Source organism: Osmerus mordax, chromosome 6, assembly GCF_038355195.1.
Source record: "Osmerus mordax isolate fOsmMor3 chromosome 6, fOsmMor3.pri, whole genome shotgun sequence".
Classification (NCBI taxonomy): domain Eukaryota; kingdom Metazoa; phylum Chordata; class Actinopteri; order Osmeriformes; family Osmeridae; genus Osmerus; species Osmerus mordax.
This window is the reverse complement of record NC_090055.1, coordinates 20,470,061-20,542,149: the sequence shown is the minus strand read 5'-3', so window position 1 is coordinate 20,542,149 and position 72,089 is coordinate 20,470,061. Positions and strand designations below refer to the sequence as shown.

The 72,089-nt window shown below is 43.5% G+C and overlaps 2 protein-coding genes across 2 annotated transcripts; both read right to left on the bottom strand.

The window, feature by feature from the left end:
- Positions 1-866: 866 nt before the first annotated feature.
- hamp (hepcidin antimicrobial peptide) lies at positions 867-1,973 on the bottom strand. Its single transcript, XM_067238031.1, has 3 exons — positions 1,761-1,973; positions 1,498-1,569; positions 867-1,309 (listed from the first exon to the last, which is right to left on the bottom strand). The coding sequence occupies exons 1-3, from the start codon at positions 1,845-1,847 to the stop codon at positions 1,211-1,213; spliced, it is 258 nt and encodes an 85-aa protein (XP_067094132.1). The 5' UTR covers positions 1,848-1,973; the 3' UTR covers positions 867-1,210.
- Positions 1,974-22,226: 20,253 nt separating this feature from the next.
- On the bottom strand, positions 22,227-71,350 carry LOC136944394 (uncharacterized). Its single transcript, XM_067238142.1, has 22 exons — positions 71,044-71,350; positions 68,144-68,192; positions 66,121-66,363; positions 62,892-62,965; positions 60,595-61,296; positions 59,524-60,228; positions 56,145-56,849; positions 50,578-51,279; positions 49,501-50,205; positions 40,128-40,832; positions 39,050-39,754; positions 37,997-38,701; positions 35,480-36,181; positions 31,769-32,464; positions 29,231-29,392; positions 28,815-28,975; positions 28,635-28,699; positions 28,338-28,552; positions 28,006-28,244; positions 27,715-27,831; positions 24,487-24,634; positions 22,227-22,848 (listed from the first exon to the last, which is right to left on the bottom strand). Exons 1-22 carry the CDS (start codon positions 71,348-71,350, stop codon positions 22,532-22,534), a joined length of 9,129 nt encoding a protein of 3,042 aa, XP_067094243.1. The 3' UTR covers positions 22,227-22,531.
- Positions 71,351-72,089: the final 739 nt, after the last annotated feature.

Here is a 72,089-nt window from a genome sequence, read left to right as displayed (position 1 = left end):
CAAACATATTGTCAAATTATATTTACGGTTTGTCAACCGTACACAATGTTCTTGTCTATGAATCTTGCTAGCATAACTTAGCTTTCCGGCTAATAGCTCAGTCCTCCGCTGCAGGTAAACGGGCGGGCCCATGGGCTGGAGCCCAGTCAAGCCCAATGGTAAATCCAGCCCTGGTCACGAGTGATTATTTTGTATTTTGTTTGTCATAGTCACAAACTGAATAAGGTTACCGGAGCACACTCCGGGGGCCAGTCCAAAGCTGCTCGGGGGCCGGATTCGGCCCGCAGGCCGCCTATTGAAGAGCCCTGCTGTATATATATAGGGACCCTTTCGTATCGCGTCAGTCGGTAACATCGTTTCAATATCATTGTTGTTGAAACTATGACTGATTGATCTTACAACTATCATTGTAAGACTTAACCCTTATGTTATCTTCGGGTCATTCTGACCCATCAGTCATTATGACCCACCGTTGTATTGTGACAACTTTACCGCATACAAAAACAAAGTGAAGCATTTTCTTTTAACTGTCGGGCTGTCTCAGATCCCCCACATCGCGAAGGTTAAAAGAAAATGCGTTTTCTGTGTGGCATTATGTGTGGCTCTTTCCTATGGTGTTTTTTTTTTTTGGGGGGGGGGGGCTCTTTATGTTGGACTGGTTAGCCATCCCTGATATAGAACCTTTTCTTAGGGAAATTGTTCTTTGCTCCCAATTGTAGAACCCTAGGGTTCTATATAGAACCACAAATAACCCTTATTTTTTAGAGTGTGATTGAATCTAATGAAACCTTTATGGTTCACTCAATGGTGTTTTTTAGAGAAGAGGGATTTAATGTGTACTGTAGTCAGGGAATATGAGGTTTGTTGAGTGTAACACATTTTATTTAATTGTATTGTTAGATAAACAGATTCATTTGACAAATATCACTTTCATAAAAAAATAACTGTACAGTGTAAGATTGAAACTAGTATAAAATAAATTGGAAACAATTATCCCAGTTCTTTGTACTGTGTCTCTATACAAATGCTCTACAGTCATAGTAAATGGTAAATGTTTATATACAACATTCATGGTTGTGTGTTAAGGTCATAAAAAAGGTTGAAAAAAAAGAGTTCACTAATAAAGCTACAGATGCAAATGGTGGAACTTAAATAAATTAATGTTCTGACGTTCTACGGTTCTGTCGTCCTGGCGTTAGATGGTTCCGGATCAGAATCTGCAGCAGAACCCGCAGCCCTTGTTGTGGCAACAGTTGCAGCACCAGCGACACAGAGACAGGTGGCTCTGACGCTTCACCCTGGTGGAGGCCTGGGGGGTGAGGAGGGGAGGGGGGGAGGAGAAGAGGGGTGGGGGCACATGGGGGAAAGGAGAACATGGTCAGGTTTGTTTGCGTCACCAGAAGGTTCACATCAAATACCTGTCAGCTGCCTCCAGTTACATTATATTTACAGTGTCTGATATCACTGAATGTGAGTGAAATGAGTTCCGGAACTTACAAAGAGGTTCTGTGAGTGATCCGCTGCCTGCTGGTGTTCCAGAACCAGGCTGCTCCTCTCCTGCTCTCGCTGCTATGAAGGAAACACACAGGTGGAACAAGCACACACACAGAACAGGGTTAGAACCTGAGAAACAGCATCAGAACCCAAGTATGGGTGGTATTTTCAGACCTACAATAGAAGCCTTTTGTAAAGGACCAATATGACAGTGTTCGAGGAGAGCTACGGTATGATATCGTATCAGAGGTGAGAGTTCCACCTACCTCAGAGAAGGGCACAGCCCAGCTGCTGAAGATGCAGGTGCAAGCCAGGATCAACACCATGGCAACAGCTACACTGAAGGCCTTCATTCTTGTGATGTTCTTGTTCAGAATCTCTTTAAAAACAGACTTGGGTTGTGGCAGTTTGCTCTCTGTCTCCTTCCTCAACCAGACGTTTCAATTAACCAATACTAATCTTCAGTTGTTTCTTCAAGTCTTCAAAACCCCAGACGACTAGTAGATGCAGGTGACTGTCTGAGAGAGGAGATGTTGTTGGGTTCTTGTCGATCTGGGAGCAGGGAGCTGATATTTATGTCCACTTGGCAGCTGTTGCATCACCACCCCAGCTCAGCCCATTCCTGTAAACTGTCTGTTACGTCACCTTCCTCGGGGGTTTTCTGCCTGCCTAACTCCTGACTGCCTGTGTGGATGTGTTCTACTTGATACTTCTCTAATCGCGACACCATAAATATCAACGCTAGACAGAACATCACACGGCTGTTTTCCTTAGGTGTGTCTGTACGTTCTTTACTTTTACAACAACAGAAGTTATTTCTGTGTATCGTGTCTTAACATTCATGAAAATATATATTGTTCTGTGGTGACAGATTTGTGTCTATTATTTTATGGAAAAGAATCTTTCAGTAAATATTTGATATTTGTACTAAATAAATGCTTTCTAAATTCATAACAGTTTCCCAGTCATTTGGGAATTCCCAGAGTCTGAGTTGTTCATACAGAACACCTGCCCAGCTGCCCAGGCTCCTGCTCCTCTCTGACCCAGGAAACTCCACACCTCAGCACCTCCATTTAACCCCTGATAGGATAATTACTCTTTCATCTCCAAGACCTTAATTCCGTGAAATAATGCCATGAAACATTAGGTTATCCAAATTAAGTATCTTTGAAATGAAAGACACAGTAGCTTAAGCTTGATGAAAGAGTTCGTGATTTAAGTGTGATTGAAAGTAGCTCTCAGGCAGACAGGAATGATACACTGCTGTTTGTCCTTCAACTGCCCCTGAGATATATGTGTTGCATGAGAGTTCGTGTAACCTTAATGTAACGTGGTCTGTGTCTATCCATAACCTTGGAGAGACAGCTGTTCTCCAGGGGTGTGGAGAGAGCTGTTCTCCAGGGGTGTAGAGAGAGCTGTTCTCCAGGGGTGTAGAGAGAGACAACTGTTCTCCAGGGGTGTGGAGAGAGAGACAGCTGTTCTCCAGGGGCGTGGAGAGAGCTGTTTTCCAGGGGTGTGAAGAGAGCTGTTCTCCAGGGGTGTGGAGAGAGCTGTTCTCCAGGGGTGTAGAGAGAGCTGTTATCCAGGGGTGTGGAGAGAGAGACAGCTGTTCTCCAGGGGTGTGGAGAGAGAAACGGCTGTTCTCCAGGGGTGTGGAGAGAAACAGCTGTTCTCCAGGGGTGTGGAGAGAGACAGCTGTTCTCCAGGGGTGAGGAGAGAAAGAGCTACAGACTGAGATGTACACGTATGTTTGTTTGTATGTCTGCATACTACACAGTATGTTTTGCTTTTGGTACATTTGAAAAATCTTTAAAACACTCCTTCAAAAGATTTTGTTGAAATTAAAAATCTATTATTCAATTATTCTTATTATATATTTTTAGGATAGTCCATCATACGTAACTTGGCATTATTGTTTGTGATTGATAATAATGAAGTTCTATGATATGTTTATAATAACATGTGTTGTACCATCAATGTGGACTGCTTTGACAACATTGTTTAACCTGAACATTTATGCCATTTAAGCATATTGAATTGAAATTGAATTGACAGCTGTTCTCCAGGTGTGTAGACTCCTTACAACTCCATTCCATGTCTTGTAGAAAGGTGCCAATTATTCACATGATGATTACATTTTTTCCCTTGTTAATTTAACTTTTTAAAATTTAAATTTGATGGTCCGACAATAGTTGTAGCATGTTCCCTAACCAATAACACATTGTGGTTGTAGCATGTTCCCTAACCACTAACACATTGTGTTCGTAGCATGTTCCCTAACCACTAACACATTGTGTTCGTAGCATGTTCCCTAACCACTAACACATTGTGGTCGTAGCATGTTCCCTAACCACTCACACATTGTGTTCGTAGCATGTTCCCTAACCACTCACACATTGTGTTCGTAGCATGTTCCCTAACCACTAACACATTGTGTTCGTAGCATGTTCCCTAACCACTAACACATTGTGTTCGTAGCATGTTCCCTAACCACTCACACATTGTGGTTGTAGCATGTTCCCTAACCACTCACACATTGTGTTCGTAGCATGTTCCCTAACCACTAACACATTGTGTTCGTAGCATGTTCCCTAACCACTCACACATTGTGTTCGTAGCATGTTCCCTAACCACTCACACATTGTGTTCGTAGCATGTTCCCTAACCACTAACACATTGTGTTCGTAGCATGTTCCCTAACCACTAACACATTGTGTTCGTAGCATGTTCCCTAACCACTCACACATTGTGGTTGTAGCATGTTCCCTAACCACTCACACATTGTGTTCGTAGCATGTTCCCTAACCACTAACACATTGTGTTCGTAGCATGTTCCCTAACCACTCACACATTGTGTTCGTAGCATGTTCCCTAACCACTAACACATTGTGGTCGTAGCATGTTCCCTAACCAATAACACATTGTGGTCGTAGCATGTTCCCTAACCAATAACACATTGTGTTTGTAGCATGTTCCCTAACCAATAACACATTGTGTTCGTAGCATGTTCCCTAACCACTAACACATTGTGTTCGTAGCATGTTCCCTAACCACTCACACATTGTGTTCGTAGCATGTTCCCTAACCACTCACACATTGTGTTCGTAGCATGTTCCCTAACCAGTCACACATTGTGTTCGTAGCATGTTCCCTAACCAGTCACACATTGGGTCATCTCTCCGTCAGCCTGTCTCCTGCTCTGATAACCTGGCTGACTTCTCCTGTTTGCTCTGGAGAACTAGAACATCAAAGTCAACAAATCTAACCACCAATGGCTCCTCTTTATCATCTAACCTGCATTGGCTTCTCTCAAACATCAATGTGAATGAAAGAGAAAGGGTGTGTGTGTGTGAGTGTGTGAGTGTGTGTGTGAACATATGCACCGGTGTGTGTGTGAGTGTTTGTGTGTATGAGACTAGTTGCTATCATGCTATCAGGAAAGATCTCCTGGTCAAACACAGCCTGGCTCCAGACACATAGACACACTCACCCCAAAAGGCGTCACTGTAGCTGTCACTGCAGGCCCCCTGTCTCTCCCTCTCTCTTTCCCCCCTTCCTTCCCCGCTCTCTCTCTCACCCCCTCCAGCACTCTCTCTCTCTCTTCCTCCCTCTCTTTCCCCCCTTCCTTCCCCGCTCTCTCTCTCTCTCCCCCTCCAGCACCCTCTCTCTCTACCTCCCTCTCTCTTTGCCCCCTTCCTTCCCCGCTCTCTCTCCCCCCCTCCAGCACCCTCTCTCTACCTCCCTCTCTCTTTCCCCCCTTCCTTCCCCGCTCTCTCTCTCCCCCTCCAGCACCCTCTGTCTCTACCTCCCTCTCTCTTTCCCCCCTTCCTTCCCCGCTCTCTCTCTCTCTCCCCCTCCAGCACCCTCTGTCTCTACCTCCCTCTCTCTTTCCCCCCTTCCTTCCCCGCTCTCTCTCTCTCCCCCTCCAGCACCCTCTGTCTCTACCTCCCTCTCTCTTTCCCCCCTTCCTTCCCCACTCTCTCTCTCTCTCCCGCTCCAGCACCCTCTGTCTCTACCTCCCTCTCTCTTTCCCCCCTTCCTTCCCCGCTCTCTCTCCCCCTCCAGCACCCTCTGTCTCTACCTCCCTCTCTCACCGTCAAACACACATTCACACACCCATAGACACACTATCTAAAACAAGCTTCATTTGGCATTGTACTTAGGACAAATCCATGCTAATCCTAACCTTAAATCTTCTATGCTAACCCTAACCCTGGATCTACCATGCAACCCTAAATCTACCATGTTAACCCGAGCCCTAAATCTAATATGCTAATTATAAATCTACTAAATCTCTTTACTATTTTGGTTGTAATTCAATGCAATGCAAAATAATATTGAATCAATGTTGATAATTCACTTATTTTTCAGTGTTTAAAAGACAAACATTGCATTTAGTGCACATTCATGCTCCTTGGAGGATGAGTCCTGTTGAATTAGAGACCTCATGAGCCTTCCCTCCAGTACCACCTACAGACACATTTTTAGCTTCTACCTGGGTTAGGGTTAACCCTAAAATCTGCTGACGGATCACCATGAAATAAATGTATACACAAACACACACATTTTATATATGTATTTATATTATAATTCTAACCCTACGTATATATACTTAGCCTATATATAGGCTACAGTATATATCAGTTTCAACTGGAAATCCGTTTCCTGTTTATTAGGCAGGCTATACCAAGATAGAACTAATGCAGCCTAATACAACAGCTCTGCTATAAATCTTCCCTTTATTAGTGTATACATATAATGTCAATTTTAACTAAAGTTTAAATTGTTTAAGACAGGTTCAACTGTATGACAATTTTGGAGGAAGTACACTCATAAAACGAATGTGTTAGAAATCAACCAAAAAATTGTACAATGTTGATTTCAACAAATATTGTGATGAAGCTCAACAACTTTCAGGCGTTTCAGGTTACTTGGACGTTCTACACAATTTGTGTAAATAAATTTACCAATTAAATCACCAGATTAGCCGCGTTTCTCCCTCACCTGTGAGTTTGACAAGAGCAGCAGTCGGTGCCTTCTGTCCTAAGGTAAGTAAAAGTAGAGGTTAGAATCTTTATTATTTACGCTGCTGTGTGTTAAAAGGAAAGAGTGTACCTAAGTAATAATTTTACTGCGGGATTGTGAAAGGTGTAACATACTGATAATACAATAGTCAGTCAATTGATTTCATGCTACTGTAGCGAACTCACGTTGATGTTATGCTAGACAAGCAGTTAGCTAATAAGCACCATTTTAGTTTCGCCAGATGGTAATAGGCTGTAAATAAACAATACAACGTTTAACTACAACCTTTATAGTTGTTATACAATGACACTAGCTAACACATAAATCATTTCTAGCTAGCTAGCGTTAGCCAGTTGCCTTTTTCGAGGTGGTTGGATCTCTGGTAAACTACTCTTTTTACGCCTTTGGCGCCATTTGTTGCCATAACCAAATCATGACAAGGCATGTCAACTGCCATGCTGACAGTTTATTGAAGTGAGGATGTGAAACTACAAGGTATATTGCTACATGCTTATATTCAATGCAATTATTTTCTTATTACAAGGTCCATTCGCAGAAGATATCAGCTCTTTGTTTTCATGGTCATCAGCAATTGTATGTAGGGAGTCAGGTGGCTGAGCGGTTAGGGAAGCGGGCTAGTAATCAGAAGTTTGCCAGTTCGATTCCCGGCCGTGCTAAATGATGTTGTTTCCTTGGGCAAGGCACTTCACCCTACTTGCCTCGGGGGGTATGTCCCTGTACTTACTGTAAGTCGCTCTGGATAAGAGCGTCTGCTAAATGACTAAATGTAAATGTGAGTCAGACTGGTTTAAATAAAAACAGCAACAAAGGAAACAAAACTTTTTCTTGAGCCACTTCTCTTCTGAATTTATCTATTATCTACTTAATTCTTATTATTTGCCTTTTTGGTGTGGGTATTCCCAAACTAAATCACATTGTGCTCAGGTGGTGAATGTATATATTTTAATAATTTAATTGTTTCTGTTGAATGAGGAGTGTAAGGCCAACCTCTTCACATCAGAAGAGAGTCTTCAGTCCTTGAAAAGCTTCAAGTCCTGAACAGGTAACTGTGCCAACGTTTCAGTCTTTTACAATGAGGTGTTTCTGTCTGTGTTTCCTTTGGCCGATGCAGGTTACATTTGCTATGTTGTCATGGTATTCCAGGCTCTTCTAGATTATATAAATTCAGAATGAATGAATCCTAGTGAGAGGAACAACAGGTCTGTCAGGTGGGGGTCGGGGGGGCTGGACCAGGGGAAGTCCCAGTGAGAGAAACAGGGGGTCAAAGGTCAGACACTTCAAACAGAGCAGACGCCCGCCTGACTGGCAGTGTGTGTTTGACTGGCGACTGGCAGGCTGGCCAAGAGAGAGGGAGGGAGGGGGGGGGGATGTGAAGAAGAGGGAGGTGGAACGGAGGGTAGGGAGAGGAGAGTGTTTGACTGGTTGGCTGTCAGGCCGGCCAAGAGAGGAGAGGAGGGTGTGTGTTGTGTTTGTGTGAGAATTGTGTGTATACAATGACTGATGACAAAGCAAATTTTGCTCACTATCTTTGAAATAAACAAGAAACATGTAGGCACTATGACAGTGTGAGTCTGTAGTGTGTTGAAATGGGATTGATCTCAAAACATACCCAACCCCAGAAAGGTTGAACATGACTAATACTGCAGGGTATGGAAGCAAATCGTTACCAAAATTCAAAAGCTTTTAAGAATTTTAAGAATGTGGCTGCATTATTTGACTCATAAATGAAATTAGTAATCAATCATCCTATTTGCATTTTAATTTTCTTCTTCAAGAGTGCTCAATCTTTCACTTAATTAAAATGAAAAATAAATAGACATTTGAGATTTAATTTTCAAAACATGTCCCAGCAAATAGATACCAAAATTCAATTTGAAATGTAAAATTTGAAAATTAATGGAAGCAAATCGTTACCAAAACTCAAAAGCAAATGCATTTCCAGAAATGCATTTTCATTTTAAGAACATGGCTGCAAAATCGTGACCACAATTCAAATTCAAATGCATTTGCAGAAATGCGAAATGAACGAAAAAGCATTCTGAGCGGCGCAGCAGAGTGACGTCAGTAGCCGCTCTTCTTCAGCTCCCTGCTGACCGAGCTACCCATCTTGTTCGGTAGGGGGCGGTGTGCACATCTGCATTGCATTGCAAATGTGCCGGGAAATTGATTGAATTACCGGGTCTTTAGAGGACGCATCACAGACTGAGCAACTTGATGTATGCAGCCAAGCTCTCTATGACTTGTTCTACTCGGTCAGGGGCATCAGACTCAGATATATTATTAGATTCTACCTGCTCAGCTAATTGGGTGTGCTCAAGCCTTCGGCGAGAGCACAACCTTTGTTCTCTCACATATATATATATTATTTATTTATTTATTTATTTTTTGCCCCCCTAAAACTCCTACATAGACAACGTAGGTGTCAAAAGTTTCGTCTTGGTAGCGATTGAGTTGCTTCTATTGGAATTTACGTTCTGTTGAATGGTTTAGGCTTAAGTTAAGTTTTTGTGGCGAAAAGTGAAGCTAACGGTGGCTAATTTGCTAGCCACAGTCACTGACGTTACTAACGTCACTGCGTCACTAACGTCACGAAAACACGCGTGACTACCTTTGGCAGAACATTCGTTTCGCATCTGTTAACTTGGGGAATAGCTAGGCTAACTATAGCTTTACTGCAAGGCAGCTGCAGAAACGCCACAAGAAAAGAGGCCAGGGTGATAACTATTTACTCATTTTACTTTGTGATATGACACACAATTGTGATGTGTAATGTACAATATAAGCTGATATTATTAAGGAAGTACATTTACTTTCGGAAACAGTAGTCTACTATTTCACTGAAGTATTAGCATCATGACATTAGCCTGTGTTGCCCGGGCAACACATACTACAGTGGTCTATAATGTAGCGTTATCTGTTTTCAATCGTTAAAATAAACATTCCTCACATATACATTTTCGTTGTAGGATTTATTCTGACATTAGTAAACGATTTGTTGGTGAAATTACCATTACCTGTGGTTTCAAACCAGTGTAGCTCACTGCAACGCTGTAGCTTACGCGAGACACACTACAAAAACATCTACACTACACAGCTGTTTAGGAAGTCAAACGGCGACAGAACATGTTCGGCACTCCCCTTACTTACTATCTACTAACCTGAACTTCATTGCCACAGCCTAAACGTTGTCAATCTGTTCATGAAAATAATTAATTTCAGCTTAAACCGTACAACGTAACGTTAAATCCAATTCAACCAACGCAATCGCTACCAAGACGCACCAGTAGTCTAGTACTGTACCGTAGTAGTACAATTTACCGGGGCAACTTCTCCACACAGGGCTATATCGCATTTTGCGTTGTTACTGACAATGATCGCTACCAGTGAGCTTTTTATGAATGAACGATTTTCCACTAAATAAATGTCAAGCTATTCGCGATTCCATCTTCTACTGCCGGGTAACGTCGTAGAATAATCTTCAAAGGGGGTTCTTTATTATGAATGAATGCAATGAGTAGGCTAAATGCCTGAAAATATCACGAGAAGGGAAAACTTAAAAGGACGTTTAAATCATAGAGATTAGGTCCATTTTTACACCGGTCTGCCAAATGTATTCGTTTTGATTCAGCTATGAGGCTGCCTCTTGCAGGGGAAATGAGAAGACATCTATTTCATTCTACACTTCACTCGTATTTTGAGTTGTAAATGAGCAGCAAAAAAATATGCTTTTAAATCTATGTCATCTTTATAAATAATAAGTATGCATTTTTATATAAAATATACAGAAATATCAGTTGTAAACATTTCATAAAAAACGGACCCCCCCTGTGCAACCGACGCAAGCAAGCACACCCTACAATTTCCCCAGAAATTGTACCCTCTCTAGTTCTAACAGTGTTTGCACAATTTGAGGGAGCGCCATGATCTGTGATGCGTCCTCTAAAGCAGCGGTCCCCAACCTTTTTTACGCCACGGACCGCTTTCATGTAAGACATATTTTCACGGACCGGCAGGGACGGACTGGGAGGAAAGATAGGCCCTGGACAGCTGCGGTGCTAATGCATGCACATTCTGGGTTTGATGTGATCCTAGTTAGTGACTTCCACACCTAATGCGAGTGCGCGGAGCGCGCGAGAAAAATTGTTTAGCTGATTTGAGCGAAAAATAGTTTTTGGAGTTTTATGTAAAATAAACAGCCGTTTTTTCAATTGACAAAACCATGTCTAGTGAATGTGATGTATTTTTGTCTCTTAATTTTTCAGCCCCATCTTTAAGTTTCTTAGCCTGGTTTTCCATCGTTATATTGTTACTAGGTAACTTTCGATGTGTCAGTCCCACTGTTGTGTGTGACTATAAGCTACGACAGTGACACCCGAAGTGCGTTGCTTATATCCAGTTTAGGCCTATTCCATAATTTTTTTGATTGCTGTCACGGCAGAAAATCCCGCTTGATGTTGGAAATGGAAGCAGGGTTTCAGTGCTTTAGTGGCGATCTCAGGATAGCCTTCATCCAAAACACCGATAGTTGTTGTCTCAAACAGGCTTCATTGAGTGGTAATGAAGAATTCAATTGTGTCTATTCCAATAGCCTATGTAATGATGGTATTCAATGACACAAATCTGTGTTCCAGAAAGAGTGGTCTGGAGTCGCACAGGTCCGATAATATCAGCTTTAATGCAGCAGTTGGAAATCAACAAGTACAGAGCTCTGGGGTTGTCTAAGTTTCCCTACCCGCAACAGTTTGGGCTGGTTCACGAAGTCCAACTGGCTATTTTTCCCTGCCCCAGCATATCATATATAATGCAATTGAAAACACAAGTATCAAAAAAGGGTTGAGCTTGTTCTCTCGTGCATCAGGGAGTTGTTCTTGCCTACACGCGTCCCACCTGCTCGGGTGCCATCTCCACCCGGTTTCAAGGTTGTTTCTGAAAATGAAGAGATAGAGACACAAAGAACAGCCTGCTTCCCACACTCAGTGTGAGACCTTATGTTTAAGCCTGAGCACACTTCTAAGTTTCATAAGGCATAACTTTAATAAGCACAATACATAACTTAAGACATGCATCCTTCATAAAGTCGTACGAACATTGTTCCTGTTGTTATATTCACTTGTGCACAGTGCCCGTGATGCATTCAGTGATTAAAATGCCACACACATTAATAACTGGGATTATAGATAGTGCCGTGCCCGATATGCAGCTGGTGATTACAGTTCTAGAATATGTGTTGTAATGTATTATAATTTTTTTTGTAACTATCACTTGTCATGTGTCAAGAGGAAGAGACGCGCATGATACCGTTCAATAAAGCCCACAAACTTGCTAAAAAATTAGTAAGCACACATCTTTGCAGAGCTTTTTTGCTCAGGGGAAAAGGCCCGCGGAGAAGGAGAGAATCAGGTCATTTTTCAGAATAAAACGTCTTTCAGACTCTGATAATCAATTAAAAGGAAATAATGTTATTAATTCTTTTTTGTGCGGCCCGGTACGAAATGACACACGGACCGGTACCGGTCCGCGGACCGGTGGGCACCGGTTGGGGAACGCTGCTCTAAATACCCGGCAATTCAATCAATTTCCCGGTACATTTGCAATGTAATGCATTGCAGATGTGCACATCGCCCCCTACCGAACAAGATGGGTAGCTCGGTCAGCAGGGAGATGAAGAAGAGCGGCTACTGACGTCACTCTGCTGAGCCGCTCAGAATGCTTTTTCGTTCATTTTGCATTTCTGCAAATGCATTTGAATTTGAATTGTGGTCATGATTTTGCAGCCACATTCTTAAAATGAAAATGCATTTCTGGAAATGCATTTGAATTTGAATTGTGGTCACGATTTTGCAGCCATGTTCTTAAAATGAAAATGCATTTCTGGAAATGCATTTGAATTTGAATTGTGGTCACGATTTTGCAGCCACGTTCTTGAAAATGAAAATGCATTTCTGGAAATGCATTTGAATTTGAATTGTGGTCACGATTTTGCAGCCACGTTCTTGAAAATGAAAATGCATTTCTGGAAATGCATTTGAATTTGAATTGTGGTCATGATTTTGCAGCCACATTCTTAAAATGAAAATGCATTTCTGGAAATGCATTTTAATTTTCAAATTTTACATTTCAAATTGAATTTTGGTATCTATTTGCTGGGGCATGTTTTGAAAATTAAATCTCAAATGTCTATTTCTTTTTCATTTTAATTAATTGAAAGATTGAGCACTCTTGAAGAAGAAAATTAAAATGCAAATAGGATGATTGATTACTAATTTCAGTTATGAGTCAAATAATGCAGCCACATTCTTAAAATGCAAATGCATTTCTGGAAATGCATTTGAATTTTGGTAACGATTTGCTTCCATAGCAGGGCTCTACGCTAATGTTTTCACCAAGGAGTACATGTGCTCCTAAATGAAAACAATTAGGAGAAAACAAAGAAATTCAAGAGCACAGTGTTTTTTTTGTGTATTCGTTTATTAAACATAACTTAACACAGGGGCGTCGTTAGACCCTTTTTACAGGGGCACGTGCCCAGTATAAATCTGCTGTGTCCCAGTAAAATCTAAAGTTTGAGTTTTAACAATTTTCTTTATTAGTCAGTGCATTAATTAAGGTTGATAATCCAGAAAAAAAATTACGCAATATCCCAATCAACGCATGTAAAATCAAAGCAGTTTAACCGAAAACACAAAGCTTGCATTAACTATAGATGTCCCTGCCAAAGCTGATATCAAACTTGCATCCCTGAACTGTTGTATAGTGGGTTAAGCAAGGGGAGTTTCTATAGCCTAGTAGTGCATTGTGTGCAACACGCTTGGAAGAAGGGATATGAATAGGGGCCTGTGCCCCAGTACAGTTTTATGTCTAACAACGCCACTGACTTAACAGTTAATGCTAGACAACTAGCAACTTTCACTCTGATAGAACTAGAACAAATAGTTTAAGAAACATGTATATAGTTATAGTTAATATTTTCTTAAAATACTGGGACATTATAGACTATGTAAGCATGCCACGGATTAAAAGGCTTGGTAGTCAAAGTTAGGTAGACCCAGAGCCATATAAAAAGAGAGTTGGGACACTTCCATAGACTTCCATTGTAATCGAAGAAGGCAGAAGTAAAGCGTGTAATTTGCGACATAGTCCCAAACATTGTATTTTGCAACGTTCAACCCCATTCATGTTCAGTGTTACAAATCAAATTAGCTATTTTGAAAATAATGCCGTAATTTGATCAATTTACCAGCTAACTTGCTTCATCACACTGAACATTTCAGGTCCACTCACTAAAAACAAACTTGACCCTCTCACTGGAAATATTGCATAATAAAATGTTTTATTGAATGCAATTGGTTGCCTTGTATATTCTGTTCTATTTACCAAACTCCTTTCTTGTCTTAAATTGAGCTGGTGTGAATGTTAATTAAGTATCAGACATATACATAATACAACACACCAGTAACCAATTGATATTATGTGTTAATATACCGAAAATGTCAGTAAATCAAGATGCTGCTACTGTCTGTCCCGTTGAAAACCATTCAAACAGGTTGCCAGCAGTGCACCCAACCTGTTTTTTTTGCGAGCTACTTGAACCAAGTGATAACGTGTCGGTGAGATCAGAGAGTGTTGTAACTCTTTTTATATGGCTCTGGCCCATTGGTTGCGAATCGTTGCTCGTGTGTCATTATGCTATGTTCACATCGTGCAATCGCGACTCCGTGACTTGCTTTCCATGTGAAATCAATGGTATGCTTCACTTCATCGCGCTGTTGTTCCGTGTATTGACAAAAACCCGTCACTCGCGCACTGTGCTCGTAAATTATTATTAAAAAAAGTTCGCACATACATATTTCTAGGCGCAAATGCGAGTGAAATACTCGCACTGTAGAGCCCTGTACTGTGTGTTGCCGTCAGGGCTATACTAGTGTCCTTTTTGTTACTGTAAGTAACAAGGCTGTGCATGTCCGTGGTCTCCTTGCATTCTGTCATGGTGGATTTTTAAAAACATTTTGTTCAGATATAATGTGGGTTTATGGTTCCAATACTTTGGAATGTTGTGAATGTGTATGGCCAGAGCAAACTATGCCATTCTCTAGGTCAGCGGGTCCCAAACATTTTAGGCCACGCACCCCCTTCTACATCCTGACCGGGTTCACGTACCCCCACTCCCCCACACCTTAAAAAAAAGCAACAGAGCCTATTTATAGCCGCATTAAAATCGGACCAATGAGAGAACAGTTTGCTCGCGCGTGTAATTCATGTTTTAGTTTTGTGAAAAATCCCACTTTAACCCTTGTGTTATCTTCGGGTCATTCTGACCCATCAGTCATTGTGACCCACCATCGTATTGCGACAACTTTACCGCATACAAAAACAAAGTGAAGCATTTTCTTTTAACTGTCGGGCTGTTTCAGACCCCCCACATTGCGAAGGTTAAAAGAAAACTCTAGTTATTTGTTTTTGTATTGGGTAAACACAATGATGGTTCGTTGTGAACCTATGGGTCTTGTGACCCGAAGGCAGCACAAGGGTTAAAAAACATTATATTAACTACTTACTAACCAAGAGTGAGGTCATGCCGGGAAATATCAGACTGAGGCTTTAACGTATCGACCGAGTGATAGCGTATGGAGGACCAAACCTGCCATATTTACAAATGAATGAATGAATAAATAAATGTCCACATCCATGCATTTAGACAGAAATAAACGAATATATGTATTAATTAATGCACAATTGTCAATCAATAGTTACATATATTTTACATTTATGTATGTATTTATTTTTGTATTCATTTATTTATTCATTTATTGATTGATTGATTGATTTATTCATTCATTTATATATTCATTTATTTATTCATTTATTTATTCATTCATTGTTCCCAATATGATAATGAGAGGAGGCCAGTAGGCATGGAAACTGACGTTCAGACATTGCAATCAATCCAGAGCCATAGATTCAATCAAGCTAACGCCTGGGACACACTGGCTGCGAAGCGCCCTGAAGCGCCACAATCTGCTACGAATGGCGCGATGCTGTTCACACTAGACGTGCATTTCTCCACGCAGGTCACCAAGCCTTTCACCTTCTCAGAGTTTTCCTATTATACATGTAAAGCTGACATGGTACATAAACATGGCATAGGCTACAGGCTAATTAGGCAACTTGTTGCTCTAACAACCGTCGCAACAGCATCCCATTCCCAACATAACGTGGCAATGTTTGGCTTTTGTTGCCGTAGTCTTTGTAAAATATGTGCTGTGGGGCATACAACTCCATGTAGGACTAAGCTACATTTCATCTTCGATGATTAACTTTGTGTCGTCAATCTTCACAAATGTCTCTTCTGCTTGATTGGGGGTGATGACAGATCGCCTATCTTGCTCTTATACACAGGACAAAAATGTTGGTTTGACAATCAACAATCAGGATTTTTTTTTTTTTATATTTACATTTTGAGAATTGATCAGATCGTTTTTATCGGGGTAAACACATGGTTGGCCGGTCAGCGTAGTGAAGTTGGGTGTTAAGTGATAGCTCACAACTAACGTAGTCAATTCTTTATAACATGTTTGTTTATCCAAATATCATATGGTAAATTAAATCTTTGTTTTCAACAAGGTCGGCCAGCCTGGCCATGTAGGCTATGTTGTCCATAAAAACGATATCCGCTTCGCAGCCAGTGTGTCCCAGGCGTTAGCTAGATTGAATCTATGGCTCTGGATTGATTGCAATGTCTGAACGTCAGTTTCCACGCCTACTGGCCTCCTCTCATTATAATATTGGGAACAATGAATGAATGAATGAATGAATGAATAAATGAATAAATCAATCAATCAATAAATGAATACATAAATAAATGAATAAATAAATACAAAAATAAATACGTAAATAAATGTAAAATATATGTAACTATTGATTGACAATTGTGCATTAATTAATACATATATTCGTTTATTTCTGTCTAAATGCATGGATGTGGACATTTATTCATTCATTCATTTGTAAATATGGCAGGTTTGGTCCTCCATAATAGCGAGGTTGATACGCCAAAGCCAAAGTTTGGTCGAGGTTAGTAAGTTGTTTATTATATGCCATTTTTCCCTCCAATGTGGCATTGGAGGGAAAAATGCCAAGACATTTGAGATCATCAAATCTATGTACTCAGGCAACAAATGCAGCATTAAAATAGGAAACCAACACACAAATTTTTTCTCTCAAAAGAGGGGTGTCCGCCAGGGTTGTAACTTAAGCCCCACTCTATTTAATATCTTTATCAATAAGCTAGCAGAGACCCTCCAACAAGCAACTGCACCCGGCCTCCAGAAATCAAATCCCTGTTTTACGCAGATCTGGTTCTGATATCACCCGCAAAAGAAGGGCTACAACAGCAACTAGCTTTACTGGAGGAATACTGCCAAAATTGGGCCATGGAAGTCAATACAAAAAAGGCTAAAATCATGGTCATACAAAAAAATGTCAGGAAAAGAGGCACATATTCACACTGGGAAACAAAACTATAGAACACACAATGAGTTATACATACCTAGGCCTACAAATGACAGCCTCTGGTAGCTTCCGCTTAGCAGTGAATGCTCTTAAAGAAAAATCTTGTAGAGCTTTCTATGCAATAAAACAAAGATTTTATAAAATAACCATCCCAAGTAATATTTGGTGTAAAGTATTCGACAGCATCATCAAGCCTATTGCTCTCTATGGAAGTGAGATATGGGGCCCACTCAGCCGTCTAGACTTAAACAATTGGGAAAAGCACCCAATAGAGACTACATGCTGATTTCTGTCGAAATATATTTAATATACAAAGAAAACTCCCCACAAACGCATGTCGTGCAGAATTAGGATGATTCCCACTAACATTAGAAATCTAGAAAAGATCATTAACATTTTACACCCATTTAAAATCCAGTCCTGAGGAAACCCTCCACTCTAAAGCCCTTGCAGTCCATGAAGGTAACCCTGAGAGGAGCCCCCTGTGCCAGCTGGTTATGAGACTAACAAACCAGGTACCGCCCGGCACACCTCCTTCCCCTTTACTAACACCAAACAGAATAAAACTAATCACAACAGAAAACAAAAACTCCTACCTAGAACACTGGGAAAAAGAAACCAAGACACAAAACAAATTAGATTGATATCGGGGCCTAAACAGAAACTATGAAATGGCTGAATATCTATATATTGTCAAGGACATAAAGCAAAGACAGCTGCTCACAAAATACAGAATGAGTGACCACACCCTTGCAATCGAAAAAGGAAGACATAAAAAAACATGGTTACCTAAAGAGTATAGAATCTGTGGGCACTGTACATCAGGGGAAATTGAAACAGAAAAACATTTCATACTTAAATGTTACAAGTATAAGAGACCAATATCTGGAAAAATATAACCAGTTAATTGAATTGAATAATAAGCATGCAATGTATGTCAACTCATTTTCAAATAAAATGTGGTGCACTTAAATTGTAACAGCAAAATTGATTTTGCAGTAGGTTATGTGTATACACTGACCCCACTGTACATCTTGCCATACAAAATACAGAATTTCCTACACACCTTCTGATTGGAAAACCTTCTCCAGAGCTGCATTTTCACTCCTCTTACGTGCTTTAGCTATATTTGTTGTGTTGGTGAAGTTACTGTAGCACCCCTGTAAAATCCAACATTACCTAGCATATGGTTCTGAGGTGCTGAATTTAAGTTGAATCTTTCCACTGTTTTTACTAGGGCTGTCCCCACTCAGTCGACTAGTCGATTTTCTGGTCGATATGCTCTTGGTCGACTAAGATTTTTTTTAATAGAGCTGCCGTATGGCAGTGTGAGATATGATTCCCGCTTGTGTCACCATTGCTGAATTAAAGAAATGTTCTACAGAAATGGTAGATTATATTATTTAAGACAAATGAAGCAAATCAAAAAAATATATAATTTAAAAGAAAAGGTATTACTGTTTTCCCTTTCGTTAATCTGCCCTTTGTTTTTTTTTGCACAGGGCACGAGCACAATTGGTTGCAGAACTACAAACTCTGCCATAGCCTACTTTGTCTTTGTGTTATTAGTCAAAATTGCAAAGAAATATGTGGTATGGCAGCATTTCATTAAAGTACATTTACAAAGTACCGGGTGACTCGAAAAACGTTGAATGAAAACTCTGCCAACAACAATTAATTTTTCTAGCCTGGTCCTAACCAGACTCTCGTACATTTAATTTGTACTGAGAGTCTGGCCTCGCTCCATTGACAAGCGTTGACTTCCTTGTAGGCGGGTATTGGATCTGCCCAGAGCCACTCTGATCTGCCATAACAAATCGCTAGCGTTCGCCTTAGCCAATTCCTTCACCACTACTGTAACAGAGCTTGCTGCCGTAGCTGGAAAATCAAACTTTCCCTGAACCCCGTGGGGAGGAGGGCCACAACATCATGGCCACCAACAAAACTCAGCAGAGATTGTTCTTGCTCTGGCTTTAGCTTATGGATATTCGGCAGCGTTGCCACAACGGACCGAATGGCTTCGCTCGCATCTTTCTCCGCCTCCATTACGGAACTACAACACAAACTCGCACGACAGCCACTCCCTCTGTTCGCTGATTGACCGGTAGAAAATTAACCAGAGACAGCTGACATACTTACCTCATGGCCAGACCTAGTACAGAAGCAAAATCTAAATTGAGCGGAAGTACGTAGGAGGGCAGAGCCAGGCTATTATTTTTCATAGTTCGACGTCGAATATGATGTAGCCTACCACCTGAAAAACGTAAATTGGCCTAGCCCTACTTCGCTCATGCTAACGTGCTGGGTTGAAAAATGAATATGCCTATTATAAGAATCACATCCAAATCGAATGACATTATCTTCTTCGGCCAAGACAACAAAATCATTCTCTGTTGCACCGTTCCCCACTCTGCTTCTACGTAAGTTTTCATGCTGCACGTTTTCAGGCAGTGATCAGCGCGCTCGGATGATTTGCATGTTAAACAAACAATATTTTTTATTTGTAGTACATTGTAAGAGATAATACATAATAACCAATCAGGCATTTTGTATTATATCGGCATTCGGTAACAACAGGACTGGTGACACGAGACTTATTATTAGTAATTAGCTTATTTTATAGCGGCTGAATCCAGCAGCTACATTGATAAATGTTTGTACATTTATGTTTGTCTAGTTGTCAATCTCCCTTCTTACGTATGTATTTCTTTCATATTATCTCTTAAAACAGTTCGTAAAAACATCACACAAAAGGGTTTGATGAAAAACATTGTGACATTTATAGAATAAAAAAAAGTTTCAAATTTCGATTAGTCGATTTTCAGAAGAGTCTTGGTCGACCAAATAAAATCTTAGTCGAGGACAGATAGTTTTTACTGCAAGAATGCTTTCCTTGGTTTGCTACCTACATGCATACAGCATTCGATGATTGCAACTACTTGTGGCCTTGAATACACTGCTAGCGATACAATTAATTTTGCACGTACGTGTATTATGCTAATGAGGTTAGTTTCCAACTTGCCAAGTGTGCAGAGATGTCAATATGTATTGATAAGTGTTACTGATGTGGTATACCTACTCTTGGCTAATTATAATTACGTATGTCATTGATTCATGTCATTATTATATGTTTAGGCGACACACACTTAAAACAATACTGTACATTTATTTGAACAATGTTCTGCACATTTCATTATCACTTAACTGTTAACTTCTCTGATGACTAATAGCAGCGCAATAATTTAACAAATATGCTCACTTAAGTGGAATGTTGCAATGTTTCTTTAGAGAACAGCCTACCTGAATTGCCCATTTGTTTTATTTTTTTCTCCATACATTTGAAGCCCAGTCACCCACTGACAATATACCGGCTCACCAAAATGCACATGTGAATGTTTACATCCTACTTTACTCGCCTTGAATATCGGGGTATACGATTGGTGGATTTTATGAAGGTGTCATGTACATGAGCTCTTATTGGATGCGGACCATAGTTGTCCGGAAAACAAAATGTTTGTTCCTTGTAAAATTTGCAAGAACTTGACATGCCAACACATTTTTTAAGGGTTGTAGAAAAGTTTTAAAGCGATACAGAGAAATCCAGCTCCTCCATCGCCAGGGATCGTTCAATGCACGATTTTGAGCTTCGGCCCACCAGCTATATAGACTACAGTCACTGTTGGTCAGGGTGCACACAGTCACATCCTGAACATCATCGTGAGATCAGCTTAGCTCTTTCTGACATGTCAAGGAGCACGGCTCTAACTCTCATGGGTCACCACAAAAGGTCACCATGGTCTTGGTCTTCAAAAGGCAGGGTGTTGTACTCATTCTAGCTCGTTCAGGGACATGTTCATGGTTTCCTTAGTTTGCTGCCAAAGCGTCCTTGGGTCTCAGTTTAACGATACCACTTAATTCACAATGTTTGTCGTTGTTGAAGCCTACTTCTGTGCAGGCTAGGCTGGATAGGATCCACTGGTATAGTTAAGAGGCACTGACAAAATGAATCGTTGGTTTTAAAAGCAGTATGTTCATACTCGTACAATCTTGTTACCCATTTTTCTCTATTGAACGAAACGTGCACCTTTTTAAAGGTCTGTGATGCTTGTCTGACATGTTGTGGCTGAATTCCAAAACCTTGAATTAGAACCTTGATAACCGTTTTAAGTTACTTCTGCCAGATGGTTTTTACACACAGACACCTGGGAAGTTATAATTTGAAACAGTTTGGAACACTGTGCCTGTTAGGCACTTTCACAATATACTGGACAGATGGATTCTCGCGTGGACGTGATCTCACAAACCCAGCTGTCTCACAAGGTTAAAACTTGTTTACCTGACAGAATACCACCATGGCAGCAGCCCACTGTTGGGACTGATAGGGAAACACTACACTGACACCTAGTGGCCAAACTGACACACTACAAGTGCAAAACTATTGGGAACCAAGAGTAGTTCCCAATAGTTTTGTAGTGTTTTTCCATTTTAATCTTTAATGTGATTTACTGTTTATTTAGACAAAAAAACAAAAACATTACAGCATTTCCACTGTAATGAACCACAGGACCATTTTAGTGTGAAAAGACCAAGGCCAAACTTAGAAGGTAGAAAAACTGAACGTATTATGGTGTCACAATCACACAATCAAGTAATGGCCTGACTTTCCAAAAAATGTGTGTCTTCTTGGTTTCTTCTGTTTCATCATCATGTGTTATGCTAGCAAGTTTCAAAAGGATTAACATTGTGTACGGTTGACAAACAGTAAATATCATTTGACAATATTTGACAAAAAGACTAGCTTGCCAGTAATGTCATTGTCCCCAAATCAATATCAAGATCTTCACAAATAAAATAATCGGACACGTGTTGCCTACAAGTTAAAAAAATTTGGATCAAAAAGATTTTCAAAGCCATGCTGATTCTCAAGCAAGGCGTTTCTTTGTAAATATGGTACAATAATGATACCCCACGTGCTGCTAAACTAGACAAAAGATTGCTAAAGACGGGTTATTTATACAACATCGATAGTGATTTCAAAAACAGGCTTGCTTCCCAGCAGCAGAAGAGTGCAGTTTGCTAAGAAATCACAATATTAAAATTCTCAGTTGATTGAAGTGAAACAGCGTTTACACAATCCAGGTTCTGACAGCTGTGGCCTGAATAAAAAACATCCTTTTAAAAAACTTTACATTTATTGGAGGTTTTCATTCAAAATATTGATTGTTATAAAGGGCGTATCCCAATATATGGCTGTATCCAGCGGGAAACAGTTGTAAAAAGAGTAATATTTTACGTTGTTTTATTATTATGTTTTATGCCAACAATATAGTTTTAACATAATTTGTTAGTATACTGCAAATTCATATTTCATTGATCTGTATTTAGATAGTAAATTAATATATTTGTACAAACTGTATTTAACAACTAGGCTGAAACACTAGTGTCATACTCATCTTAGGTCTGACACTGTTCTCTGCATGTTTTATTTGAAGCCAAGAGTTTTGTATAAAGCAGGGTCATATCTACCCAACATAGTTTTCATCACAAAACATGAGAGAGATCCTTTCTTCAGGACCATGTCAACAGTGACCCGTGCTCTGTCCTTCCTCACTGCCTCCACCTTCACTGCCTCCATCTCAGCATCGTTGATGACTTTCTCCTGAAGAAGGCCATCCAGCAGATCATCCAGGACAGGCCTGGACACTCGCTCCACAAACGCCAGTCTTGCAGAGCGCAGCTGCTCCTCTGCAGAGCCCTTCTGAGCATGCTCAGTCTGCCTGCCTCCCATCGATGAGGAACCTGGTTGTGTGGAGGAAACCCAGATGTGTTCAGCCTTTCAGAGATTAAGTGTTTACTGTGATAGAACAACATTGTTGAGGGAGAAGCAGCAGATCACTGCTACCTTACATTTTATACATTTAGCCAGGGCTCAACATAAAAAAAAATTGGGTTTGAAACTTAGTGGCCCCAAGACAATTTTTACTGGCCCCCCCTCCAAAAGTTGTAATTTATCATTGTTACAACAAAACCAAAGACTTATAAGTTGTGTTATTCTGTTAATATGTTTAACCATTTATTAAACACATCCTGGATATAAAAAGAACAAAAATGAAATCACATTTCTAGTGATAAAAAATTAAAGGGTAATGGTCAGCAAAACAATTGACTTTTAACCTCAAACATGACGTGCTCTCTTCCCTGCTGACAGCCATATCTGCACAACTCTGTCAGGCTGAAACTGAAACCTCTGGTCCCTCAATGCTAATATATAAAAGCTTCCATAGCATTTCATCATTATGATACTAAGTACCCAAGTCAACACCATTCTTCTGCTGCAGTTCAATAGCCTGGGGGAACGAGACGAACGGCTGGCCTGTCTTAATTACGTGATATGCCGTTGTTCTAAGTCGTGCAATAACACGATGGGCATCTACATTTAAATTCCTGACCAGCATGGTCAACGGCCTCGAAGATGGATTGTCAACCATCCGCTTAGCTGTCACGCAAACCATGTGCTGTCTGCTAGCATGGCTGGTCAGGTATTGTTTTCGAAAATTGTCGGTGCCTCTAAAAATATCCACTTTTGTCTGCTTTAGACGGGAACAGACGACACCATAAAAAAAGTTGCTTCCGTTTGAGCTTGTAGCTCTACTTTGCTGCCATCTTCACGTTATTGTTTCGCGCCAGTCTTGCGCCAGTTGTTAAATGTATCGAGATTAGAGAATTACAATTTGACAACCAGTCGTCACTCACTACTCAAGTCTTGATTTGCCAACTGTGCGCCCCACGAGCTGCAAAGTTATTTACTCATTTAGCAGATAGCAAAACATATGAAGGATGTTAACTTTTACAATTCAATTTTTTTTTTCAATCAATAATTTGCAGTGGCCCGATCGGGCCAGTGAGTTGCTAGTTTAACTGTCCCGACCTTTTTACTGGCCCCGGGCCATCGTTATTGTCGAGCCCTGCATGTAGCAGATGCTTGGAGTCAGGTGGCTGAGCGGTGAGGGAATCGGGCTAGTAATCCGAAGGTTGCCAGTTCGATTCCCGGTCATGCCAATTGACGTTGTGACCTTGGGCAAGGCACTTCACCCTACTTGCCTCGGGGGAATGTCCCAGTACTTACTGTAAGTCGCTCTGGATAAGAGCGTCTGCTAAATGATTAAATGTAAATGTAATGTAAAATGTTCTGTCCACAGTGACATACAAATAGTGCATACAGAAAGTACAGAAGATACCGCAAGTATCAGAAGTATTTTGTTCTCATCAGCTAAACCTCATTAAACAGGAATTGGGGTTGGGCTTCCTTTTATTCAGTATCTTGGTGAATGGGACCGATTCTGGCGTCCGGTTGGTGGACGTTGCTGCCAATCATGAACCTCTGTAAAGTACAGCAGAAACAGAAGCCTGAATGTGGACCCAGAGGATGTCCTGTACCTGTTAGTGGAACACGTGCCGCCCAAACCTCCTTTCCTTCTCCCCCTCTCTCCAGAAGCCTCAACCCCACCTTTTCTGTGTCGGCGCTCAGAAACACCTGGAAGGTGGGGTGGTAGTTTGGACCGTAGTTCCAGTGGACCTGAACACGCTGGAACACAGATGAGAGCATTGGGCCTCATTCACCAATATCTTCCTAAGTTATTTCTTAAATTTGTTCTTAAAGTTCCTAAGATAAATCTACGTGTGATTCATGACGTGTTCTTAAACAGCAGAATTGTTCTTAGAATGATGAATCCAAATATTTCGTAAGTTGAAAGCTCGTGCCCCGTTGCTCCTATTTAACATAGGTAAACGCCCTGTTAATTCCCATAAAAGGGCATGATATGGCAGGGCCGTGTGCACACTCAGAGAAATGTCAAAACGACGTGGTAAAGACGGTGGAGGCCTCGACGAAAGACAGAAAAACTTTTAATAATTCTGAAGTGGAGGTACAGCTGCAAGAAGTTAGCGACAAACGACACATCATATTTAGCGTCAGCGGTGGATACAAAGCAGTAAATAAAACCGATGCATGGAATGCAATTACTCATACAGTGAACGCTGTATCTGGAGAAGGGTGCAGAACTGATGAAGTGAAAAATAAATGGTTTAACTTTAATCTGAATTCTTAAGCAAAAAAACATAGAAATCCATTGACTGTTACAAATATCCATGAGGACTGCTCTTGGTAGCCTAAAGCGTTCCAACAGGTAGCCTACTCGTCGCTCTCTGCAAATAAATCGGTATGGTCAAGGAAGATGTGTTCCCTCCTCAGGGAACGATCTGCAAATTTTGCAGCAGAAACAAATACGCCATTGTGTGGTGTAGTCCTAGTGTGCGGAATAAGCCTACTTTGGGCCTATAAATACAGTGATAAGTCACTTATTATTGGATGGCAACGTTCCCTGTTAACATAATTGATTTGAATTGAAGGCAAAGCAAGGCTAGTTTACAGTTTTTTTTACAATCGCTATGACAATCTTTTCAATACATCTAACAAGTTTCCTTAACTCTCAATGCACCAACACACCTACCACACACATTTGGCAAAACTGTTAATTTCATGCTCAAAATCACACATTGTAAACTCAACTCAAACGCTTATTTTCATAACACAAAAATACACTAAACATGACACCATGTCTACCAAATCACTAACACACGTTCTCTTTCAACAGGAACATTTAATCAATCATGGCACATGTCATAAAAAAACACTCACATCAGATGAAATTACAGAAACTGCATTCTATTATACAGTATATGTGTCAGGTCTCACAGTATATGGATCATAGATTGTGTTTTGCAATTCAGTTTCTTTTGAAGCCTCTTTACATTTTTGTTTTGTTGAGTTTAGTAAATGCATGCATTTTGTTTCTTTTGTTGCAGAAATTCAGAACAAAAAACGAATGACCCATCTCAGAGTAGCTTTATAGAATGTATGGTTACTGTATTGAAAAAAAGAAGACAGAAACATAATTGCTGCAGTAAAGGCTTTGTTTGCAACAGGACATTACTGCAAGAAATATGCAATATAGCTTCCATTTACAGTATTACCCTAGCTCTGGCCCTTCTCTGAGCACCACCACACATTCTAACTCCTCTCCCTTGTCCTGGTACTTGTCTTCCTCTCCCTCGTGCAGGCATTACATATTCTTTTTTTCTTCGTGTTTCTCTGTATTGTTCTTTTTCCACATAAGATCAGCCCAAAGAGGTCCTCTTACTGTATACACCTGAGTGTTTCCGAGTTGGGAATCAGCTGTGATTTACAGTATTTGCATAACTTCAACCAGCTGTTTCTCAGTAGCAATAGAATAAAATACAGGGTATATGTTTGTATTTCAATTTACAATATGAACAGCTGTTCACTTTGACTTTAACCAATAAGTTAGTTTACATCGTACACGTCCCAGGGCCTCTGACTCTGTGAATACAGACGGATGTTGTGCTAACTGTGTCAAGAGGAAACTTGTTAAAAGTATTGAAAAAATTGTCATAGCGATTGTAAAATACTGTATTAGTATTTTAGGCCTAGCACAATTCATACACAATGGAAATTCAAAGTGCTTTACAAATGAGCAGAAGTGTAAGTGTAGTGTGTATTTATTAAAACAAACAACAAAAAGAACATGTGTAAAATTATGAAAATTATTAGTTGGAAAATTAAAAAGGAGAGAAATATTCTATTTGAAATTAGAACGGACGATAACTACTTATTTTGCGCAAACATGTCAGCTCTCAATTGTGCGTATGAGTGCTCTTGGGTGTGTTTAAATTCTGTTCTTACCTAAGAACAAATCCCAAATAAGAAAACATTGGTGAATGCCAGAATCTTCGTGAAAACTGCGTAAGTGGGGTTTGAGAGCAAATTTCAGAACCATCTGTCTGGTAGGGACGAGCCTAGGCCAGTGGATAATTAGCAGTGTTTCCCACATAATTAGATCATATTTGTTGTGGTAGGCAAGGGTGTAGCCAGATGTTGTAAACATTAGGGGTTTTTGCCAAAACCTAGGTCCTAGTGTCGGTTTGATGTGAGTGCAGGTAGGGAATAACTATGAATATTAGTGTTTTTAACTTGAATGTATCAGTTTTTGACTAATTTGTGCAGAGAATTATGATACTAAGGCCCAATCCCAATGTCCCCCCTAAGCCCTGAACCCTCAGACTTAGTTGACGTCACCTAGTAAGTGAATGAGTGCAAAAGGCTACAAGGGCTTAAAATACTATAAATCTAAATGGGACAGCACTTTGCTGCATTATCGGCAAAATAGTAATTGTAGTTGTTGGAAAGGGCCCAAAATGTCTGCCAAAGAGCCCTAGCACACTTACCGATTTGACAGTGGGACAGCCCTAAACCCTTACAGAGTTAGCGAGAACGCATCTCTAAGTCTGTGAGTCTGTGAGGGTCCTTTGTAGTGAGCGGGGCAAGAAGGGGCTGGGGGAATCAATGCGCTGCTCGCAGCTTTACAATGACATATTTTTAAGCCATGTTAAACAGTAAAAACAAATTTATTTATACATTTGTGGCGGTCCATTTTTTATAAATCAATGTATGGGAAACACTGATTAGGTAAGAATGTTTGATGAAAACTAATTTGTAAGAAAACCAACTCAGATAATATAAAAGTTGTTTTGAGCCTAACAGGACATAATTTGACAACATCATTACAAATTAGTATGAGAGTTTACCTTAGGTTGGATCTCATCTCCCTCCACATCACCGCACAGACTGTAAAATTCCCGACGAGAGAGTTTACAGTCTGAACACACAGGTATGTAGGAGCTCAATCTCTGCATCCTCTCCACCTACAACAGGACAATGTATTACATATGTCAGCATGTCACTATCTTGGCATAGCTCACCAACTTACTTCTACCCTTTCTTTAACCACTTTAAATTCACACTTTTCACTGCTTGTTGGCACAACCATAGCAACCGATATACTGATTTTTGTATGAAGCATGTTGAAAGGACGGTACCTCCAGGAGTGGAACGTTGTGTGGTAAAACAACCAGGTTCAGGAGAGAGTATTGTGGTTGCAGGAAGGGCAGCACCTGCCCCCTGATGGTGAGGAAGGGTATGAACCGTCTCACCAGGCCCCACAGGGACAGGTCTGTGATGTTCACCACCACATGTGTGTCAGTCACCCTCAGGGGAGGCAAGAGCTCCATAGTATCAGCACTGACATGAGCCACAGACAAGGAGTCAAGACCCTCTCCTGTAAGACAGCCAGGTTCCAGTCAGCAGCAGTATTTCAGAGCTGAGAAGGGCAAGTGTAGTATTACTGAGTTGTGAGAGGTGTGGAACTCACCAGAGAGAATCTCACAGTGTGGGAGGTGCAGCTGACAGACAGAGCCCTGAGGACAGCTGATGTTGAACATGGGTCCTGCAGGGGTCTGGCCTTTGGAGAGCAGCAGACCTTCGTCCCATTGGACAGTTCTGTACAGCACCTCCCCCTCTCCCTTTATCTGAAAGGCCAGACCTGTCAACCTGCACTGGAACAGACCTGCATGGGGGCACTGGAGCCTGGGGGACACAGGACAATAGTGATGATTACATTCATGGAGATGAAGAATACCTCTAAGATATTACAGAACTGCACCGTCACCTGTATGACATCTCTGAAGGTGGTGAGGTGTATTCAGGCATCACAACATATGGAACAGTTAGGCTCTGGAAACAGGAGAGAAATTCAAATAATCAAAAATGAATTATGTAACATTTTCATTTACCTGACATTTTGGAATAAAATATTGTACCTGACCAGATCATCTGGAAGTTTACGTACCGGTCCTCGTGGTTCCCTGCCGTGTGCAGGTTCAGGGTTTAATCTGGTGTGTGGAGATCTGTGTGGTTTAATCCCTGAGCTGTGATGAGAAGTACTGGACATCTGGGAGCCGTAGCCAGAGCTCCCCAGAGACATGACATCAGATCTACCATCTTCCCACTCTGTAGAGAAACACAGCAGGTCAGACCAGCTATTACTGCCTCCCCACTTTGTAAAGAAACACACCAGGTCAGACCAGCTACTGGGCTGGTTAGCTTCCTACTCAGGGACCACATCTATGGAACATTCAACTGACTGAAGGACAGAAAGGCAGACAGGTAAGTATCTAGACAGACAGCAGGTAGACAGACAGGCAGACAGGTAAGTATCTAGACAGACAGCAGGTAGACAGACAGGCAGACAGACAGGCATCTTACTCTCTTGTCTCTGCAGCGATCCAGCCTCAGATCCAGCCTCAGATCCAGCCTCAGATCCAGCCTCAGATCCAGCCTCAGATCCAGCCTCAGGTCCAGCCTCGGGTCCAGCCTCAGACATACAATCAGAATCACCGTCTGTCTGAGCTCTGCTGTCTCCACTCACTGCACAACAACAACATACAAATAACTAAACAAGGTCTAGTATTACACAGTGTAACATCCACAGAGAGTCAAGGCCGTCCTGGTGCCCTCAGCACCAGGGACACCAGGCTCTGCATGGACAGGTCATGGAGGGACACCAGGCTCTGCATGGACAGGTCATGGAGGGACACCAGGCTCTGCATGGACAGGTCATGGAGGGACAGCAGGCTCTGCATGGACAGGTCATGGAGGGACAGCAGGCTCTGCATGGACAGGTCATGGAGGGACACCAGGCTCTGCATGGACAGGTCATGGAGGGACACCAGGCTCTGCATGGACAGGTCATGGAGGGACAGCAGGCTCTGCATGGACAGGTCATGGAGGGACAGCAGGCTCTGCATGGACAGGTCATGGAGGGACAGCAGGCTCTGCATGGACAGGTCATGGAGGGACAGCAGGCTCTGTATGGACAGGTCATGGAGGGACAGCAGGCTCTGTATGGACAGGTCATGGAGGGACAGCAGGCTCTGTATGGACAGGTCATGGAGGGACACCAGGCTCTGCATGGACAGGTCATGGAGGGACAGCAGGCTCTGTATGGACAGGTCATGGAGGGACACCAGGCTCTGCATGGACAGGTCATGGAGGGACACCAGGCTCTGTATGGACAGGTCATGGAGGGACACCAGGCTCTGCATGGACAGGTCATGGAGGGACACCAGGCTCTGTATGGACAGGTCATGGAGGGACACCAGGCTCTGCATGGACAGGTCATGGAGGGACACCAGGCTCTGTATGGACAGGTCATGGAGGGACACCAGGCTCTGCATGGACAGGTCATGGAGGGACAGCAGGCTCTGTATGGACAGGTCATGGAGGGACACCAGGCTCTGCATGGACAGGTCATGGAGGGACACCAGGCTCTGCATGGACAGGCCATGGAGGGACACCAGGCTCTGCATGGACAGGTCATGGAGGGACAGCAGGCTCTGTATGGACAGGTCATGGAGGGACACCAGGCTCTGCATGGACAGGTCATGGAGGGACACCAGGCTCTGCATGGACAGGTCATGGAGGGACAGCAGGCTCTGCATGGACAGGTCATGGAGGGACACCAGGCTCTGCATGGACAGGTCATGGAGGGACACCAGGCTCTGCATAGACAGGTCAGCAGCAGGGCCCAGACGGGGGAAACGAGGGCTACAGTGGGCGAGCACCGCTCTCCAACAACCACGTATCGTTTATCAAAGTAAACACGTCTCTCTTGTGACCCGTTCAGGCCCAAGAGGAAGTGCACATGTTCAACCTCCGTTAGTCTGAACCAGTTTACATCGTACACGTCCCAGGGCCTCTGACTCTGTGAATGTTACAGTATCTTCTCAGATCCATGGACAATCACAGATAGCAATACAGATGGAAAATACACAACAAGCTATAGCTCAGTGGTTGAGTATTTCACTGTAGCTCAAGAGGTCACTGGTTCAGATAGCCTTATGGAAAAAGTGTTTGCTAAATAAATCATAACATTTGTATTTATTTAGCAAACATTTATGTATTGATTAGGGCTGTCAGTTAAACGTGTTATTAACGGCGTTAACGCGAACTCATTTTAACAGCGTACATTTTTCTATTGCAAGATTAACGTTCTTTTTGGCCTAGCAAACTTTGTCGTTTTTTTCACATGCTGTTGCAACAACTACTGATGTTAGAAAAACTACAACACCACACCGGATCTAGCTAGACCGGAAACAAAACAACAGGCACGCCGCTCTCTTGTTTGGGCTTGCGAGCCGGCTAAAGAGTAGTAGGCTAACGTTACGTTTTGAGTGGATGGCGAGTGCGAGACTCCGAAATGGATGCCAATAAGATTCTGAATGGAAAGGTTACTTTTAAAAAGTTGCCAAATGGTTCCATTGACAAGACCAAAGTGATCTGTGTGTTTTGTTGTTGTGAACTGAGCTATCATCGCAGCATGTCCAGTCTGAAATACCACTTGAAGGCTAAGCACACAGCTGATGCGAATTCTCCGCCCCGTCGTCAAAGCCAGGCGATTGCAATGTTGTTTTCAATAAAAAAAACATTTGCACTAAGCAATCCGATCCACTTTTCCTTGTTGATAAGAGCATTAAAATGAGAAAAAATAATGGGACAAAAATAAATCAAGGGACATTAAGAATAGATAAAAATGTGCGCTTAATTGCGATTAATCACAAGTTAATTATGACATTAATGCGATTAATCGTGATTAGATATTTTAATAGTTTGACAGCACTAGTATTTATTTGAAATGAAAATCTACCATTTGGAAAATTTTAATGATGAGTGTTGAATTGGTTCTAATTACAATTATGTATGTACCAGCGCTGTTGTTAGTACAGTAAATAGTCAGATACTCACTGCTTGGTAGGATGAGGTCTATGCTTCTAGCTGTTTTCACAGGCAGTGGTGATGTCTGATCCTCTTCAAGACTCCAGTTCATTTCTTGACTTCCATCCATCTCAGGCTGAAACACATCTCCACTGTTTCCTGCCACCATCTCCTTCACCTTGTCCAACAGCTCAGTGACCTGAGTGTCATCAGCCCTGTTCTTATTGTTGAAGACATGATACCTGTTCCCACATTTCTCAACAAGCCACTGGAGGGCCTTCCCTTCTCTCTCAATGTGCTGCTCAATGGTTGTGTCTCCCAGACAGTCCCCACAGGTGAACAGCACTATAGTGTGACTCCAGACACTCTCACTGAGAAGCTGCAGGTGTCCCTCTACAGAATTTGCTTCTTCCTCTGTGAATGAGACATCCAGCCGTATGACCAGGAGGAGAGTGTGGGGTCCTGGAGGACACAGAGACACACTGCGTACTATCTCCTGTATAACCTGCTCAGTAGTCTCCTCTACAGGGAGATTCCTCCCCCATCCTAGAGTGTTGACCACAGTGACCTGCCTCCCTGCTACTTCTCCCTGTCTCTTTACACACTGAGCTGCTGTCCTCAGGTCAAACTCCTCTCTGCCCAGGATGGTGTTTCCTGATGAACTCTTCCCTGCACGTTTCCCCCCCAGCAGCACAATCCTCAGCTCTGAGAGATGGAGGGAGTCACCTGTTAGAGAGGGGGGTGGGGAGAAGGATGAGTAGAGAGTCATTTCTAAACTACATACAGTATGTTGCCTAAAGATATTCCTTACTGTGTATAAAACTCATATTGCATAGCTTTATATAATATAATCAATCGCTCTATAACCAAATTCCACACTTCACAGTGTTATTACATAAACACTTGATGTGATACCAGTGTTTCCCATATATTGATTTATTTGTGGCGGCCCGCCACGATAAAAAATTGAACGCCACAAATGTATTTACTTGTGTTTTTGTAACATGGCAAAAAACTTTTTATTGTAGAGCTGCGCGCAGCGCATTGATGCACTCAGCCCCTTCTTGCCCCGCTTGGGCTCTCTCACCACAATGGACCTATCTGTGAATAGCCTCCTCTCTCTGTGCCCGCTCTGAATCAATGCGCCAGACAAACATATTTTTCCCTCAAAGAAGACCGCCGGATAATCAATCCATAGTGTACGAACGGTTAGTAGGCCTATCATAATTCTCTGCACAAATGTGTCCAAAACTGATACATTCAAGTTAAATATAATAATTTTCATAGTTAAATACATTCGGCAAATATAACAATATGAATCCAACGTAATGTTTAAATTACATAAAACTCAAAACTGTTTTGCGCTCAAATTAATTACAAAATAATTAGCTTGCTTGTATTACCCTAACCCTAGTCCCTATCTACACTCTCATCTAACTGATACTAGGACATGGCTTTGGGCTGAGCACCTCATGTTTACAACGTCTGGCTCTGCCCCTGCCTACCACCACAAATATAATCACATTCTGTGGGAAACACCGGATACAATAGGTGCGTTCGACATGGACTGCGGCTGCATGAAACGACCGGCGAGAGTAGCCGCTTGCAGTCGGGAAGGAGTTGAAAACGGCTCTGTGAAGTCGGACATTCCAGCTTCTCGTGGTTTGCTGCGTTGACGTCAGTCATGGACGATCAAGCGCTGTTTGCGTACTTTACTTTATTTATAATTAAACTTAGTCTTTCCGTTAGTGAAGAGGCGGACTAAAACCCTTTTTTCAACAATTTTTTTATTCAATTAAACTGTTTGGTCCGGATTTGAGCGAAACTGAAGGTGTCAGAATAATTACAAAACACGCGTCAAAGTTGTCGTGTGTGAGTCTGGCCAATCATGAAATAGCTGTGTCGTCATTTGAACCCGTGCAGTTGCTCTTGAGAAAATGCGCTCAGCTACACAGCCGGCAGTTCTCGAATCGGTCTCACGGTACTTTGATGGCTACGTCACAGTGACCTAGCCTCGGCGCCGTCTCAAGTCGGACAAAAAGTCTAACCAGAATGCATTGTTTCAAGTCAACCGCCTGCAGCCTGCTGCAGCGCTGCATGAAGTCAGTTCATGTAGAACGCATCTAATGCCTAGATTGACAGTTCACCAGTGTCGAGTCACAAACCACTTGTTATTTGGTGACTGTCAGGGCTATTGTATGGTTAAGCTCAGTGGTCTTTAACCCTGGGGGGTGTTCCATCAACGTCGATTAAGGAAAAGCCAGACTTATTGGGACAGGTCTCGCTTAACGAGAGTTCCGTTCCATTAAGGTGGCTTATTCTAGTTCTATCTACGTAACCAAGGTAACTTCTGAACTAGCCTGCTCTGTGTCAGGCTAAAAGTTGAGCTAAATTAAGATGTGTTACAAATAATTTCAAACAGGCGGAAACAGAATCTCCAAAGACAGTTCCGTCGAGGAAATTCCAGCGCCCAAAGCACTTTAGTCCTAGCCTGGTCCTAACCAGACCCTCGTACATTTCATTTGTACAGAGGGTCTGGGATCGCTCCATTGACAAGCGTTAACTTCCTTGAAGGCGGGTACTCTGTTGAAGTTTAAAACTATAGGATCTGCCCAGAGCCACTCTGATCTGCCATAACGCTAGCGTTCGCCTTAGCCAACTCCTTCACCCCGGAGCTAGCTGCCGTAGCTGGAAAATCTAACTTTTCCCGAACCCCGTGGAGAGGAGGGCCACAACATCATGACCACCAACAAAACTCAGCAAGGATTGTTCTTGCTCCGGCTTTAACTTGTGGATATTCGGCAGCGTGCTCGCATCTTTTTCCGCCGCCATTACTGAACTATAACTCTAACTAGTGCACGACATCAACGTCATCGTTCTCAGCCACTCACTCTGTTTGCTGACTGGACCTACAAAATATTTGTTTCTGAAAACCGACTGATGCACTGAAATCCCAGACCTAGTACAGAAGCAAAATCCAAATTGAGCGGAAGTACGTAGGAGGGCAGAGCCAGGCTAATTTAGTCCGTGTTCGGAAACATAAGCGCAGACTTTTTGAAGTGCAGACATGAATGAATTAACGTGTTTACTTCATCTCCAAAGAATGTATTAATTTAAATAAACAAGTTAAGAAATAATGTCACTTTAACTGTTTTCAAAAGCCATTGTTTAATAAAATAAGGCCTTACAAACTAAGCAGAGCGTCTACAGAAGGTACAATCAATTATGGCGTATCCATTCTTTGACAACCCTGTGGTGAAGGTGCTCAGATTATACAAAGAGCGTTCATCCCACCAGCCCCAAGGGTCTTCAGAGACAGAAGTAATGCTTCCCTGACCAGTACATGTGGAAGAGGTATAGGTTCAGCAGGACCAGCATAGTTTATCTAGATAGATTTTATTGTCATTCTTTAAAAAAAATATATATAAAAAAATGTTTAGAAACTCTTAAAGGGGTCATTTACTGATTGTATAGGGTATTTCACACTGTTCCTTAATGGAACGGAACTCTCGCTGAAGTAAGTGAAACTTGTCTAAATAAGCCTGGCTTTTCCTTAATCTACGTTGATGGAACACACCCTAGGGGTGAATACCACTGCTTTATGCACTAGGTTGTAGGACTAACTGTTGCAGACATAGTGAAATACTTTCACACCGTCCCTGAATTCAGGTCTGGAGAACACTGAACACTGTCTCGTCATGTACCAACGAACACATTGCATAGGTAGCAGAGATAACTTACTGAATGATCTGAGGATCTCTCTCCGCTTCTTCACCTTAGCCTCCCTCTGTTTCACACGTGTTTCTTTTGCGGTTCTCCATATTTGTATCTTCTCCAGGATCTCTCTGTCCATCTCATAGTGGCCTCCTCTGTTTCCTGCCACCATCTCCTCCATCTTGTCCAGCAGCTCAGTGACCTGAGTGTCATCACCCCTGTTCTTATTGTTGAGGACATGATACCTGTTCCCACATTTCTCAACAAGCCACTGGAGGGCCTTCCCTTCTGTCTCAATGTGCTGCTCAATGGTTGTGTCTCCCAGACGGTCCCCACGAGTGAACAGCACTATAGTGTGACTCCAGACTCTCTCTCTGAGAAGCTGCAGGTGTCCCTCTACTGATATTCTGTGCTCCTTTGTGAATGAGACATCCAGCGGTATGACCAGGAGGATAGTGTGGGGTCCTGGAGGACACAGAGACACACTGTGTACTATCTCCTGTTTAACCAGCTCAGTAGTCCTCTCTACTGGTAGATTCCTCCACCATCCTAGAGAGTCGACCACAGTGACCTGCCTCCCTGCTACTTCTCCCTGTCTCTTCACACACTGAGCAGCTATCCTCAGGTCAAACTCCTCTCTGCCCAGGATGGTGTTTCCTGATGAACTCTTCCCTGCAACTCTCCCCCCCAGCAGCACAATCCTCAGCTCTGAGAGATGGAGGGAGTCACCTGTCAGAGAGAGAGAGAGAGAGGGGGGGGGGGGAAGATAGATGCACAAGAAAGTGAGATTGAGAAATTAAGTGGAGAGTAGGGTTGCCAACCGTCCCGAATTGTCCGGGACATCCCGAATTATGGGTGATTTTGATTTGTCCCATCAGGGACAGCTCCAGTCCCGTATTCCAATCACAGCCTCGCCGGACAATAATAGGCTACTGTAAACGTGCCAAAACTCACGCAAACGTTGCTATGGGACACGGTTGTTGCTTGTTGGTGACAGTGTGTGTGAACTGGCCACTGGTGAGGTGAGCATTATTGTGTCAAAAGGAAAAACTTGTAATAATTGTCTTGACTATTACTATGAACAATACATCCAAGCGAGTAGCTATTAGCGGTTTGCCAAAATTACACTGAAATGAGTAGGTTTATGGTATGGCTAATGAAAGCTTGCGATTTCCGTTATTGTTGGTCAGCTGTTGGCGTGCGCACCTGGAAGAAAGTGTCCCTCATTTGGGGAAGTTGGCAACCCTGGTGGACAGTGATAGAGAGATTGCATTTTATAGAGGAAGTTCACAATGGTCTGTTTTTAAAGATTGTGGTGAGTTACATGTTGACACCACATGGTAATAATGTAAGTTGCAGCCATGTTCTCTGGTCACATGAACATATCCTAAAAAAAATGTATGTACTGGATACACATTTTGCACAGTATTGCTCAACCATTATTGAACTGATGTTTTCTCATACTATAACCAATCCCTAAATATCCAGCATACTAGATGGAAATTGAGAAACAGAAAGTTGAGAGTGAATAAGAGAAAATTGCATTTTCTTTGTAAATTCACAATGGTCTGGGTTTAAAGGTTATGTTGAGTGAAGTGTCAGCACCACATGATAATAATGTAAGTTGCAGACATGATCTCTGTTCGCATGAATGTATCCTAAATTTTTTTTTTTTACTGGATACACATTATGGAGTTAGGTTAACGACCGAACCTCGAATTCTCCGTTTTCAATTACAAGTTCTATATGAAGTCTCTCCCGTTCCTCTGGTCCTTATGCTAGCATGTTGTTGTCACCCTCTCGCCCTTCCCTTTCTTCTTTGCTTCTCCCTGTCGTCTATCCAGGCTTCCCGGGGATCTGCTTGAGCTGCTGCTCGGCCGTAACCCATTAGGACTCTCTGCCACACCCCGAGTTCAATGCCTGGTAACTATGCATGCACCCTTCACATCATCATTCATTCATTCCTGTGCATCCCAGTAATCACACTCTTGTCCCCTCAGGACCCCAGGCTCGGCTCTGCTACTAGCCTCCACCAACTGCACCAGGCTCGGCTCTGCTACTAGCCTCCACCAACTGCACCAGGCTCGGCTCTGCTACTAGCCTCCACCAACTGCACCAGGCTCGGCTCTGCTACTAGCCTCCACCAACTGCACCAGGCTCGGCTCTGCTACTAGCCTCCACCAACTGCACCAGGCTCGGCTCTGCTACTAGCCTCCACCAACTGCACCAGGCTCGGCTCTGCTACTAGCCTCCACCAACTGCACCAGGCTCGGCTCTGCTACTAGCCTCCACCAACTGCACCAGGCTCGGCTCTGCTACTAGCCTCCACCAACTGCACCAGGCTCGGCTCTGCTACTAGCCTCCACCAACTGCACCAGGCTCGGCTCTGCTACTAGCCTCCACCAACTGCACCAGGCTCGGCTCTGCTACCAGCCCGACTGCTGGTGTGTTATTGAACTTGTGAAATTTACTAAATATCCAGAAAACTGCAGTTACATAGCTTAATAACACCAGGACTCTGGGTGGACACGGAAATAAACTCACCCATTAGTGATCTGAGAGTCTCTCGTTGTTTCTGCACCTTCATCAGCCTCTGTTGTGCTCTCTCTTCCTCTGCCCTCCTTCTCTCCTCTATCTTCTCCAGGATCTCTCTGTCCATCTCATAGTGGCCTCCTCTGTTTCCTGCCACCATCTCCTCCACCTTGTCCAGCAGCTCAGTGACCTGAGTGTTGCCACCCCTGTTATTATTGTTGAGGACATGATACCTGTTCCCACATTTCTCAACAAGCCACTGGAGGGCCTTCCCTTCTGTCTCAATGTGCTGCTCAATGGTTGTGTCTCCCAGACAGTCCCCACGAGTGAACAGCACTATAGTGTGACTCCAGACTCTCTCACTGAGAAGCTTCAGATGTCCCTCTACTGATCTTCTGTATTCCTCTGTGAATAAGACATCCAGCCGTATGACCAGGAGGAGAGTGTGGGGTCCTGGAGGACACAGAGACACACTGCGTACTATCTCCTGTTTAACCAACTCAGTAGTCTCCTCTACACGGACATTCTTACACCATCCTAGAGTGTCGACCACAGTGACCTGCCTCCCTGCTACTTCTCCCTGTCTCTTCACACACTGAGCAGCTGTCCTCAGTTCAAAGTCCTCTCTGCCCAGGATGGTATTTCCTGATGAACTCTTCCCTTCATATCTCTCCCCCAGCAGCACAATCCTCAGATCTGAGAGATGGAAGGAGTCACCTGTCAGGGAGAGAGATGCATGAGAAAGTGAGATTTAGAAATTAAGTGGAGAGTGATAGAGAGATTGCATTTTATAGAAGAAGTTCACAATGGTCTGTTTTTAAAGATTGTGGTGAGTTACATGTTGACACCACATGGTAATAATGTAAGTTGCAGCCATGTTCTCTGGTCACATGAACATATCCCAAAAAAATTAAACGTACTGGATACACATTTTGCACAGTATTGCTCAACCATTATTGAACTGATGTTTTCTCATACTATAACCAGTCCCTTAATATCCAGCATACTGCATGTTACATAGCTTAATAACACCAGGACTCTGGGTGGACACTGAAATAAACTCACCCATTAGTGATCTGAGAATCTCGCTCCGTTTCTGCACCTTCATCAGCCTCTGTTGTGCTCTCTCTTCCTCTGCCCTCCTTCTCTCCTCTATCTTCTCCAGGATCTTTCTGTCCATCTCATAGTGTCCTCCTCTGTTTCCTGCCACCATCTCCTCCACCTTGTCCAGCAGCTCAGTGACCTGAGTGTCATCACCCCTGTTCTTATTGTTGAGGACATGATACCTGTTCCCACATTTCTCAACAAGCCACTGGAGGGCCTTCCCTTCTGTCTCAATGTGCTGCTCAATGGTTGTGTCTCCCAGACAGTCCCCACGAGTGAACAGCACTATAGTGTGACTCCATACTCTCTCACTGAGAAGCTTCAGATGTCCCTCTACTGATCTTCTCTCTTTCTCTGTGAATGAGACACCCAGCCGTATGACAAGAAGGAGAGTGTGGGGTCCTGGAGGACACAGAAACACACTGTGTACTATCTCCTGTATAACCTGCTCAGTAGTGTTCTCTACAGGGAGATTCCTCCACCATCCTGGAGTCTCAACCACAGTGACCTGCCTCCCTGCTACTTCTCCCTGTTTCTTCACACACTGAGCAGCTGTCCTCAGGTCAAACTCCTCTCTGCCCAAGATGGTATTTCCTGATGAACTCTTCCCTTCACGTTTCCCCCCCAGCAGCACAATCCTCAGCTCTGAGAGATGGAGGGAGTCACCTGTCAGAGAGAGAGAGAGATAAAGATAGGGAGAAAAACATGCATTAGAGAGAAACTGAGATTGAAAAACAGAAAGTTGAGCGTAAAAGAGATTGCATTTTCTTTGTAAGTTCACAATGGTCTGGGTTTAAAGGTTATGTTGAGTGAAGTGTCTACACCACATGATAATAATGTACGTTGTAGACATGTCCTCTGTTCACATGAATGTATCCTAAAAAATACAATTTATTGGATGCACATTATGTACAATATTGCTCAACCAATACTGAACTGACATTTTCTCATAATAAATCCAGTCCCTCAATATCCAGAATACTGCAGTTACATAGCTTAATAACACCAGGACTCGGGGTGGACACTGAAATAAACTCACCCATTAGTGATCTGAGAGTCTCTCTCTGTTTCTGCACCTTCATCAGCCTCTGTTGTGCTCTCTCTTCCTCTGCCCTCCTTCTCTCCTGTATCTTGTCCAGGATATCTCTGTCTATCTCATAGTGGCCTCCTCTGTTTCCTGCCACCATCTCCTCCACCTTGTCCAGCAGCTCAGTGACCTGAGTGTTATCACCCCTGTTCTTATTGTTGAGGACATGATACCTGTTCCCACATTTCTCAACAAGCCACTGGAGGGCCTTCCCTTCTCTCTCAATGTGCTGCTCAATGGTTGTGTCTCCCAGACAGTCACCATAGGTGAACAGCACTATAGTGTGACTCCAGACTCTCTTACTGAGAAGCTGCAGGTGTTCCTCTACTGATCTTCTCTCTTCCTCTGTGAATGAGACATCCAGCCATATGACAAGAAGGAGAGTGTGGGGTCCTGGAGGACACAGAGACCCACTGCGTACTATTTCCTGTTTAACCAGCTCAGTAGTCCTCTCTACAGGCAGATTCCTCCACCATCCTGGAGTGTCGACCACAGTGACCTGCCTCCCTGCTACTTCTCCCTGTCTCTTCACACACTGAGCAGCTGTCTTTAAGTCAAACTCCTCTCTGCCCAGGATGGTGTTTTCTGATGAACTCTTCCCTTCACCTCTCCCCCCCAGCAGCACAATCCTCAGCTCTGAGAGATGGAGGGAGTCACCTGTCAGAGAGAGAGAGAGAGAGAGAGAGAGAGAGAGGAAACGATGGAAGAATAAGAGAGAAAATGACAAAGAGAAACAGAAAGTGGAGAGTGAAAGAGAGATTGGATTTTATATATGAAGTTCACAATAATCTGAGTTTAAAGGTTGTGTTAAGGAAAGCGTCTATACCCCAGTAATAATGTGAGTTGTAGAAATGTTCTCTGTTTATAACAGCACCATTTATTCTACAATGTATTGGAAATACATTTTCACAATATCAACAATAATTGACATACAATTGGGTGTGCTTGACTTTGGCAAGGACGCAAACTTTGTAATCTATTTATTATTATTTTCCCACCCCTAGACTCCCTCAATATTTGGACTACATAGACAACGTCTGTGTCAAAATGTTCGTCTTGGTAGCGATTGCTTGTATAGGAATTGAGTTTCCGTTGCACGGTTTAGGCTTAAATTACTTTTTTGTGGCGAAAAGTGAAGCTAACATTTCCTAACTAGCTAGCCACAGTCACTAACGCATCACTAACGTATGCGTGACTACCTGTAGCAGAACATTAGCATAGCAGCTCGTTAACTTCTGGGAGATAACTGCTAACTACCTAAAACAGCAAGACAGCTGCAGAAAGAGGGCAGGGCGATAAAAAACACAATTGTGAAATGTAAAGTACAATATGTTATACGCTAGCAAGTACATCTACTTTCGGAAACAGTAGTTTGCTATTTCACTGAGGCGTTAGCGTCATGACATTAGCCTCTGTTGCCCGACACATATGACAGCGGTCTTTGATACATCTGTTTTCAATCGTAAAAATAAACATTCCTCACACATAAATGTTTGTTTTAGGATTTATTATGACATTAGATTACAAGTAAACGATTTGTTGGTGAAATGATCATTACCTGTGGTTTTAAAGCAGTGTACCTCACTGCAACGCTGTACGCGAGACACTGGTAAGAAAAACTATTCCACTGCTGTTTAAAGATCCTGTAAAGCAAATTCATGATTTGCTTCTCAGTACATTATATACGTGTGAAATGAGTTCCTGAAAGCATGTGCAAAGCGCGAAAACTTTGTCGCACTGAAATGAGGAGTTAAACCGTAGAACAGTTGGAGAACTGCTGATTTTCTCACTATTTCAAAGCCTAATGTAAAGATCCTGGAAAGTGGAATTGAAAACGAGTTTCAATTTCACCACACCACAGAAGAATGTGTTATTAACTACCCATCCAAAATCGAATGAAAAAAAACATAGACAAGTATGTTAAATTAGGCTTTGAAATAGTAGTACAGCAGGAGGGAGTCAGGTGGCTGAGCGGTTAGGGAATCGGGCTAGTAATCCGAAGGTTGCCAGTTCGATTCCCGGTCATGCCAACTGACGTTGTGTCCTTGGGCAAGGCACTTCACCCTACTTGCCTCGGGGGAATGTCCCTGTACTTACTGTAAGTCGCTCTGGATAAGAGCGTCTGCTAAATGACTAAATGTAATGTAAAATGTAAATGTAAAGGAGGAACCATTCAGTGTGATCTGACGTAGATCGGTCAAAATGACGTAGATAGGTATGTTTTTGGCACCGCCCATTAAAACCTGATCTTAAAATGGAAGAGAAACTGTTCTACTGTCTAACTCAACATTTCAGTGCAACAAAGTTTTCGCGCTTTGCACATGCTTTCAGGAACTCATTTCACACGTATATAATGTACTGAGAAGCAAATCATGGAATTTGCTTTACAGGATCTTTAACATACTTGTCTGTTTTTTTTTTTATTCGAATTTGGATGGTTAGTTAATAACACATTCTTCTGTGGTGTGGTGAACTTAAAACTCGTTTTCAATTCCACTTTACAGGATCTTTAACAAACATTAGGAAGCCAAACGCAGACAGAAAATTTTCGGCACGCTCCTTATTTAAATCAAAAGTCTCCATTGTTTTTCGATGTCACTGTCGAAAGGGGAGGGGGGCCTACGTGCGTGTTTCAAGAGCTATTTGTGTGTGGATCGCAAAAGACCGAAAAGAATGTCTCAAAATTACGTCATTGGAAGAAGGATTGAACGCGTATATTTGGCGATCCACAAATGCAAATTTAACACTTCAAACGCAGAATGTTAACTATTTTAAGAAATTGCAAACGAAATATTTACGAATAGACATCTATGTGTACAAATCACAGCACATTTATGTAAATGCCAACTTACAAATCAGGATTAAGAATTTAGTTTTTGTGGATCGCAAAACACATTTGTAAATCGTGGAACATTTGTGGATCATGGTACTTGCATTTACGAATAATTTTGAGACATCTCTCTCCATACGATTCCATCCGAAATACTGCCGGTGACAACATTGCTAGAATAAGCGTGTGTCAAAGGGGGTTCAGCTTGTTTCAAAGGTCCTTTATTCATGAATGAATGCAAAATGAGCAGGCTAAATGCTTGAAAATATCACTGGAAGGGAAAAACTTAAAGGACGTTTAAGTCATAGAGGTTATGACCATTTTTACAACGGATTGCCCAAATTCTTCGTTTTGATGCAACTTTTCAACTATGAGGCTGCTATATAGCCGATCATCATTCCCTCTTGCAGTGGAAATTAGATGGCAACCGTTTCATTCTACACTACACTCTTAGTATTTTGAGTTATAAATGAGCAGCAACAAATGTATGCATTTAAATCTATGCAATATTGATAAATAATAAGTATGCATTTTTATATAAAATATACAGAATTATCAGTTAAAAAAATGTCAGTTAAAAAACGGACCCATCTGCAATAGACGCAAGCACACCCCACAATTTCCCCAGAAATTGTACCCTCTTTACATTTAATTTCGTACACTTTTATCCTTACAAGAAAAAGCAAAAGGAGCATAGGTCAATGATCATAAACAACGAGATAAGAACCCCAAAACAATGTGGGTAGCCAAAACATGAAGCATACATTGTGAAAAGCAAATAAGAGCCAATGGGTAGAACCAGAAGAGCATGTAGTTAAACAAGTTACAATTAAATGACATGATCCTCGAAAGTGCTAGAGTGTACCTGGAGGAAAGCAAGTAACAACTAGAGAGGGTACAATTTCTGGGGAAATTGTAGGGTGTGCTTGCTTGCGTAGGTTGCACAGGGGTCCGTTTTTGAATGACATTTTTACAACTGATATTTCTGTATATTTTATATAAAAATGCATACTTATTATTTATAAAGATTACATAGATTTAAAAGCATTTTTTTTTGCTGCTCATTTACAACTGAAAATACGAGTGAAGTATAGAATGAATTAGATGTCTTCTCATTTCCCCTGCAAGAGGCAGCCTCAACGTTGAATCAAAACGAATACATTTGGCAGACCGGTGTAAAAATTGACCTAATCTCTATGACTTAAACGTAATTTTAAGTTTTTCCCTTCTCATGATATTTTCAGGCATTTAGCCTACTCATTGCATTCATTCATTAATAAAGAACCCCCTTTGAAGATTATTCTACGACGTTACCCGGTAGTAGAAGATGGAATCGCGATTCAAACAGTACCATCTGCTAACTGAAAATATGCCCCCCAAAACGTAAATAAGCTTGACATTTATTTAGTGGAAAATCGCTCATTCATAAAAACCTCACTGGTAGCGATCATTGTCAGTAACAACGCAAAATGCGATATAGCCCTGTGTGGAGAATCTGCCCCGGTAAATTGTACTACTACTGTACAGTACTAGACTACTGTTGTGTTCGTCTTGGTAGCGATTGCGTTGGTTGAATTGGATTTAACGTTCCGTTGTACGGTTTAAACTGAAATTAATTATTTTCATGAACAGATTGACAACGTTTAGGCTGTGGCAATGAAGTTCAGGTTAGTAGTTAGATAGACTTTTGATTTAAGAAAGGGGAGTGCCGAACATGTTCTGTCGCCGTTTGACTTCCTAAACAGCTGTGTAGTGTAGATGTTTTTGTAGTGTGTCTCGTGTAAGCTACAGCGTTGCAATGAGCTACACTGGTTTGAAACCACAGGTAATGGTAATTTCACCAACAAATCGTTTTCTAATGTCAGAATAAATCCTACAACGAAAATGTATATGTGAGGAATGTTTATTTTAACGATTGAAAACAGATAACGCTACATCATAGACCACTGTAGTATGTGTTGCCCGGGCAACACAGGCTAATGTCATGATGCTAATACTTCAGTGAAATAGTAGACTACTGTTTCCGAAAGTAGATGTACTTCCTTAATAATATCAGCTTATATTGTACATTACACATCACAATTGTGTGTCATATCACAAAGTAAAATGAGTAAATAGTTATCACCCTGGCCTCTTTTCTTGTGGCGTTTCTGCAGCTGCCTTGCAGTAAAGCTATAGTTAGCCTAGCTATCCCCCAAGTTAACAGATGCGAAACGAATGTTCTGCCAAAGGTAGTCACGCGTGTTTTCGTGACGTTAGTGACGCAGTGACGTTAGTAACGTCAGTGACTGTGGCTAGCAAATTAGCCACCGTTAGCTTCACTTTTCGCCACAAAAACTTAACTTAAGCCTAAACCATGCAACGGAACGTAAATTCCAATAGAAGCAACTCAATCGCTACCAAGACGAAACTTTTGACACCTACGTTGTCTATGTAGGCCAAATATTGACTGAGTTTTAGGGGGGCAAAAAAAATAAAATAATAATATATATGTGAGAGAACAAAGGTTGCGCCCTTGCCGAAGGCAAAGCACACCCAATAATGGCCGGGTTTCCCAGATTCGATCGTTCTTAAGGACTAAAGAAGGCTCCTAAGAAGCTCTTAGCGCTTAAGAGCTTCTTAAAGAATCTGGGAAACCCGGCCAATATCATTCACAGCGAGTACAAATAGTTAAATCAGTACAACTACCCAACAGGTGGTTGGGTAGTTGTGTTCCATAAGTGTCATTGCGTTCCTGGAGGAAATCAACTAATATCTTTTAGAACAAATCTTTCTTAAGTGCTGTTTTACTCACTCTCTAAATTTCTCATACTATAACTTGTATCTGCATAGTAGGGGTGGAACGGTACACTGAAGTCACGGTTTGGTTCATACCGCGGTTCAGACATCACGGTTCGGTACGAGTTCGGTACAACCATGGGCGTAGATTTAGGGGGGGACGCTAGGTACTAGTCCCCACCAATATTTTAAGATGACAAAAGTGTCCCCACCAATATTTTAGCGAACTCCTTTGTGCTGTAATTTGGATCGATTCCGAAAAAATATTTTGCACAATATATTTGCAAAACTCATTTGTATTATTGTTCGTCGCCCAGAAAAGTGAAAAATACATTTTCAAGTTATCCAATGCGCCCTTCGAGCCTGCGAGACAAGATGATGTAATTTAATTGGCTTCGTGAATCTTGACTTGCAGAAAGAGAGCTGTCAGTAGTCTGACACGGTAAACTACTAAATACGCCAGGAAATAATAAAGCCTCATATTAGTATTTCGTTTGGTCTCAGCATTGATATTTTTGACCCTTTTGTGATAGGAAAATGTCACCCAAAAAGAAAAGATATATCAGAAGTTTTTTCACCACCCAGAGAGTAAGTAGCTATCAAGAAGAAGGTCGTTGTTAGTTAGCTAGTAGGAAAACTACCCACACAATGCAAACCTGCTAGCCTTATATCGCCACCCATTCTACAATGGAAACATGTTTTGAAAGTCATTAGTGTAGTAGAGCATGTAACTTTCTATCCCTAGCGTCTGCAATCTTTCGACCAGTGTGTTAGCAGCAGCTGGTCTTGTTGAAGCCAGAAGGATAAAGCTAACCTACCCACATAATGGGACCGTGCTAGTTTAGCCTAGTACCAGCAGGCTAGCAACTTTTAACTGGTAATAAGTAGTTAGGCCTATATAATCCCTTGGATACTGTGCAGGAAAAACAACACTCTGAAGCTACAGATGTAGAGCAGGTTGGTGATGAATCAGCATCAGGGGTTCAGATGAGAAGTTGAATTTGTCCATTTTGGTAAAGATTGCATTAAATTGCTGTTTTTAAGGGATGTTTAGACAATGTTACCCATGAATGTTATTATTCACACTTATACTTGTAGGTATTAAAAAGGTGTTATAAATTGGGATGCCCAAATATAACTAATTATTTCATTGCTCATAAGTCCAGTACAGATGACGTAGGCCTAGTACTGCTCCATAAAACCTAAACCAATTACCTACATATATATATATATTTTGGTGGGGGGGGGGGGGGGGGGGCGTTCAGTGTCCCTACCAAAGCTGAGACCAAACCTACGCCCTTGGGTACAACGGAGGGAAAAGCAAAACAAACTAGGTTCCTCTACAAGTGAATACGGGCGCTTTGAAGACGTACATTTATGCATTTAGCAGACGCTTTTATCCAAAGCGACTTCCAAGAGAGAGTTTTACAAAAGTGCATAGGTCACTGATCATAACAACGAGATAGCCCCAAACATTGCGAGCAGCCAAAACATGAAGCATACATTGTGGAAAACCAAATAAGTGCCAAAGGGAAGAACCATAAGAGCATGCAGTTAAACAAGTTACAATTGAACAACATGAAACTCCCCACAAGAGTGCAAGAGTGTACCTGTAGAAAAAAACAATCAACAGTAAAAATATTTCAGTGCGAGTACAAGAATTTGAAACCGTTACAACTAACCAACAAGAGCAACAAGTCTCTCAATATGAGTCATTGTGATCCTGGAGGAAACTAACATCAGGTCCAGCCAAGCATTCCTAAGTGCCGTTGTACTCCCGGAACAAGTGCATCTTGAGCCTTTTCTTGAAGGTGGGGAGACAGTCAGTGTCCCTGACGGAGGTGGGGAGTTGATTCCACCATTGGGGGGCCAGTCAGGAGAAGAGCTTGTGTTGGGACCCAACACAAGAAGATGAAGATGACAGATTTAAGATTTTTTTTGGCCCTATTTGTATGTGTATCTAAAGGCTGGTTGAGCACTGTAGGGAGAAGTTAGACTGTTTTTTTTTGTCTCGTTCCAGTGATTGGCACACCTGGGTGATGGCGTCGGATATTTTTTGTCATTTAACACACGCCAGATGCGTTATATGCGTTAGCATGTTAGATGTAGCCTATTTCCACTCACATACCCCACAACTGCTGAACAACGCCGACACACAGTGCTCGTCTTATCCACCACTCTCTAGCCTGTACTACTGTAACTGAATGGGAAAGTTTTCCCAAACTTCCGATCTTAAAGAGGCTGGCGGGTCCTCTGGCGTTTTTTTTTTTTTTTTTTTTTGGCTCTCGACGAAGGCGGTCGCATTTTATCCTCCCCTCCCTGACCTTCCCTGCTTGGCTGTGTCTTGTGTCTTGTCTTGTCTCAAGATACTCTCTCATCATCACTCTCCAAAACTAGAAGCATGGAATTAATTAGCTGGTCTCTCAATGCTATTGACACCATCTTCTCGAAGAGAAGCTCGGGTTCGGGGGAACCCAACTGTCTGGACGGGACGTTCGCAGCTGGCTACACGATGGACGCGTGGGAGAATTGGCGTGTCGTGTGTCTAGCGGCGCTTTCCGTGGAGGACGTTGAAGACATCTTCATATTCGGAACCATGATTACAGGCTTTCTGCTGTTTGGAATAGGCGCTGGCTTTGTATATCGGAAAATTAAGGAAACGGCTGCAGCCATCAAAAGCCCATTAGGCTGCCCGATATGATTGATGCGGTGGGCAGAGTTGTTGGAGCTCAGACTGTGAACTTACAACGCAGCATTGATTACAACATGGATAAGTTTGCGGCTTTGCAAAGGAAGATGGAGGACATGGAGACCTTCCTGAAGGGTGGACGTGAAAATTGAGTTGCGGCTACTCGTCAAAACAACTACCCCAATCTTATCCACTTTCGGCCCCGTAACCAGCACAGGCCTTGGCCAAGGCCGTCGCTGGAAAACAACTCCCCTGGAGAGCGCTGAAGTGAGACTATCTTGCTCCTCCCTGTGTCCAGCGCCTACCATGGCTGCAGGTCCAGATGCTGCTTGTCTACCCCCCCCACTCCCCGTTGCAAGTCACGTGTTTTTGTAAATGTTGTTGTGCTTATGTGCTGAGGTTTTTGTCTGTTCCCACACTGTACTCCTCTAGGAGCATTGTCTGGGTGTTGCCTTTTTCTCTCCTCCTCTCTCCTCATGTTATGCTGTAACTTTCTAGTCTCGTCCTGTCTACCCCCTTGTCATGTTTGTGTATTAGAAACTGCAAGTGGCAGCTCGGATCTAAGATGGATTCGAGAGACCGCAGATAGAGTGCGGCTAGTTTGGTTAAACGTTTTAGATCAACACTTGTATTATTGTTTTTGTTGATTTTATGTAAGCACTTTGAGCTGCAATTCTTGTATGAAAAGTGCTATATAAATAAAGTCTTACTTACTTACTGACTCTATCTTTCGTGGGTCGCCACCACTCGCCATACTTGTCCTTAAGCGGGGCAACAGATTAGGTGTCCCTAAAGAACACGAGTATCTAACAGTATTTCCGCATTACATTAATTAATTTGCAGCAACTTTTATTTATTTTTATACCGTGTATTCTCCGTGTAATTTCATGCACCGAATCGTGACGCCCGTACCGTTTCGGTTCAATACGAATACATGTACCGTTCCACCCCTACTGCATAGTCAGTAAACTGCATGTTACATAGCTTAATGACACCAGGACTCTGAGTGGACACTGAAATAAACTCACCCATTAGTGATCTGAGAGTCTCTCTCTGTTTCTGCACCTTCATCAGCCGCTGTTGTGCTCTCTCTTCCTCTGCCCTCCTCCTCTCCTCCATCTTCTCCAGGACCTCTTTGTCCATCTCATAGTGGCCTCCTCTGTTTCCTGCCACCATCTCCTCCACCTTGTCCAGCAGCTCAGCGATCTGAGTGTCATCACCCCTGTTCTTATTGTTTAGGACATGATACCTGTTTCTACATTTCTCAACAAGCCACTGGAGGGCCTTCCCTTCTCTTTCAATGTGCTGCTCAATGGTTGTGTCTCCCAGACGGTCCCCACGAGTGAACAGCACTATAGTGTGACTCCAGACTCTATCACTGAAAAGCTGCATGTGTCCCTCGACTGATCTTCTGTGTTTCTCTGTGAATGAGACATCCTGCCGTATGACCAGGAGGAGAGTGTGGGGTCCTGGAGGACACAGAGACACACTGCGTACTATCTCCTGTTTAACCAGATCAGTAGTGTCCTCTACAGGGAAATCCCTCCGCCATCCTGGAGTGTCGACCACAGTGACCTGCCTCCCTGCTACTTCTCCCTGTCTCTTTACACACTGAGCAGCTGTCCTCAGGTCAAACTCCTCTCTGCCCAGGATGGTGTTTCCTGACAAACTCTTCCCTGCAACTCTCACCCCCAGCAGCACAATCCTCAGCTCTGAGAGATGGAGGGAGTCACCTGTCAGAGAGAGAGAGATAAAGATCGGGAGAAAAAGATGCATGAGAGAGAAAGGGAGATTGGGAAACAGAAAGTTGAGAGTCAAAGAGATTGCATTTTCTTTTTAAGTTCACAATGATCTAAGGTTAAAGGTTATGTTGAGTGAAGTGTCTACACCACATGATAATAATGTACGTTGCAGACATGATCTCTGTTCACATGAATGTATCCAAAATGTTATTTTTTTTAACTGGATACACATGTACAAAATTGCTCAACCATTATTTAACTGATGTTTTCTCATACTATAACCAGTCCCTAAATATCCAGCATACTGCATGTTACATAGTTTAATAACACCAGGACTCTGGGTGGACACTGAAATAAACTCACCCATTAGTGACCTGAGAGTCTCTCGTTGTTTTTGCACCTTCATCAGCCTCTGTTGTGCTCTCTCTTCCTCTGCCCTCCTTCTCTCCTCTATCTTCTCCAGGATCTCTCTGTCCATCTCATAGTGGCCTCCTCTGTTTCCTGCCACCATCTCCTCCACCTTGTCCAGCAGCTCAGTGACCTGAGTGTCATCAGCCCTGTTCTTATTGTTGAGGACATGATACCTGTTCTCACATTTCTCAACAAGCCAGTGGAAGGCCTTCCCTTCTCTCTCAATGTGCTGCTCAATGGTTGCGTCTCCCAGACAGTCCCCACCAGTGAACAGCACTATAGTGTGACTCCAGACTCTCTCACTGAAAAGCTGCATGTGTCCCTCGACTGATCTTCTCTCTTCCCCTGTGAAAGGGACATCCAGCGTTATGACCAGGAGGAGAGTGTGGGGTCCTGGAAGACACAGAGACACACTGTGTACTATCTCCTGTATAACCTGCTCAGTAGTGTCCTCTACAGGGAGATTACTCCACCATCCTGGAGTGTCGACCACAATGACCTGCCTCCCTGCTACTTCTTCTTGTCTCTTCACACACTGAGCAGCTGTCCTGTCAAACTCCTCTCTGCCCAGGATGGTGTTTCCTGATGAACTCTTCCCAGCACGTCTTCCCCCCAGCAGCACAATCCTCAGCTCTGAGAGATGGAGGGAATCACCTGTCAGAGAGAGAGAGAGAGAGTTTTACGTCTCCTGCCCTGTTTGCATGTGTGTTCTGTCTTGCTGTGTTTTGTCCCTCTGTGTTTTCCCCTCTCTCTCGACCACCCATGTCGTTCGTTCGTCCGCCTTTGGCCAGTTATCCATCATCCGAATCGCCGCCTGGTGCAAATCACCATACTTCCTGTTCAAAGTCTCACCTGTCCTTCGTTCGAGAGCCAGAGCAGGGCGTGAGCAGAGATTTTCTGTTCCTGAGTGTTGTGATGTGTCTGTTTGGTGTTACCAGTTTTTTTTACCTATACGTAAACCTACGCAGTATAGTGTTTAACGTTTGGATATTCTTATGTTTCTACGGCAGGGACAAGGGGACAGGTTAGCTGCCCATGGGCCTACATCCCCATCACGTACCTGTTAACATCATTAGGTAAGGAACGGGCGCAACCCAATGTACTTTTGACTAGAGAGGCATTAGTTTGGGTAGGCAGGATAGTCTGGAGGTTTTTTTCTTGTTTGATTCTTTGGCATGGTTCATGGTTCTCTTGTTCCCTGCGTCGTCTATTTGTGTAAAGAAACAAACAAACCTTTCATATGTACCCCGGTGTCTCGGTTTTCCTGTTAGTCACCTGTTCGGGAAGCTCAATTAATGTTACATCCTTTCCTATAGAAGACAGATCGTAAGAAAGAGGAAAATATGTATGGATGCACGAGAGAAAATGAGATTGAGAAACGGAAAATTTTGAGTGAAAAATATTGCATTTTCTTTGTAAGTTCACAATGATCTGAGTTTAAAGGTTGTGTTGAGTGAAGTGTGGACACCAACTGGTAATAATGTAAGTTCTCTGTTTACATGAATGTATAATATTTTTTTTTTTACTGAATACACCGTTGGGCCCACCACCCATGGGAGAAACCGTGGGAGTCGGGTGCGCTGCCACATGGGTGGCAGTGAAGGCCAGAGGTCGCGATGGACCAAACCAGGGCGGCAAGGCTTGCTCTGGGGACATGGAACGTCAGCTCGCTGGGGGGGAAAGAGCCGTAACTGGTGTGGGAGGTGGAGCACTACCAGTTGGATCTGGTGGGGCTTACCTCTACGCACAGTTGTGGCTCTGGATCCTTACTCCTTGATAGGGGAGGGATGTTATTCTTCTCTGGAATTGACCAGGGTGTGAGGTGACGGGCGGGTGTGGGGATACTCACAAGCCCCCGGCTGATCGCCGCTATTTTGGAGTTTACCCCGGTGGATGAGTTTACCCAACGCCTACGGGTTGTGGGGCAGAAACCTCTGACTGTTGTCTGTACATATTCCCCGAACAGCAGTTCGAAGTATTCTGCCTTTTTGGAGACCCTGAATGGAGTCCTGTATAGGGCCCCAGTAGGGGATTCCATAGTGCTGCTGGGAGACTTCAACGCACACATGGGAAATGACAGGGACACCTGGAGAGGCATGATTGGGAGTAACGGTCGCCCCGATCTGAACCCGAGTGGATGTTTTTTTGTTGGATCCTGGCATCCTATGCCAGGATCCTGTTTGTGGACTTCAGCTCCGCCTTCAACACCATCATCCCTGCCCTGCTTCAGGACAAGCTCTCCCAGCTGAACATGCCCGACTCCACCTGCAGGTGGATCACAGACTTCCTGTCTGACAGGAAGCAGTGCGTTAAGCTGGGAACACAAGTCTCTGACTCCCGGTCCATCAGCACCGGATCTCCTCAGGGCTGCGTCCTTTCCCCTCTGCTCTTCTCCCTGTATACCAACAGCTGCACCTCCAGTCATCCGTCTGTCAAACTTCTGAAGTTTGCGGACGACACCACCCTCATTGGGCTCATCTCTGACGGGGATGAGTCTGACTATAGGTGGGAGGCTGACAACCTGGTGAACTGGTGTAGCCAGAACAACTTGGAGCTCAATGCTCTTAAGACAGTGGAGATGGTTGTGGACTTCAGGAAGAATACAGCCCCACTCACCCCCATCACCCTGTGCGACTCCCCAGTCAACACTGTGGAGTCCTTCCGCTTCCTGGGCACCATCCTCTCCCAGGACCTCAAGTGGGAACTGAACATTAGCTCCCTCACCAAAAAAGCACAACAGAGGATGTACTTCCTACGGCAGCTGAAGAAATTCAACCTGCCAAAGACAATGATGGTGCACTTCTACACAGCCATCATTGAGTCCATCCTCACCTCTTCCATCACCGTCTGGTACGCTGCTGCCACTGCCAAGGACAAGAGCAGACTGCAGCGTATCATCCGCACTGCTGAGAAGGTGATCGGCTGCAATCTGCCTACCCTCGAGGACCTGCACACCTCGAGGACCCTGAGGCGTGCGAGGAAGATTGTGGCCAACCCCTCCCACCCTGGTCACTCCCTGTTCCAGCTACTCCCCTCTGGCAGAAGGCTGCGGTCCATCAGGACCAAAACCTCACACCATAAGAACAGTTTCTTTCCATCTGCTACTGGCCTCTTCGACAAGGCCAAGGACTTCCATTGACATTCATTCACTTATTTAACTATTATAAGTCCATCTAATGGCAATTCAGTATGCATAAGCCACTTTATCTCAGTATCCGATTGCACTGTTGACCATTCATGCTGCTCATTATTCCTATTTTTATAAATATTTTATTTTATATTTAAATTGTTGTATTCTTAGATTGTTTAGTTCTTAGAAATAGTTAAACTTTTGTACTTTTACTTAATTTAAGATCTGTATATGTTTAGTGTTTTGCACCTCCCTGCCACAGTAAATTCCGTGTTTGTATAACATACATGGCGAATAAACCGAATTCTGATTCTGATTTCTGTGCTAGTCATGTTTTATCTATAACAAACACCATGTTAAGACATAAGGATGCTCATAAGTGTACATGGTACCAGAGCACCCTAGACCGAAGGTCGATGATTGATTTTGTAATCGTGTTGTCGGATCTGAGACCGTATGTTTTGGACACTCGGGTGAAGAGAGGGGCTGAGCTGTCAACCGATCACCATCTGGTGGTGAGTTGGGTCAGGGGGTGGGGGAAGACTCTGGACAGACCTGATAAGCCCAAGCGAGTAGTGAGGGTGAACTGGAACATTTGGAGGAGGCCCCTGTCCATGAGATCTTCAACTCACACCTCCGGCAGAGTTTCTCAGGCATCCTTGCAGAGGTTGGGGCCATTGAACCGGAGAGGGCAATGTTCAGAGCTTCCATTGCTCAAGCCACAGTGGAGAGCTGCAGCCTCGGGATCTTAGGTGCCTCAAGGGGCGCTAACCCTTGAACACCGTGGTGGACACTGGTGGTCAGGGAAGCCGTCCGACTGAAGAAAGAGGCCTTCCGGGATATGTTGTCCCGGAGGTCTCCGGAGGCAGCTGCAAGGTACCGACAGGCCCAACAGGCTGCGGCTTCTGCTGTGAGAGAAGAAAAGCAGCGGGTGTGGGAGAAGTTCGGAGAACCCATGTAGAAGGACTTTCAGTCTGCACCAAGGTGATTCTGGAAAACCATCCGCCACCTCAGGAGGGGTAAGCAGGGAACCATCCGAGCTCTGTACAGCAAAGATGGGACGTTGTTGACCTCAACTGAGGAGGTTATTGGGTGGTGGAAGGAACACTTTTAAGAACTCCTAAATCCCACCATGTCCTCTATGATAGAGGCAGGGCCGGAGGCTGATGGGGGATCAGATTACATTTCGCTGGGGGACGTCACTGAGGTAATCAAACAACTCTGCAGTGGCAAAGCCCCGGGGATTGATGAGATCCGCCCAGAAATGCTGAAATCTTCGGATGTGGAGGGGGTGTCATGGATGACATGTGTTTTGTGTATCTGGAGAAGGCGTATGACCGGGTCCCCCAGGAGATACTGTGGGAGGTGGTGCGGGAGTATGGGGTGATGGGGGCCCTTTTTAGGACGATCCAATCCCTGTCCACCCAAAGTGAGAGCTGTGTACGGGTCCTCGGCAGAGTCGAGTTCGTTCCATGTGGGGGTTGGTCTTCCTGTCATTCGTGACCTTCAGCACTCACTGGATCGTTTCACAGTCGAGTGTGAAGCGGCTGGGATGAGGATCAGCACCTAAATTTGAGGCCATGGTTCTCAGCAGGAAACCGATGGAGTGCTCACTCCCGGTAGGGAATGAGTACTTACCCCAAGTGAAGGAGTTAATTTACCTCTGGGTCTTGTTTGTGAGTGAGGGGAGAATGGAGCGAGAGGTTGGCCGGAGAATCGAGGTAGCGGGGGCGGTATTGCATTCGCTGTATCGCACCGTTGAGCCGGAAGGCAAAGCTCTCGATCTACCGGTCAATTTTCCTTCCTACCCTCACCTATGGTCATGAAGGTTGTGTCATGACCAAAAAAACGAGGTCGCGAGTACAAGCAGCCTAAATGGTTTTCCTCAGGAGGATGGCTGGCGTCTCCCTTAGAGATAGGGTGAGGAGCTCAGTCATCTGTGAGGAGCTCGGAGTAGAGGCGCTGCTCCTTTGCGTTGAAAGGAGCCAGTTGAGGTGGTTTGGGCACCTAGTAAGGATGCCTCCTGGGCGCCTCCCTAGGGAGGTGTTCCAGGCACATCCAGCTGGAAGGAGCCCTCGGGGAAGACCCAGGACTAGGTGGAGAGATGATATCTCCACACTGGCCTGGGAACGCCTCGGGGTCCCCCAGTCAGAAATGGTCAATGTGGCTTGAGATAAGGACGTTAGGGCCCCCTGCTGGAGCTGCTGCCCCCGCACTCCGGATAAGTGGTTGGTGATGGATGGATGGATACACATTATGTACAATATTGTTCAACCATTATAAAACTGATGTTTTCTCATGCTATAACCAGTCCCTAAATATCCAGCATACTGCATGTTACATAGCTTAATAACACAAGGACTCTGGGTGGACACTGAAATAAACTCACCCTTTAGTGATCTGAGAGTCTCTCTTTGTTCCTGCATCTTCATCAGCCTCTGTTGTGCTCTCTCTTCCTCTACCCTCCTTCTCTCCTGTATCTTCTCCAGGATCTCTCTGTCCATCTCATAGTGGCCTCCTCTGTGTCCTGCCACCATCTCCTCAATCTTGTCCAGCAGCTCAGTGACCTGAGAGCCATCACCCCTGTTCTCATTGTTGAGGACATGATACCTGTTCCTACATTTCTCAACAAGCCACTGGAGGGCCTTCCCTTCTCTCTCAATGTGCTGCTCAATGGTTGTGTCTCCCAGACGGTCCCCACGAGTGAACAGCACTATAGTGTGACTCCAGACTCTCTCTCTGAGAAGCTGCATGTGTCCCTCCACTGATCTTCTCTCTTCCTCTGTGAATGAGACACCCAGTCGTATGACCAGGAGGACAGTGTGGGGTCCTGGAGGACACAGAGACACACTGCGTACTATATCCTGTTTAACCAGCTCAGCAGTCTGCTCTAAAGGGAAATTCTTCCACCATCCTAGAGTCTCGACCACAGTGACCTGCCTCCCTGCTACTTCTCCCTGTCTCTTCACACACTGAGCAGCTGTCCTCAGGTCAAACTCCTCTCTGCCCAGGATGGTGTTTCCTGATGAACTCTTCCCTTCACGTTTCCCCCCCAGCAGCACAATCCTCAGCTCTGAGAGATGGAGGGAATCACCTGTCAGAGAGAGACAGATAAAGATAGGGAGAAAAGATAGATGCATTAGAGAGAAAGTGAGATTGAGAAACAGAAAGTTGAAAATAAAAGCGATTGCATTTTCTTTCTAAATTCACAATAATCTAAGTTTAAAAGGTTATGTTGAGTGAGGCGTCTACACCACATGGTAATAATGTAACTTGCACACATAATTTCTGTTCACATGAATGTATCCTAAAAAATACAATTTACTGGATACACATTATGTACAATATTGCTCACCCATTATTGAACTGATGTTTTCTCATACTATAACCAGTTCCTAAATATCCAGCATGCTGCATGTTACATAGCTTGTGGCACAACAGCTCACTGAGCACCTCTCCTCAAATCAGCTTTATGAACCTCTCCAGTCTGGATTTCGTCTCCACCACAGCACTGAAACTGCATTAGCCAGGGTAGTCAATGATCTACTGTTAGCCTCTGACGCGGGTTCTATCTCTGTCCTGGTTCTTATAGACCTAAGTGCAGCTTTTGACACGGTGGATCATGAGATTCTCTTGGAACGTATGGAGAACTATGTTGGGATTTCTGGTACGTCACTTCAGTGGTTTAAATCGTATCTATCTTTTAGATCACAATATGTCCACTAATGATGGCTGCTCATCCAGGAGCTCCACTGTAAAATACAGAGTACCACAGGGTTCAGTTCTAGGCCCTCTGTTATTTTCACTCTATATGCTGCCTTTAGGAAACATAATTAGAAGCTTTGGGGTACATTTTCACTGTTATGCAGATGATACTCAGCTATATATGTCTATAAAGTCTGGAGAATTTCCACATGCTATGGAAAAATTTGTTTCTAGGTTGAGAGCTTGGATGACTGCAAATTTCCTTCTTCTAAATTCGGATAAAACCGAGGTTCAAATTTTCGGTCCTAAAAAATATAGAAATAATTTTTCCAATCTGACCTTAGACCTAAACGGCGTCAAAGTCTCTCAAAGCCAGCTGGTAAAAAATCTAGGAGTCACAATGGACCCAGACCTTTCGTTTGAGTAGCATATTAAGCAAATTACCAGAACTGCATTTTTCCATCTACGTAATATTGCCAAAATACAAAGATTTCTCTCAAAGGATGATGCTGAAAAACTAATACATGCATTTGTTACGTCCCGATTGGACTATTGCAATGTGTTGTTCTCTGGCCTCCCAATTACCCACCTAAAAAATTTACAGCGGGTGCAAAATGCTGCTGCTAGACTATTGACCAGAACAAGAAGGTTTGATCACATAACATCTACTCTTGTCTCTCTACACTGGCTCCCTATCCAAGCCAGAGCTGACTTCAAAGTGAGTCAGGTGGCTGAGCGGTGAGGGAGTCGGGATAGTAATCCGAAGGTTGCCAGTTCGATTCCCAGTCATGCCAACTGACGTTGTGTCCTTGGGCAAGGCACTTCACCCTACTTGCCTCGGGGGAATGTCCCTGTACTTACTGTAAGTCGCTCTGGATAAGAGCGTCTGCTAAATGACTAAATGTAAATGTAAAGTTCTACTACTAATCTACAAATCTCTGCATGGATTGGCACCACTGTACCTCTCCGGTCTCCTTGCACCCTATTGCCCCGCAAGGACACTTAGATCTCAAGATGCCGGCTATCTGGTGGTTCCCAAAATTAAGAAAAAAACAGCTGGAGGTAGGGCGTTCTCATATAGAGCACCTCTTCTCTGGAACAAATTACCTGTCTCAATTAAGGATTCTGATACTGTTTCGACATTTAAAATTAGGTTAAAAACGTTATTGTTTAGTCAATTCTATGAATGTTAAAGGTAAGTATGTTACTAGTTGGAGGCAACGGGGGACGGGTTGTTTCCATCCTTATTCTATAAGTATAACTTATTTTAGAGTCCTCTTCCCCTGGAACAGATTTCATGTTCCAACTGAGGGGGGCTGTCGCTGTCTTGATGTGTGGGGCTGCATCAAATACCCCTTTTTTGCTCTGTTAAATTGCTGCACCAGTCCACACTTGACCGGTGGGAATCTCATTCTATTATGACTGTAACTGTTAGCTGCTCTTGGCATTCTCTAATCCCTGCTCTCCTCTCTCTGTCCCCCCCCCACATACATCCCTTGTGGTGTGGGGGGTTTGAGTTGTCAGCACCTGCCTGGTCGGCCAACGCTGGACCTGGTCGCGAGTCTCCCGGTCCTGTCCTACATCTATGAAGTTGAACAATGGATTTTGGTGTTTCAAAACCCATCGACACTGTATGACTATGTTTAGCCTGTGTTCTGCTCCTCTCTCTCACCAACCGTCTCTGGAGGAGGGGATCCCTCTCTGAATTGCTCCTCCCAAGGTTTCTTCCATTTTTTCTCCTGTTGAGAGTTTTTCTGGGAGTTTTTCCTTGTCTTCCTTGAGGGTTTAGGTTGGTTGAGGGGCAGTTCTATGGGCGTATGTGAAGCCCTCTGTGACATGCTTGCGTGTAAAAAGGGCTATACAAATAAATTTGATTTGATTTGAGCTTAATAACACCAGGCACAACATGCTAGCAGACAAACTTTGTAGCACAATGGCGTGTGATGTTTTTGTCTCCTAGTGGGCCGGCCGCAAGCAATAAAGCTTTCTTAAACTTGTTCACCGACTGTGCAATGCTTGATAGATTAATATTTCCCACAGGGTGGACACTGAAATAAACTCACCCATTAGTGATCTGAGAATCTCGCTCCGTTTCTGCACCTTCATCAGCCTCTGTTGTGCTCTCTCTTCCTCTGCCCTCCTTCTCTGCTCTATCTTCTCCAGGACCTCTTTGTCTGTCTCATAGTGGCCTCCTCTGTTTCCTGCCACCATCTCCTCCATCTGGTCCAGCAGCTCAGTGACCTGAGTGTCATCACCCCTGTTCTTATTGTTGAAGACATGATACCTGTTCCCACATTTCTCAACAAGCCACTGGAGGGCCTTTCCTTCTCTCTCAATGTGCTGCTCAATGGTTGTGTCTCCCAGACAGTCCCCACAGGTGAACAGCACTATAGTGTGACTCCAGACTATCTTACTGAGAAGCTGCAGGTGTCCCTCTACTGATCTTCTGTGTTCCTCTTGGAATGAGACACCCAGATTGATGACCAGGAGGAGAGTGTGGGGTCCTGGAGGACACAGAGACACACTGTGTACTGTCTCCTGTTTAACCAGCTCAGTACTGTTCACTACAGGGAGATTCTTCAACCATCCTGGAGTGTCGACCACAGTGACCTGCCTCCCTGCTACTTCTCCCTGTCTCTTCACACACTGAGCAGATGTCCTCAGATCAAACTCCTCTCTGCCCAGGATGGTGTTTCCTGATGAACTCTTCCCTTCATATCTCCCCCCCAGCAGCACAATCCTCAGATCTGAGAGATGGAGGGAGTCACCTGTCAGAGAGAGAGAGAGATAGGGAGAAAAAGATGCATGAGAGAGAAAGTGAGATTGGGAAACAGAACCTTGAGAGTAAAAGAGAGATTGCATTTTATTTATGTTGTTCCCAATGGTCTAAGTTTAAAGGTAGTGTTGAGGAAAGCATCTATACCACAGTAATAATGTCAGTTGTAGACATTTTCTCCGTTTATAACAGCACCATTCATTCTACAATGTGCTGGAAATACATTTGCAAAATATTGTTCAACAATAATTGAAATATAATGTTCTCATACTATAACTTGTCTCTGCATCGTCAGTAAACTGCATGTTACATAGCTTAATAACACCAGGAGTCGGGGTGGACACTGAAATAAACTCACCCATTAGTGATCTGAGAGTCTCTCTCCGTTTCTGCACCTTCATCAGCCTCTGTTGTGCTCTCTCTTCCTCTGCCCTCCTTTTCTCCTCCATCTTCTTCATGATCTCTCTGTCCATCTCATAGTGTCCTCTGTTTCCTGCCACCATCTCCTCCACCTTATACAGCATCTCAGTGACTTGAGTGTCATCACCCCTGTTCATATTGTTGAGGACATGATACCTGTTCCCACATTTCTCAACAAGCCACTGGAGGGCCTTCCCTTCTCTCTCAATGTGCTGCTCAATGGTTGTGTCTCTCAGACAGTCCCCATTGGTGAACAGCACTATAGTGTGACTCCAGACTCTCTCACTAAGAAGCTGCAGGTGTTCCTCTACTGATCTTCTGTGCTCCTTTGTGAATGAGACATCCAGCCGTATGACCAGGAGGAGAGTGTGGGGTCCTGGAGGACACAGAGACACACTGCGTACTATCTCCTGTTTAACCAGCTCAGTAGTTTCCTCTACAGGGAGATTCCTCCACCATCCTGGAGTGTCAACCACAGTGACCTGCCTCCCTGCTACTTCTCCCTGTCTCTTCACACACTGAGCAGCTATCCTCAGGTCAAACTCCTCTCTGCCCAGGATGGTGTTTCCTGATGAACTCTTCCCTGCAACTCTCCCCCCTAGCAGCACAATCCTCAGCTCTGAGAGATGGAGGGAGTCACCTGTCAGAGAGAGAGAGAGAGAGAGAGAGAAAGGGGGGGGGGGTGAGGAGAGGTAAAAAGAGGCATGGGTCAGAAAAGTAGAGAAAGAAACAGAAATAAAAACATTTAGTGAAGAGAAAAAAATTTGATTCATCTGATTTATGTTATAAATGTACTGAAAGATGGAAAATGGGTGGTCAATTATACTGTGTGGGTAAACAAAACTTTCAAAAAAATATTTAAAAATACAATTACTTATCACATACCACGAAATAAACTATTATATTTACACATGATATGGCGCAATTGAAATCTTTGTTTCTTTTCAGAGCTTATGCAGGTCACGTGAAAAATGATCCAAAAATGATCGACATCGGCTGCATGAAACGACCGGCGAGAGTTGCCGCTTGCAGTCGGGGAGGAGTTAAAAACAGCTCCGTAAAGTCCGACATTCCAGCTTCTCGTGGTTTGCTGCTTTGACGTCAGTAATGGCCGATCAAGTGTTGTTTGCTTACTTTATCGCTGATGAACTGCATGGTCGCAAATGTCGCATTACAACTTGCACGAACAGTGCACTGAAATTTGTAATTTTATGTATTGGGCTATGTTACACTTTTTCTCCAGTCTGCAGATTGATAATACAATTTGCAGTTTGGTCCGGATTTGAGCATTGGCAAAACTGAAGGTGTCAGAATAAAGTTGTCGTGTGTGAGTCTGGCCAATCATGAAATAGCTGGGTCGTCATTAGAACCACTGCAGTTGCTCTTGAGAAAATGCATTCACAAAGTTAGAGATGTGCATTTAAGAATTCTACACAAATTCTACCCTACAAATGAATATGTATTGACATTTGGCAATAATAAGCTAACTTTTTAAACTTTTTGTAAAACTGATAGTCTATTGATCATCTTTTTTTAAATGCCCTTTTATTGGTACATTTTGGGTTGACTTGTCAAATTTCTTTAACTCCAAATTTAAATCAGATATTGTATTGACAATACATAATGTTATTTGTTATCTTTCTCATAGAAATTCAGATGTTGAATACATAGGGAATGTTTTTATTTTATTAGCTAAATTCTTTATACATAAATGTAAATGTGCCTCTATAGTGCCTAAATTTGCTCATTTTCTAAATGACGTCAATTACCTCATTAAAACACTAAAATCTATGCATAATGAAAAAAGTGTCAAACTGGTTGAATTATATGAAAGGTTTTGTTAATTACATTATAACATGTGCCTCTTTACTTTTTGATGTTGACAAATTAGTTTTTTTTTAATAGTTGTATATTATTTAAATTGATCTTGAAGATGTTTCTCATCTAATGTTCACTGCTGAATTGATTGAACTGTCATTGTATTTGTTAACATTTTTGCAATAAAAAAAGCAAAAAAACTGATCAATCTGATCAAACAAATCGATCTCACGGTACAGTGACCTAGCCTCAACGTCGTCTCACGTTGGACAAAAAGTCTAAACAGAATTCACTGATTCAAGTCAGCTGGCTGCAGACGGCTGTCGGCGCAGCTAGCGCTGCCTGAAGTCGAATTGGATAATTTTTCACGTGACCTGCATATGCTCAGAAGAGGAAACAGAAAGGATACGAATGTACGAGTGTAGTTCGGATCATACTCTCTGTACTGGCTGCTGCCGTTCCTGTCTCCCGCGGCTGCCGTGTCCTTACACCTTAGGAGCCAAATCCTTGCAAGTATGGATGTCAACCTGGTTCAGATATTGCTTGGTGCAACCGACCTTCTAGACCGACGTATGATCGACTGCGGGGACGTGTCCGTGTTCCTAAAGGGCAGCGACCCTAGAATGTCTAAGTTGACTTGACTCTGGCCGAATTCTGCGTGGCGTTCGGGGTAAGCTATGCGAGGTGTACCCCGAGCGTCGTGTCGAAATGGACGACTACCTGGCTCAAATTTGAGATATGGCCCTGCGCTACGGTGGTAGTTTGTTCTATGAATATCATAAATGTCTGTCCTCTAATGCGGCCTTGCACCTCCAGAAATGGAATCAGGGGCTGGACTGGTCAGTGAGGGATCTAGATTTGGTGAGCCGTGTGTTTACTGGGCACATGCCGCTCTCCTGCTCCGTGTGCGGATCTCTGGCTCACTCTGTAAACCTGTGTCCCAGAACCGCATATGCGCCCATTGCTAAACCTGAGGCGACCCTGCAGGCCGTGCCTAGAGGTGGTCGGAAGAAGGTAGGGCCCTATCAGTCATCCGCAGCTAACCCACTGCTGTGTATCCACTTCAATGAGAATTTGTGTCATTATGCTAACTGCAAATATCTGCATGCTTGCAGTTGTGGAAGAAATTGGGATTTCCTGTGTGCTTATATTAATCACTAATCAATAGAACTAGTCATTGGATACTAGTTAGTACGTTTATCATGTAAGCTTGCTATTAATAACAGTATATTGTGTCTATGTGTCAGGTTAATAGATGTTCGGGGTCAGGAGAAAGTACTGGCTAAACGGCCCTTGTCATGACTACAAGGAGAGCTCCAACTATGAACTCTCTAGTGTGAGAGTTGTCATGTGTTGGGAGCAGTGAATCTTTTTCTCTGAGACTGTTGTAACGTCATTCCTGCCTGACTGTCACAATCTATGTTTACATTCTTGTGCCCTATAAAAGATGGTCCTCTGGCTTTCGGAGCGGAGAGAGACCTGGTTGAGACCTAAGCTTGGTGTTGTGTTGTCATTTATGGTCAGAAGACTGGTTTTCTCTCCCAATCTGCAGATTGATAAATACGTATTAAAATCCAGAACTTAACTGAACTTAGTCTCTCCGTTTATGAAGAGACGGACAAAACACCTTCTTCATCACAGTTTTGGTGGGGACGCTCATCCCCGAAGTGTATGCCCTCGTCGGGCCCGCCTGGCCCCGAAGGGCAAGTGAATAAAACAGTGTCCACCCCTATAAACGTTGAGAGACTCAGTATTGCACTGGATAAGCATCCAGATCGGTGTTTTGTGATGTACCTTTTGGATGGTCTGACTCATAGGTTTCATGCTGGTCTGTTTGAGCTGCTGACTGTCAATCATGTATGTAATAACCTGCAGAGCGCGCTTCGTGAGCTGGGTGTCGTGGATACACTCATTCAAAAAGAGATAACTAAAGGTTTCATGATCGGGCCTTTCGACGAATCCCCTTTCTCCCCATTCAGGGTTAGCCCCATAGGCGTAGCCACGCGCAAATATTCAGGCAAGAAACGCCTGATAGTGGACCTGTCTGCTTCGCACGGCTGCGCAGTGGCCAGTATTAACAGCCTAATACCGCGTGGGCTTTTTTCTCTATACTATGCCAGTGTGGATAACGCAATCCATGTGATTAAAATCGCAGGCGCGGGCACATGGCCGGGCAAAGCGGACGTGACCGATGCGTTCAAGGTCATGCCACTCCACCCCTCTCAATGGCATTTGTTCGGTGTGCGCTGGCGCGGGAAGCTGTACTTTTCTGTTCAGTTAACCTTCGGCTTCCGCAGCAGCCCGCGCATCTTCGACACGCTGTCGGAAGCGCTGTGCTGGATCCTGTTAAATGTGCTCAAATTGCCTTTCGTCCTGCACCTTCTGGATGATTTTTTAGTGGTGGATTTTCCGTGCTCGCCTCCGGCCCGTTGCATTTCCATGCTGCGGGAGACCTTGGCGCTTGACGTTGGGTGCAGGTCGGATCTATCCTTCTGGGCTCTCCTGTGCGCCGAATGGAATGGCATTTCGTTTTTCTATAACGATGAGGTAGAAACGTCCGCCGCCCTGGAGTTTTACACAAACGCCGCCCCGTCGGGTTCGGGGGTTACCACGGTCGTGAATGGTTCTGTGCTGCATGGCCCGTGGAGATCCTGTCTCTTCCGCCGGAGCACTATTCAAGCGCACTTCACAAATTATACCCGATCGTCATCTCCTGTCTTTTGTGGGGGCATTTATGGTGCAGGAAAAAGATCACCGTGTTCTGCGACAATGAAGCGGCGGTCTGTATAATCAACAAGGGAAGGTCTTCGGTGCCGTTCATTAACCGACTGGTCAGACGCCTCACTTGGACGAGCGTCCTGGGCAATTTTGTATTGCGCGCAGCTTACGTCCCTGGGCTTGCCAACTGATTCCCTATCTTGCTTCAAATTACAGGAATTCCGCGTGCTACGCCCTCACGCGTCGCCGACCGGCCTGGTATGCCCCAAGTTCCACCAAGCCGTGCTAGACTAGGGTCAGCTGGTTCAGCTGAGGTGCTACAGCAGCATGTTTTGTCTGCATGTCGCTACATGAGGTTGGGTGTGTGCACCTCCACATTTAAATCATACGATTCTGCCTGGCTTCAATTTTCTACATACTGCGGTGCTTTTTCTGTGAGCCCTTTGCCTATGAATCTGTCCCTGCTGTGCGCTTTCATGGTGCACTGCTTCGAATCCCGTAAGCTGCAACCATCGTCCATCAAGGCATTGGTGGCAAGTGTCCAGTTCCACCTTCGGTGCGTGGATCCTTCGGCATGCAGCCTTCTGGGGAGCCCGGCTGTCTGCCTCCTCATGAACGGTCTACGCAAGCAGAGGCCCGAAAGGAAAGACAAACGTCTCCCCATCACTCTGCCCATACTGCACAAACTGGTGTCTGCTCTAAGACGGGGATGCTTTGGGGTTTACATCGACGCTCTGCTCGAAACTGTGTTTTTCACGCATTGTACGTGTTTCTGCGGTGCGGCGAATACACCACTAGATGCGCTGCCTTCGATCCGTCTTGCGATCTCACCATGTCTGATTTAATAATGGGAAGTGGGGTGTTCACCATAGTCCTGAAGCACAGCAAAACAGATGCAACATGCAACATTGTGATTGGTCAAACTAACTGTGCCTTCTGTCCATTTTCCTCCATGTGCCGGTACCTGTCCTGCCGCCCCCGGGCGACACCTGATGAGCCCCTGTTCACCAGCGACGCGGTTGGGAAGGCCATGACCAGACCATGGTTCACCCAGCGGCTCCGGAACCTGTGCGAGCACTGTGGCCTGTCTCCGGAGCTGCACACAGCGCATTCCTTCTGAATCGGGGTGACCACCTCGGCTTCTGCGGAGGTGCCCACGTCTACGCTGAAACTGATGAGCCGTTGGTCGTCATCGGCTTACGAGCGCTACGTGCACCCCAACACATCGGACATTGTGGATGCGCAGAAGCTGATGAGCGCATGAACGGACACCCATGCTGATGCGGATGCTCCGCTGACACATTTATCTCACATCCTCATGTAACATCCCATATTTGGTGCACGTACACAGGCGCCTTTGCGTACATCCTTGGGGTCGCCGACGGGCGCTAGAGGGCGGGTCTCTAGAGGTGGCATAAATCTGCCCTGTATGAGAAGGCTACCGGATCATTAGTGCTAGAATGTCTCGTGGGAACTCTGTTGCCAATGCAATGCATGCTGCACGCTCTAAGGCAATCGGGGAGTACCTCAGGAGATACCCGGATACCGGCCGGGAACAGCATGGTGCGGGCGCGGAGCCTGTGTGCCGCACCCTCACACATTTTGTTTCTTTCCCACTAGATAACATATCCCCGTTCCAGCATGGTGCTGCCTTCCCGTACATCCATCACGCGTTGGATGAGAAGGGTACCGGAGAGATGGTCGGTGTGGTGGGCGGTTGCGGGCGCACGTCACGTCGAGCACTGGGTCTTGACGGGACGTGCGCGTGGGCCGTCTCAGCGGACGTGATGTCGTTCACGAACGACACATCACTAGTACACGGTCCGTGTACCTGGTGGCCATTGGTTTTTCTATTTTGCAACCCATGTTGACAAACTTGAAATAGGGCCGTAATATCGATTTGTCACATTTGTCGTTTAAAAAAAATCTAATCTAATCTAAATTTATTTGTATAGCCCTTTTTACAAGCAATGTCACAGAGGGCTTCACATACGCCCATAGAACTGCCCTTAACTAACCTAAACCCTCAAGGAAGACAAGGAAAAACTAACAGAAAAACTCACTAGAGGAGAACAAATGGAAGAAACCTTGGGAGGAGCAATTCAGTGAGGGTCCAGAGACGTGTAGTGAAAGAGAGGTGCAAATCACAGGCTAAACATAGTCATACAACAGGGAATAACCATATAACACAAATGGTATAACGAGCCATGTAGTCGTTTGTTTAATCGGCCGTATTATGCATACTGGAACTAGTGAAAAAAAGAGATAGGGGAAGAGATGTGCAATGATTGGTGGTGTTATTACTTCCAAACACCAGAGGGCAGCTGCGACTATCTTTTTTTTACCTGTGATCTGTAGGCCTACTACCTTGACGCACTGGATGCACATGTTAACCAAGTTTGCTAGTTGCTACTTAGTTAATAAACAATTATCTTTGATCTTTGAAACATTACAAGACGGGGCTCCAGTGTGTGATCAAACAAGGCCAAAAGTGCCATACGGTATCAGTTGAAAAGACAGTCACATCCGTGCAAGAAAACCTCCCCAACCCCTCTCCTCCCGCCTGAATTACCACTTTCAGCTCTGTTGTATGTTTTAATGAAGTGCATTGAGGAAATCATAGAGAGCAAATCTTCCCTTTTTGTTTATAAAAAAACTATCATCTTATTTGCTAATGTAAAGTCTATTCAGCTTGGATTAAATGTATAGTTAACTTGACCCAAAACATTAAACTTAAATCTATTCAATTTTGCAAAAGGCCATTGTAGTGACAATAGAATCATTTTCCTTAAATCCATCAATGTACAAGACATTTTAGCCTACATCAATGCAATTAAAATGGTGCAATGAAAACCTTCTTATGTAACCTAACAAATGCTAACACGATGCCCTTTCTGATCATTGTGAGGTAACGTGTTTTGGGACTAAAACACTGGAATGAAGAAGTTTACCTGAAGCCATTGTTGATAGTCAGCAGCTTGTCTCCTTCTCTCTTTACACCTGGAGAGAACAGAGAAGGTCAAAAACATTAACCCTTGTGTTATCTTCGGGTCATTCTGACCCATCAGTCATTGTGACCCACCGTCGTATTGCGACAAATTTACCTCCTACAAAAACAAAGTGAAGCATTTTCTTTTAACTGTGGGGCTGTCTCAGACCCCCCACATTGCAATGGTTAAAAGAAAATTATTTTTATTTGTTTTTGTATTGGGTAAAATTGGGTAAACACAACGGTGGTTCGTTATGAACCTTTGGGTCATGTGACCCGAAGGCAGCACGAGGGTTAAACTTGCCAAATGAAGCCACGTCCTCTTGGTGCCACGCCAACCTGCTCATGTACTTGGAATGCATGTCACAGTATCTGCTAAGATCAGGCATCTTGTACTGTGTGTGTATATTTATTGTTGCTGTTAATCTGGTTAACCATTATATTTTTTATCAACGTTTAAAGTGGTCATTGACTGCAAAACCGAGTTAACCTTGTCATAGTTGAATAACGACAGTTCAGTGGGTAAAATGACCCCTTGTATGTCAATTTTGTGGCGTGACAAAGGTACAGACCAGAGCCAAAAAAGGTGAAGCCACCGAGCTGATGTCAACTCGATGGCTTTTTGGAAACCGACCGCTTTACAGCGACAGTTTCAAATTGTGAGATTTTTATAGGAAAGAGGTGTCAATGGGACTCGAGGTTCTCTGTATGTTCATTTTACCCACCGAACTGTCGTTATTCAACAATGACAAGGTAAACTCGGTTTTGCAGTCAATGACCCCTTTAATAGCCAATTCCCCAAATATGTCCACTATTGCAAACATTTATCATATTCGGAAGGAATAAAATCTTGATGCATTTAAACCAGTCAGTCCTAGATGATTTCTGATAATCATCTAAGACCATTTTACTTCAATTGTAAAGTTGTGCAGTAGATAATATTTTAAAAGAAAACTGCATACATTAAATACAGTACATCATGAGAGTTTGTGTGATTTAAATGGTCATTTATTATCACACTGGTATGTCAAGGCAAACAATTACACTGGACTGTACAGCGAAAAATAACAAAAGATCCAAAGTGATCCCAAAATGATCACATGTGAACAAATGATCCACATCTTCAATGCTAAACTTTGCAGTCATATGAAAAATTAACGAAAGACCCACAGACACCTTGACCTCTCTGGGGTCCTAAGCAGCATTCTGCTCAGGGCCCTCCTACCTGCCCTGTAAGCCATGGAAACCATTTGTCCAACAGTCACACCCAACACCCCAGTGCTCTCATTACAAACCTCCCTCCTTTCAGAGGTATCAGGCTCAAATCTCAAATCTCAGGCTCATATCTCCCCCTCTACTGTATGTTGATTTGGATAAATACCAGTATTTAGAACCATGTGAGAGAGATGGTTATGCACTATTACACTTTATACATCAACATAAACACCCTTGAAACCAACCTGAGAGAGAGTGAGAGAGAGACAGTTAGAGAGAGAGAGAGAGTGAGAGAGAGACAGTGAGAGAGAGACAGTTAGAGAGAGAGAGAGACAGTGAGAGAGAGACAGTTAGAGAGAGAGAGAGAGAGAGAGGCGGGTGTGTGTGGCGTGTGTATGCAGAGAGATAAAGAGAGAGAGATGGACAGAGACAGAGGGAGAGAGAGAGGCAGGCATGTTTGAGATGGATGAGTAGACTAAGAGAGAGTCAGAAAGGGAGGGACTGTCAGAGCTGCTGGTAGAGGTGTTCATACTGGAGAAACATCACCAAGTCTAACTCTGCAATATCAACATTGGATACTATTATTTAACACATTATCACTTTCAACGTCTTCAACTCTAGAGACATAATGAACAGTTTAATCTTATCTAAAGCATTTTTACTGCCTTCTCTGAAACTGCCCTCTGTCATCACAACTTCTGTAATAACACCCAGTCCAGTATACATCTGTACCCTAGACAATGATTAACAGGAATGACCAAGGATCTGTACTGTGCTTTTGTACTCAGAATCATCTACAGTACAATGACAAACTAACTACTGACAAACAAATATTACCATTAAACCCATTATAATCCTTCATTCTCTACTGGATATGGTTCTTCATGTTAGTGTCCAACTAAATGTTCCAACGGTTCAACCATGTCTCTTGACTACATCCTGGTCCTCCATTTAGGAGGATTGTAGGTCTGAGCGTTCAACTAGAATCATCCTCACTTCCTACCTGACCTGAACATGATCCCTGGAGGGACTTACCTCTGCTTTCTGCTGGTCTGAATTCATGAACCCGTCAAGTCAAGCAGGCATTGTCCTTTGTGCTGGAGAAGAAACGTGTTGATGCTGTTTGTGCTGCTTCCTCAACGAGGAGTGTCTCTGGAACATTGTAGTTACAGGTACAGTACAATACAACAGGTCAAAGTCTGGTCATATCGCCAAAATTAATTCTAGTAGCAGGTACACTGAGCAGTACAATACAACAGGCCAGAGTCCAATGATATGAGAGCTGTTAACCCTTCAGGTAGGAGGGCCCTGGGTGTGCAGTCACATCAGAACATCAGTATACTGTAGCTGATACAGAATACACAGTACTGTGACCATCTACACCTGCTGTTACTCTGAACTACTAACTCATACATTATCTTTGTATTTTATTTAATAAAATCATGTCAACAATATAGTTTCAATATAATTTGTTAGTGTACTGCAAATTCATATTTCATTTATTTGTATTTAAATTGTCAATGACTATATTTGTACATATAAACTAGGCTGATACACTGGTGTTGTACACTCATCCTAGGTCTGACACTGTTCTCTGCATGTTTTATTTGAAGCCAAGAGTTTTGTTTAAAGCCGGGTCATATCTACCCAACATAGTTTTCATCACAAAACATGAGGGAGATCCTTTCTTCAGGACCATGTCAACAGTGGCCCGTGCTCTGTCCTTCCTCACTGCCTCCACCTTCACTGCCTCCATCTTCACTGCTTTCACCTTCACTGCCTCCACCTTCACTGCCTCCATCTCAGCATCGTTGATTACTTTCTCCTGAAGAAGGCCATCCAGCAGATCATCCAGGACAGGCTTGGACACTCGCTCCACAAACGCCAGTCTTGCAGAGCGCAGCTGCTCCTCTGCAGAGCCCTTCTGAGCATGCTCAGTCTGCCTGCCTCCCATCGATGAGGAACCTGGTTGTGTGGAGGAAACCCAGATGTGTTCAGCTGTTCAGAGATGAAGTGTTTACAGTGACAGAACAATATCGATGAGGGAGAAGCAGAGCACCCTGGAGACAAGACATCAGACACTGAAATATTGCTTCAATACATCCTCTAGTCATAAACTGATACTCTGATTACATCACAAGTTCATATGAAAACTCTTGACAATGTTTCAGACCATCCCCCCAAAGTTGGTGAGTGTAAAATGGACTGTAACAGTCCAAAATCTCTAAAACTTGGTATGCATGCTTTATTTCTCATGGGAAACAAAAATATCTCAAGAACCCATCATATCTGCAGCATGGATTTGTCTCTATAGTGACAATTTGTGAAGAATTAAAAAAACAAAAAAGCCATTGCTCCAAATGTTTTGAAATGTTGTGTACATGTATAAAATACATGTCTGTATCATGTACATTTTGAAATGATTTACAATGTTGAGGAGGAATCTGCCATTGCTGCTTACAGCTATATTAATATTCTCGTTCGCTTCTCTGCTCTTTAACTCAAAAAGTCCTTGGTCAAATTTTGACTTTGGTCTCCTTTGACCAATTTCTAATTTGGCACTTTGATACTACATGTCACTTGTTACTCCCACACCAATAATGGCCTATATTGGTGCATAGGTGGCGCTATAGGACATGTCCAAAATGTCCAATTTTCAAAGTGATGGCATTTCCACCCTGTTTGTCCAAAAA

Excerpts from the sequence above, each read along its gene's own strand:
- LOC136944394 (XM_067238142.1), bottom strand. The coding sequence starts at position 71,350 with ATGGGAGGCAGGCAGACTGAGCATGCTCAGAAGGGCTCTGCAGAGGAG. Across the intron at positions 28,976-29,230 it reads ATCGCTGCAGAGACAAGAGA|AGTGGGAAGATGGTAGATCT; the intron begins GTAAGATGCCTG and ends GTTTCTCTACAG. Across the intron at positions 27,832-28,005 it reads ACAACGTTCCACTCCTGGAG|GTGGAGAGGATGCAGAGATT; the intron begins GTACCGTCCTTT and ends GTCCTGTTGTAG.
- hamp (XM_067238031.1), bottom strand. The coding sequence starts at position 1,847 with ATGAAGGCCTTCAGTGTAGCTGTTGCCATGGTGTTGATCCTGGCTTGC. Across the intron at positions 1,570-1,760 it reads GGGCTGTGCCCTTCTCTGAG|CAGCGAGAGCAGGAGAGGAG; the intron begins GTAGGTGGAACT and ends TTTCCTTCATAG. Across the intron at positions 1,310-1,497 it reads ATCACTCACAGAACCTCTTT|GCCTCCACCAGGGTGAAGCG; the intron begins GTAAGTTCCGGA and ends CTCACCCCCCAG.